This window comes from Dipodomys spectabilis, unplaced genomic scaffold (assembly GCF_019054845.1).
Source record: "Dipodomys spectabilis isolate Male_0828 unplaced genomic scaffold, ASM1905484v1 ptg000301l, whole genome shotgun sequence".
Lineage (NCBI taxonomy): Eukaryota > Metazoa > Chordata > Mammalia > Rodentia > Heteromyidae > Dipodomys > Dipodomys spectabilis.
Window position 1 is genome coordinate 4,345,501 of NW_024870978.1, and position 72,089 is coordinate 4,417,589.

At 36.6% G+C, this 72,089-nt stretch overlaps 1 pseudogene; it reads right to left on the reverse strand.

Annotated features, from left to right (window-relative positions):
* Window positions 1-20,584: 20,584 nt before the first annotated feature.
* LOC122127466 lies at window positions 20,585-20,681 on the reverse strand (annotated as a pseudogene).
* Window positions 20,682-72,089: the final 51,408 nt, after the last annotated feature.

The window sequence follows — 72,089 nt, forward strand, 5'->3', positions numbered from 1 at the left end:
TTCTTGCTTTGATTATCTCTGCTGAGAAACCTGAGGTGATTCTAATTGGTTTCCCTTTATAAGTGATTACCCTTTTCTCTCTGACAGCTTTAAGGATCTTTTCCTTGTTCTGAGTTGATCCTGTGTGGATTATAATGTGGCGGTGGGATGTCCTATTCTGGTCTGGTCTATTTGGGGTTCTAAAGGCTTCTTGTATCTGGACAGGCCTATCTTTTTGCATGTTTGGGAAGTTCTCTGCTAGGATCCTGTTAAACAAATTTCCTAGACCATTAACTTCTGTTTCTAGGTGCTCCTCTACACCCATTATCCTTAGATTAGGCCTTCTGATGGTGTCTTCCAGGTGTTGGATAGATCTATCATATTTCTTGGACTTGTCTTGGATGGTTGTATGTTCTTTCTCTATAATATCTAGGCTGTCTTCAATCCCTGAGATTCGATCTTCTGCATGGTCTAACCTGCTGTCAAGACTCTCTACTTTGTTTTTTATCTCTTTTCCTTCTAGTTGGTCAGCTTTGATGGCTTCAAGTTCTTTGTTGAAGCTCTGTATTAGGTCTTGTATGAATTTCTTTACTTCCTTAATTTGGTGTTCAGTGTTTGTCCTCAAATCACTTAGTTGATTGGTTATGGTTTCTTTGGTCTCCCATTCCTTCTGTTGGGTTCCATTCAGCATTCCCTTTGTGGTCTCCCTGACTTCCTTCAGCTCTTTGTTAATGGATTCCATGAATGCCTTTAGCGATCTCTGTGTGTTCTCTACCTGGTCTCTCAATTCCTGTATTACTCTTTGATTAGCTTCCTCCCGTTCGTGGGATTCCTGCAGATCTCGTTGAGTGTTCTCAGCCTGCTCATGCCATTCCTCCCTGTCTCTTTGAGTATTCTCAAGTTGTTCACGCAAATCCTGTATCAGTTTTTGAGTAGCTTCCTCACGCTTATGATATTCCTGCATAAACTTCTGGGATGCCTCCTCTCTCTCCCTGTCACGCTCATACAGAGTCCTTTGTACATTGTCAAACTTTTCATTTATCATGTTTGCCAGCAGTGTTTGTAGAGCTATTTGGGAACTCTCCTCTGGATTATTCATTATCTGTTCTAACCCCTGATTATCAAGATTGGGAATTGAGATACCCGAATTTGCCATTTTTCTTGTGTTTTTCCGGCTTACTCTGCCCATTTGAGATGAAGATAGCACCAGTTTTGTGCTAGAACACTATCTTAAGGCAACCATCAACCAAAGTTTGCATTTGTACAGTCAATAGTCTACAGATACAATCTAGTTCAACAGATACATCTATTCGACATCAAACAACTATATGTTAAAGGGCTTCGAACCGCAGAGAAGAATTTGGAAAACCAGAAATTATTAGGGTTAGGGAGAGATGTGGGTAAAAAATAGGAATAGATTGGTGTGGGGAGGCACAGGGAGAGTTAACTATGTCCTAATCACAATGCAGGAAATAGGTTGGGTAGGATGCAAGTAGAGAGAGAGAAAAAAAGAAGAAAGGGAAAGGGGAATGAAAAGAGACCAGAAAAAAAATAGAAACGTAAAAATTAATGTTATTTTAGAGATTAAAAGACCATCTATTTATAGAGGAATATGAATATGTTGAGAGAAAGCGAGGGACATAGAGGAGATGTGAAAAACTTTAAAAAATGCTTAAAATATTATATAGGTATAAAGAGGTAGTACTGCTATTAATGAATTTAAGTCTCAGAGGTTTTGAATTGAGTAATAAGTTTGTGGATTAAGTGTATACACAATGGGGGATAGGGTCTACTGGTTAACTACGGGTTTATCTGAGGATGTGCAGGACAAGTTAAGTCACATAAAGAAGAACAAAGAGGAAAAGATGGAAAGGATAGGAAAGTGAGAAGAAAAGATCAGAAGTTCAGTAGAGCTAGACAAAAAAACAAAAAGATAATTAAGAATGAAAGAAAAAGAGAAAGAAGACAAGAAAAGAAAGGAAAACACACAGTCACGTATTCCTAAAATAAAAATTATAAGAGGAGAAAAGAAAAAAAAAAGTTAATGGAAAACAATTATTTTTTCAGAAGAGGCAAAAATTAAAGATTAATAAAAGTTTTAGAAAAGCAAAAAAAATTTTTTTATATATATAAGGTAACAAAAAATGAAAAAAAAAACAAAACAAAAAAAAAAGAAAAAAAGAAAAGAAGAAGAAGAAAAAAAAAAAGCAGACACATCTGAGCGCCTGCCAGCAGCTGCTGGTGCGGTGGGAAGAGTCCTGTATCTCCCTTTTGTCTGTAACCACAGTGTGGTTGGAGTCTCTGGTCAGCTTGAGGTCCTGTGGCTTGATTGGTTTCTTAAGTCAGTTTGTTCGAACAGGCAGAAAAATGCTCTGCTTTACCCAAGATTTTCAGATCCCCCTCCCAGGTTAGTTTACTGGGAGGGTGATCTGCTTTGAGAATCACAAAAGAGGGGGATGCAGTGATGAGGCTAGGTTCTGGGTAGAGTTGAGGCCTTTCAACAAACAGTAGCTTTTCCCTGGGACTATTTTGTGAAAAAACTCACAGCACCCAGCCTGGAGCCATTCTCAGGGTTTCTGTTTTTCAATTGATTGTGGTGGCTGCTAGAGGGAGGGGCAGCCTCTGGCTCTGGTTACCCTGTGAGGAGAGCCACTCCAATGGCTGGCGCCTGAGCTGGGTGACTTTTCCCTGGATGGAACTGAGTCTGTGAGGTCACTTCGCCGTTAAGTTCTTGTGACCTGCTAAATGACTCGTTTTATTCCAAGGCCTGAGCTGGAGCTAGCCGCTCCTCCGAGCTTTGTCGGTATCCAAGATGGAGATCACCGGTGCTGGGGGGGGGGTGGCCTTCCCTCCTCTGCTCCCTGAGAAGGAGTGAGGAAGTGGGGCTTCTACTCACACCGAGTCTTGGATCCTTGGTCGTCTCTGGTCTGCAAAGTGCAGGATGAAGTTGTCCGCTCCTTGTCGGTTCTTGCTGGTGTTGAGTAGAATCCTCTAGCCCGCTGCATCTGGCTCCTTCGTCCCGGACTCTCTGTGAGCGCTCAGGTATGGCCGCGGCTGCGGTCGCCGCTGCGACCCTGCCGCCGCAGCAGCAGCTGCTGGCAGGCGCTCAGATGTGTCTGCTTGGCTTCCCCTCTCTTGACTAACTCTCTGTCCTGTGATGGCACACTTGGTGTGATTCTCTGGCTTGGGACTGTTCACTGGAACTCTGAAACTGTTTTCTATGCAAGAGCTTGTTCAGATTCCAGCTTCTCCTCCGCCATCTTCCCGGAACTCTCTACCTCTCCTCTTATCTCTTAAAACTGGCAGGTTTTAAAACTGGTAGGTTTTAAGAGATAAGATTCGACTTCAAATGTTTTTTTTCTTTCTTGTGATTGTTTCTAACATATTTATAAAATGATTTTTTGTTGCTTTGAATGTCCCTCCCCCATGGTATAACCCCTGATTTCACTGTATTTGATGTTGGTAAAATTTTGGAGGGAAAGGGCAAAAACAAATCCTTTAAATAGGTATACAGGTGGACCCACTGCAACAATGAGATGTCCAAGTAGTTTGTCAAAAAACGAATTTTACAACTTTGGTGGGGGTGAGGATTGGGTGGGGGGAGGTAGGAGGAGTATGAGAAAGGATGGGAAGGGGAAATAAACAGGAGGTAACAATGCTTGATAAAAACAGTACTTGTTATATTACCCATGTAGTTGTAACTCCTCTGTACGGTACTCTGCCAATTAAAAAAAAATAACTCCAATCAAAAAAAAAAAAAACTCCATGCATTTTTAGAGATTATTGTCATAATGATATCTTAGAATTGTGTTCGAAACTAGCCCAGACAGAAAAGTACTTGTTAGATTCTTTCTGCAATTAACCACTAAAAACAGGGATTAGCTATGTGCCTCAAGTTGGAGACTGCTGGCTGTGACCACAAAAAGGCTTTGGGAAAATGCCGAGGCCTTGCAAACAACAACAACAATAACAACAACAAAATATAGCACGTTAATTTCACAAAAGCATCTTTTAACTGCTGTGAACATTTCTAAGAAACATGAATATATGTCCGTGGAAAATGATAAGTAAAAATTATAGAATATTTGGGGCTAAGAAAGTGGTTCAGTGGTAGAGCGCTTGCCTTGCATGCATGAGACCCTGGGTTTGATTCCTCAGCACCATATAAGAAAAAGAAAAAAGCCAGAAGTGGCTCTGTGACTCAAGTGGTAGAGTACTAGTCTTGAGATGAAGAGCTGAGGGACAGTACCCAGGCCCAGAGTACAGGCCTCACTACTGGAACCGCCCCTCCCCCCCGACAAAAAAAAACAAAGTATAGAATATTTGAGTCTACGTTAAAGACATGACTATATAGATTGTTTAAGATATTTAGGTAATGATTAGAAATTAAGAATAATAATAATATATTGGGACATGTCTTTTATTCTATTTTAGATTGCAATAAAATGATATTTGTAATGATTATATAAAATTACTCTTGCTTGGTATTGGAATTATAAGTGATAAACATTATTAACTGATTTACATAGGAATGGATCATTTTCTTAATGGTATCAATTCTTTTGTAATTTCACAACAATAAAGAAAATTAGTCCAAGGCTGGTTTGCTCTAAGACTGTATTTGTTTTCTTGTTCTAGTTTTCATATGTTGGTAGAAATTAAAATTCTGAAAAATCAATGGATGTTGGCATTCAGGAACATCTTCATAGATACCAAATTTGGAGTCGATTAAGTAGAATTGTTTTATTTCATTTGATACTTTCACAAATAAATCAAGATGATTGTGTATTTTGTTTTTCACTGCTATTGGCTCTTAACGTGAGAATACATTTTCTTCCTAGCAAAGTAGAGAAAAGCAATTGGATTGAGGAAGTAACATATGGCTTTCATAAAATGCAGATTAATAGATTTGGGTCTTCTATCATTTGCCAAAAGTTTCTTCCAGAAATAGTTATCAATTACTCATAAGTGATGCATAATTTCTAGATATTCCATTTATCACATAAACTTTTTGATTGAGTTATATCTGCATAAAATCAAAACAACAGATCAAAAAAACTCAAAATAAAGAGAAATCACATCTTTGTTTTAACAGCCGTAGTTTACAAAGATTTTTTAGCCAACACCGAAGATATCTTTTCATATATTCTGAAATTTGTGTGAAGTATTTTTAATAATTTTTTGGCTGTCATGTATTTCACATGCAATATATTATCTCCTTTTATTGTATACATTTTAGTGCTTTGGAAGTGAATTGTACAATCACAGGTTTTCCAAGCCTAATTTTCACAAACTTGCATTTCTTCAAATAGAAATGCTGTAAACTTTAGAACAGACATTAAAATAGATACAAAATTCAGTTACAGGAATTTGTTCAGCATACATCCTCTATAATGTGTCTTTTCAAAATTTGTTTTGAGGCATTATTTCCAGGGTGTCACACATACTATTCATGTGCACTGTCAATTAACTACATTCTCTGTCCAAGTTTTTTTTTTTCTTCTCTTTAATACATACATAGGAGTGTGATCGCTGGATCATAAAATTCTCTTTGACCTTTTGAATACTTCAAAATTTGCTTGCTAAAATGATTGCAGTTTTATAAATCATTCTGCTATGTGGAGAGTATATATTTCTCCACAAATGCATTACTATATTTTGTGTCATCTTTTTATATGATGGTCATACCAGTGAGTTTTTTATATTTTTTCTTAGATCATAAGGAGGAGCTTAATTCATATGCCCCTCTTATTGACTATTAATTTACATATGTTCTTTAAAAAATATCATGTTTGGGAAAAATTTTATATGGAGTTAGAAGTTATAAATGTACGTAAGACTCAGTATCATTATAGCATTAATATTGTAGCATTAACAAATATGTGTCCTCTATCTGTTGGATATGTTTTTACTCCTTTCTTAGAATTAAGAACAGTAATCAGTTGATATTAATCAGTTTATTCTTGCTTTTCTTTTGCAACTAATACTTTCAATGTCAATCTTTTAGAAACCTTTACTGATCCAATATCATGAATGTTTACATTTATGTTTTATAAATTTTTACACCTCACATTTAGTTTGATAATTATTTTTTACTTTAAATTTTTGTATAAGGTTAGAGGTAGTAGTCTAAGATCATTCTTTAAATCTAGGGAGGCAATAGTGCCAATATACCCATTTAAGATTATATTTTTATTTGATAAAGTCATGGCATCCTTGTCAAAATGTATTGACCATAAAACTAAGAATTTATTTTTGATAAATCTGTTACATTCTTCTATGTGTCTCTTCTTTTTTTCTTTTTTTATTGTGAAAATAATGCACAGAGGGGTTACAATTACATGGGCAAGATTGAGTACATTTCTAATCAGGCACTGTAGCCTGCTCCTTTGTTTCCCCTTCACAACCTTTCCCATCCTCCCCCCTATCTCACCGAATCCTCCCACCCAAGAACCAAATTATAAAGTTCTTTGTCGACATGACAACTTGTACTTCTCATTGTTGCAATGGGTCCACCTGTATCCCTATTTAAACGATTTGTTTTTCCCCTTCCCAGGCACAAATTATACCAACCGCTAAATACAGTGAAAGCAGGGGTTATACTGTGGGGGAGGGACATGGAAGGCAACAAACAAATAATCTTATAAATCTGTTAGAAATAATCGAATTAAAGATAAAAAAACATTTGAATACATATCTTAGGGTTCATTTCCCTAACATCACATTATCTGACCATTTCTGCTTGACTCAGACATATACTAGATATTGCAAATAAGGGAAACCATGAGACCTATGTTTCTTTGGGCCTAGCTTATTTCACTTAATATAATTTTTTCCAAGTCTTTCCATTTCCGAACAAATGGGGCAATGTCATTCTTTCTGAGGGAGGCATAGAATTCCATTGTGTATGTATACCACATTTTCTTGATCCATTCATCTACTGAGGGGCATCTGGGTTGGTTCCATATCTTAGCTATAGTAAATAATGCTGTAATAAACATAGTCATGCTGGTAGCTTTAGTGTGGTCTTGTTTGTGAGCATTTGGGTAAATGCCCAAAAGTGGGATTGCTGGGTCATAGGGGAGCTCTATGAGGAGTCTTTTGAGGAACCTCCATACTGCTTTCCAAAATGGTTGAACAAGTTTACACACCCACCAACAATGCAATAAGGTTCCCTTCTATCCACATCCCATCCAGCATCTGTTGTCATTATAGTTCTTGATTTTAGCTATTCTAACTGGAGTGAGGTGATATCTCAATGTTGTTTTGATTTGCATTTCTTTTATGGGTAGGGAGGTTGAGCATTTCTTCATGTGACTAATGGCCATCCTGCTTTCCTCCTCAGAGAAGTTTTTCTTTAAAACTTTAGCCCACTTATTTATTGGGGAGTTGTTTCTTTGAAGATTTGTTGTTGGGGGATTTAATTTTTTTGAATTCCAGGTATATTTTAAATATGTGACCCTTGTCCGTTGTATGGCTAGTGAAGACCTTCTCCCAATCCGTGGGCTTTCTATTGATCGTGCTAGTTATGTCCTTTGCCATGCAGAAGCTCTGGACCTCTATGATGAAAACTTAAAAAATTTGAAAAAGAAAATCCAAACAGAACTTAGAAAGGGGAAAAAACTCCCACTCTTCTGGATTAGAAAGATCAACATCGGGAAAATGGCAATACTTCCCAAGGCTATCTACAAATTCAATGCAATACCTATCAAAATTCCATCCTCATTCTACAAGGAAATAGAAGAGGCAATGCAAAAATTCATATGGAACAATAAAAGACCCTGAATAGCAAAAATGATCCTCAACAGGAAAGAACACTGCTGGAGGAATATCAATACCAAATTTCAAACTCCACTATAAAGACATAGTAATCAAAACAGCTTTGTACTGGCACAAGAACTGACCTCAGGACCAATGGAATAGAAATGAAAATCCAGAAATGAACCTACAGACCTATAGCCATCTAATCTTTGATAACGGAGCTAAAAAAAGAATGGAAGAAAAACCGCTTCTTCAGTAAATGGTGCTTACTAAATTGGTTAACTACTTGGAGAAAAGTAAAGCTAGACCCTTATATATCACCCTGCACCAGAATCAACTCCAAATGGATCAAAGGCCTCAGAGTCAAAGCGGACACTCTGAAAACATTACAGGATCGAGCAGGAGAAGCCCTAGGTCTTGTTGGCACAGGCCAACATTTTCTTAATAGAGACCCAGAAACACAACAAATCAAAGAAATGTTGGACATATGTGTCCATTCTTATAGTAGAGATATGTTTTCTTCACTACTAAACATGGTAATAAAATTCAAATCTAATATGAGGGCTCAAGCTACACCATTTTTCAAGATTGTTCTAACTGACCTACATTCCTTGAATTTATATAGGAGTTTATTGAGCAAGTGGACCAATATTCTGTAGAGATATCTACATGTTTGATAGTCACTCATATTTTTCACCTTGTGAAAACACAAGACCCCAGATATTATATATAGAAAAATGTCTTTATGGAATGCTAGAAGCAACTAAAACTAATTTAGGAATGAGTTAAGATTTAGATAATAATATAGCCTAATAAATCTAAATGATAACGACTTGAGATGTACTACAGAGGAGAGTGAGAGGGAATAGGATGATGGACCACATAGGAGCTGTATGTCATTGGTATTGTGTTTCAAAAAACAGAAAGACTTCAGAGAAGAGAAGGAGGAAAATAATCGATGTGTCCTGAATCAAGTTTTCTTTTAATACACAAAATAGTGTGTACTGAGAGTCAGAGAGAGTGGGAAAAAATAAAATAGAAAATAAAGCATTGTATATACCTCTTACAATGTAAAGATATTGCAATAGGAATATGATAATTAATTTCCTAATAAATAAGAGAAAGAATAGGTAAACTCTGAAGGCAAATTCAATGAAGAGACAAAATAAGCAAAGCAACACCTTTATCAATAACAAACACAAGAGTTTGTAAGTGGAAAGGCAGTGGAAATATTCTAAGTAACACTAAAATAACAATAAAAATTGCTATCGTGGATAGAATATGGTACACATTTCATTATATATTACTTTGAAAAAACATACTAGCAAAGAAAATTTAAAAGTCATAATTTAAAAACTATTTGCATTCTAACTAGAATATATGGTTCAGTGGTAAAACCTGGCCTGGCATATGTGAAACAATGGTGTGATCTCCCAAGCATTACAAAGTACACAGAAAGCACACACACATAGAAACCACATAAACACACACACACATAAACACCACATCCATTCATTTGGAATATTGATATTTTCATATTAAACAGAGAAAATTTTTACAAATAGTAAAAGTAGGTTAATATATGAAATCAAAACATTGCTCATAATATTTAAAAGTAGTAGAAATAGCCGGGCGCTGGTGGCTCACGCCTGTAATCCTAGCTACTCAGGAGGCTGAGATCTGAGGATCTCGGTTCAAAGCCAGCCCAGGCAGGAAAGACCGTGAGACTCTTATCTCCAATAAACCACCAGAAAACCGTAAGTGGCGCTGTAGCTCAAGTGGTAGAGCGCTCGCCTTGAGCTAAAGAGCTGATTGAGAGCGCCCAGGCCCAGAGTTCAAGCCCCACGACCGCCAAAAAAAAAAGAAAAAGTAGTAGAAATAAAATAATCACAATATACTTGGATTCTTATGGATTAAGTAAATTGAAAATTAAGAAATAGAAGACATGAGAATCTTCGCAAACAAGTTTTAAATAATAAACATTGTGAAACATATATGCTTTTATTTTGACAAAACATTGATGTTACTGTTGTTTTAACTCAAGATTTAAAATATGATATCCATGCACTCTATATCCCGCTATGAATGGCTATATCTCTAATCATTTCACTCTGGATATTTTTATAATAAGGTCTCATAGTTTCTCAGGCTTTCCCGAATTACAAACCCTATTTGCAGTTCCTACCAGAGCTAGAAAATGGAAGCCACAAGTCACCATGCCTATCTTAAACATTTTTAATTCAAGTACAAATATTTACAAAAAAGTGACCAGGTAATGAAGTCTTTCTTAATAAAGTATGTGCTTTTTGAAAATACAGTAAGTATTTGTTACCTGGAAAAATATGTTTAGAACTATAAGAAAATAAATTTATTTAAATTCACCGACCATATAAGAATTAAGAAAATAATTTTAAATATTCACATGTTAAATATTTTTAAAGCAAAATATATGTGTCTGAATAATTTACATGTGTAAAAATCATGCAAAATTAAATCAACTAATCCTACAACTCTGAAAAATTACATTAATGAAACAAAAGAAAATAAGTAATTAAGTTCAAAATTTGAAATTTAGAAAATAAAATGAAGTGTACATTTAGTTGACTTAAGTAACTGTAAACCCTCTGTATATAAATTTTATAATAAAAACGCATGAACAAAGAAAGCAAAAGTACACATTGATCAATAGCAACAGCAACAGCAACAGCATCAGAAGTTGTTTGAGTATACAAAAAAAATCGATGAGGGGATAACAATGTTATTTCCATAAGAAATGTACTCATAACCTTACTTAAGTCACTGTAACCCCTGTATACATCACCTTTACAATAAAATTAAATAGAAATTAAAAATAAACCAAATAATATACCTATTAAAATTCTTTGAAGATATTGGTTAAAAACTTTGAAAGAAACTGCCCCAAGTACTCAAGGAATATACGTTGGTGATAATATTTAAATACTTAAATTTCAGCAGAGAAGAAAAAAGTTTAAAAACTGTTACAAAGTAAAGTAATAAATCAGAATATATTACTATAATAAACATTAGATTAATTTTCAGTGGTAGTCAAATATGTACGAAATGAGGCAATTTGACATTCGTTTGAACTTACTAAGAGAAAAAGAATTTTCTAGGTCTTTTAAATATATAATAAGTTTAATGAAGAAACTATTCTGTCACATTATATGATAATGAGATAAAGATATTAGAGCAAACAACAGATTGTACTAAGTTTTTGGATGAAAATGTATATACTTATTTTGGTTGTAGTAAATTGTGGGGATTTCCACTTGGGATATTGTTCTTGCTAGGATGGCATAATATCAGTGATTAATATTAAGATAGTGGTTCCCTTTCCACAAGAACATGAACCTGATCTGTCCTTTGTGCCTTCATATCATCAATGGCATCGGAGTTGCACACCAACTTGTCTAGTTTCCTACCTTGGCTGGCCTGGATCCTGCAGTCCTTCCCATCTGAGTCTCTAGGATAGTGCAGGATGGTGGAAATGATACAATGAACCCAGCTATAGATTGAGAAGGAAGTCCACTAAAATTTGTCCTGGGTTCTGTTCTCAAGCCTCCTCAATAGTTAAGAGTACAGATGGGAACCTCTGATGCCAAGCAGTAACAATATTTTTAAAGCAATTAGACATATACATGACTTAGACTTGTGATTACCTCAAGAAAAGAATAAAAGAGCAGTGAAGCCTAGTGGACAGGCAGAATTTTAACTAGCTACTTAGAGACTGAATCAGCTTAGCTAGCTACTTGAGAGACTGAGATCTGAAGACCACTGTTCAAAGCCAGTCCCATCATGAAAATACATGCGATTATCTCCAAAAAACCAGAAGTGAAGCAATGGCTCAAGTGGTAGAGCAATATCCTGGGGCACAGAAGCTTAGGCATAGTGTCCAGGCACTATCAAGCCACAAGAATGATGAATGCATGCATGAGAACATGAACATGCGCATGTGTGTACAGGCACATGCACATACTCACACACATACACACAAATATGTATTTCAATGCAGAGTTCTTTAATTTTTAACCTTGCTGTACTTTATTTCCCTGTATTAGTTCACAAATTAACAAAACCAACTAAGCACCAGTTTACATACAACTCGTTACGTTTTTCTAAAGTGTACTCTCTTTTTGGAAGCCTGCTTTTATTTGATCCAAAAGTAAATTATTCAGGAGGTCAAATCATCTCCTTCAACTCGGTAGTGTTAGATGATTGCTTAGGTTCTTCCTAGCAATTTGATTTTGTGAAATCCTGCATAAAGCAACATATTTCCTTCATGAGAAGGGAAGCCACTGTCAAACAATTAATGATAGGTTTTTCTCCTCCAGGCAAGCATCTGTAGTTTTATTATCTTCATATAATTCATTATCTGTCTGTGTATCCCAAAGACAACTGTGAAAATAAAAATACTTTTCTCAGCAACTTAGCATTTGTATACATTAATAAATATGAAGGTGTTTAAATATTACTGAAATTGCTTTGGACTAAGTAATGTTCACCTTCACTATCTTGCGAAAGAAGTATTGGTTTCTCAGCACTTTAGGTAAGAACTTGCGTGAAAGAAACAAAAGGAAAAGTGAAGAAAAACTCAACACATACATTCAAATGAAAGAAAACAACCCCCCCCCCCCAAAACACAAATTAATTCAGTACTTAAGAACCTGCAGGAAATGCAAAGATTTTTTTAAAAATCAGCTATGATAAGCTTATGAATATCCTGACTATATGAGAGTGTACTGTTATGAGGATAGTGGTTAAAGTCCAGACTGGGTAGAAAGATCTGTACACAATTCCAGGCATCTGTTATTCTAAATTCCAGGAAGAATAACATCAAGTGGGCTGAGCCCACGATTACACACAAGTAGGAAGCCAGATTCTATCTGAAAATTAATCAGGATCATTTAGGGCTGGGGCATGACAAAGTGGTAAGAACACCCATTTATGAGACACAATTCAAGCTCTAATATTATGGGTATTAAAGAAAAAAGCTATGACTTTAATGGAATAATTGTAAAATTTGAGTATTTGGGTGGACTAAAATCCATGAAAGAGATAGAATGAACCCATGTTGCAATGCTTTCTACTTAAGTGATAATGTATGTGGTACTCCATACATAACAGTGTTACCTTGCAAATGAAAATGGATGTGAATTTGGGTGATGGAAATACTCTATTTACACAGGGGTAAATTAAATAGACTTTTTAGGGTAGATTGTAGTTCTTGAACTAAGAGCCTGAGTGATGTCCCTGAGCTTTTTCTCTCTAAGCTACCACTCTACTCTTTTGAGCACAGTTCCAATTCTGATTTTCTTTTAGTTGTTTGGAGATAAGAGGCTCTTGGACTTTCCTGCCCAGGATGGCTTCAAACTATGATCATTATATCTCAGCCTTCTGAGTAACCAGGATTCCAGGCATGAGCCATTGATGTTTTTATAATTTAGTAAATTGTTACAGAAGTTATAATTTATCATTATAACCTGTATAATAGATGTGTGTATGTATATATCAATGCATACAGTTATAAATAATTTTGGGAGGTTTGGTCGTGGGGACTGAACTCTGAGCCTGGGTGCTGTTCGTCAGCTCTTCAGCTCAAGGCTAGCGCTCTACCACTTGAGCCACAGCGCCACTTCCAGCTTTTTCCTTTTTTTGCTTATGTGGTGCTGAGGAATTGAACCCAGGGCCTCATGCATGCAAGGCAAGCGCTTCAACACTGAGCCACCTTCCTATCCTCAGATAGAAATATTTAATATATTTTTGTATCTATAGTAGGTTTATGAAATCATCATTCGTTATAAAATAAAATGGAAACAAAAGTTAATGAGGAATAAAACAAGGAATTGTCAAATGTTTCTTGTTGAATTGAATATGTATTGCAAGAATCAGTTTGGGAAAACCAATTTTACTTTAACAAAATAAATAATGGCTATTAATTTCAATCCATGTATTGCCCATATCATGGATCCTCACACATGAGTGTCAAAATCAAACTACACTTTTTTGCCTTTGTAATTAAATCACCTGTTATAATTTAGGAGATAGATGAAGCAATCAAATAAAGATTAAAATAATAGTGGGTCTATGAATTAGAGCTGAAAAAGATTTTAAATATGATAATAGGCAATTACATTGCATATTTCTTACTTTTACTCTATTGTCATGTCCCTCATTCCCACATTAGGAAAGTACATAGAAGGTTCTCACTAAATTATGTGTACAATTATGAAAAAAATGTATTGAAAAATATGGGCACCGTGTGGTTTTAGCTTATTGAGACCATTAGGGGTTAGTTTGTTTTTGAAAACTTGCAACACGTTGTGATGGAGATGAAGGGAGGGATGTGCATATTCTGTAAAATTGGCTAGAGGATTGCTCCCAAAAAGATAGTGATGAATTCTTCCAAAAGATTACAGTAAAATCACTTTCACAACCATGTTCACTGCTGCATGATTCACCATAGCCATGTTATGGAAACAGTCCAGATGCCTTTTGGCGGATGGAGGGTTGGAGAATGTGTAGCACATATACACAATTGAATTGCATCCATCCATTATAAAGACTGTTAAATCATTTGTGATGAAATAGATAGATCTAAAAATGTGTTAAGTAAGTTAATTCAGAGCCAGTCACACAAAGGACCCATGTTCTGTCTGTATTTTGAAGCCAAAATTTATGCAAGTTTAGACAACAGTATTAACCAACCCATGCTATTTGCTGAGGATTAGTTAAAAGGTTTATTTTCTTATAAAATGGAACTTTTAATCCTACAAAATGAATATCAGAAAACTATCACTTGGAAGGTGTGAGGGGAAGTCAAAGGGAAGGAATAAAGAGTGCTATGAAGGAAGACAATGAAGGCATAATATTCAATGCAGATAGTATGAAACTAGAAAAAATAAAGTGGGGTGAGGTTTGGAAGTGTGTGGGAAAGTTATTTAACGATCCATTGTACTTATAAACTGATTTGTTGAAGGGAAATTTCTTCATACAATTATTTAATAAAAATATAATTAAAAACAATGGAGATATCTGATCTTAAACTGTGTTCTCTTACACCATGAGTCAATATAATAATTTCCTCCTCAGAAATTTTATCTGCAGGTATTTTTCTCACAATGCAATGAATATTAATTCAGCACATTGCATATCCTAAATAGACACAATATAAAAATCACAGTAAAAATATTAGAATCATCACATTATAAAATAACAAGTAGAAAGTATCAAATACTGCTTGTTTTTCCAAGCACTTTACCTATGATATCTAATTTAATACTCACAATAATACCATAAAATGGAACTACTTCTATTTTTAATTCTCAGATGATGATATTGAAGACTTCTGAGTTGGAATTACTATTACAACATTGCACACATAGTAAGTGTTAGCATGTGGCTCATTCCCACCATATCAAATAAACTCATTCTATTTTATGACTAAAATACCAGCATTCAGTCTACTAATTCTAAGAAAATTGCCCAAAATTGTTGGGCACACTCTAATAATATCTCCCTTTAACTTTGTTAGGAAATATTTAACAGGTAGATGCCGGTGGCTCACGTCTGAAATCCAAGCTAGTCAGGGGGCTGAGATCTGAGGATCACAGTTCAAAGCCAGCCCGGGCAAGAAAGACTGTGAGACTCTTATCTCTAATAAACCACTACTAAACTGGAAGTGGCACTGTGGCTCAAGAGGCAGAGCGTTCACCTTGAGTGGAAGAGCACAGGGACACTGCCCAAGCCCAGAGTTCAAGCCTCATGACTGACCAAAAAAAAAGAAAATAAGTAACTGTAATATGAAAACTCTAAGTTCATAATCAATTTATACTTCCCTGGCGAAAGGAACTGCTAAACTATAACATTCTTGATTTCTAGCTGAAAATAGTAGAAATCATATACTATCCCATGACTGAACTCTGCACTGCCTGGGGACCACATCTCTGTTTAACACAGTCATAGTGAAAGAACGACCTGCCAAATCCTGTTGGAAACAGACTGCAGATCTTATGGAAACAATCATTTCCACATTGCTCACCTAAGTTGTTTACCATTAGAAGTATTTTGATTGCTTTTACACCCAACATTTTGAGAGAAATGTATTACTTTAAAATGTTCTTAAAGCAAGACTGATATAAAAATCACATTTGAACCCAGATAAATATTTTACGTTTCATATACCCCAAAATGCACTCTGACCTATCATTAATTAATTAATGTTAGGAACAAGAGGTTAAAACTCATAGTCACCAAGACTTACGTATGAATTTAAGACTCTCCAACTTGTGAATACAATTGGTTTAAAAAGACATCAATACTACTGCATTTTTTCAAAATGTATTATGATAATGATAATGATGATGATAAACTATTAACACTTGAAAATAACTTATTTTCTTGGGCGTGGGACACAAAACACAAGATTAATCCTAATCATTTTAAAGACCTTTATTTATACTACAAATTCACTCTTCTACGTATACAGATTCTAAAACTAACTAAAGTTAAGAGACACAAAGGAAATAATTTAACTGCATCATCTACATTCAAAGGACTGTGTTAATAGAAAACAAAGTTATACTAATAATTAGCCTATGAAATTCACTTACATTCTATTATTCTATTTCATTTACTTTCATAAAAATTGGGTTTTCATAAAATGATGCATAAAAAGCCTATATACCTACTTACATTTTCAGATCTTAACAATATTTATTTCGAAATGTCTTTAGCTCTACAGTCAATGAACTGAAATAATACTTAAATAGTCAAAAGTTTTTTCATAAATTTAAGACTCGCTCTGGAATGATATTTATATTGGAAAAGATATTTAAAAAGCCTTATTTGTTAAAGTTGCAATAGTTAATCCCACAAAAGAGCCATTCTTGAAGATCCCTTTGCATTTACAAAACAACTTCAAATACATCCACCATTTGGAGATGACACATGATTGTTTGTTTTTGAAAGGAATATCTAACAAGCATATCCACAATACTGATTTTCGGGCAATAAGATGGGATATTCAAATGTAATATGGAGTTGATTATCTCTTAGAATAGATATGATCTTACTAAGAAAGTTATTTTCAACAGAAATCTGGAAAGAATTTATCGATCTTGTGTTTCACAGGAATAACCAGAGAGTAATACTTGTTTGGTCAAGTCAGTCAAACCCACTTCATGAGTATATCTTAAATGTATAAACAATTTAAGAGATCAAATACATATTTTGTACTGACAATCAGCTTACACCAATAACTTACTACCTAATTATGTCTGTATCTTCTCACCTAACATATAATAAGAGCAGTCTCTTTTATCTAACTTAATGTTGTAAATGCTTTGATTATGATGATGTTATTATTTGACAACTAAAATGTACAGAAGGGTGGTTCCATAGAGATGACATGACAGATACTGATAAATAAAATATTACAACACAGTTAGATCTTTTCAGGCTTAACTTGTTCACATTGGCAAGCAACATTGCAACAGCACACACATACATATACACATACACACATGTGTGCACATGTACACACACACATATACAGGCATGCTAAATTCAGGGTTTATTGTACAAAAAAGTTCAAATAAAATATTAGTGATTAGGACAAATGATAATTTACCTCATTACAAAATAATACACAATCCCGTCATCACGGGTGTTACATTTTACTTGCCTTGACACATGTGACCACTTAATTTATTTTAATTAAGTAATTCATTCATTTGTTTGGTGCTAATACTAAGGCTTGAACTTAAGGCCTGGCTCTGTCCCAGAATTTGTTGTTTTTTTTGTTTTAGTTTTCTCAAGGCTAGCATTTTACCGCTTGTACCACAGTACCATTTCTAGCTTTTGCTGGTTACCTTCAAATCAGAATCTAATGGATTTTTTTACTTTTTTCTTCTTTTGGGGGTGTGGGTCCGGTCTTGGGGCCTGAACTCTGGGCCTGTGTGCTGTCCCTCAGCTCTTCAGCTCAAGGCTAGCGCTCTACCACTTGAGCCACTGTGCCACTTCTGCCTTTTTTTCTTTTTGCTTATGTGGTGCTGGGGAATCAAACCCAGGGCTTCATGCATTCAAGGCAAGAGCTCTACCACTGAGCCACCTTCCCAGCCCCTGGACTTTTTGTTTCTTGGTGTGGTTTCAAACCTCAATTGTAAGATTTCATCTGTCTGATTAGCTAGGATTAAAGACATGAGCCATCAGCGTGGCTTCTATTATTCTTTTATGCTTATCTAATGCACATATTTAAATAGTCATTTAAAACGTAGATGATAAAAGCAAGATGTGCAGTGATGATATTGTTCTGTCAGAAATTCAAGTTAGTAATGTAAATTTCTTCTTAAGATCATACACAAAAATATCATGATATAGTGTAAGAGAACTCACTATTGAACATATAAGCTTTAAGAGCTTTCTAATGGATCCAATATTTATTGTTACCCAACATTATAAAAAAATGTATAGTGCTGTAGTAAAATCGAAGTCCTTTGCATGACTACTTAAATTCTTTTGTTTTTTTTTTAAAGACACTTGTTTTCATCTAATAAAGTAGGCCTGTCTATTGTTTTCATGTGATTTTGGTGATTGAAGGTGATTAATGAGAAGTCAAACATATTAGTAGTCCTTTGCTATCTATCCTCGCTTTTTCTTCTTAGAGAATATAATCAAAACAATAGATCGGGCTGGGAAGGTGGCTCAGTGGTAGACCGCTTGCCTTGCATGCCTGAGGCCTTGGGTTCTATTCCTCAGCATCACATAAGCAAAAAGAAAAAAGCCGGAAGTGGCACTATGGCTCAAGTGGTAGAGCGCTAGCCTTGAGCTGAGGGACAGTGCCCAAGCCCAGAGTTCAGGCCCCACCCCCGGACCCAAAAAGAAACAAACAAACAGCAGTTCAGAATCAGCATGATATTATTGCTACATAATTATCCTAATTTATTTTGCTTTTATGTTTTTGGTTTCCTCATTTCACTTTCTGCTCTGACATTTCCCAGATCATTTTTATAGAAGTCATTATTTCATATTTTCTAATTCCTAGAATAAGCTGCACATAAAGACACCCATGGTCCTCATTTTGAGTCTGTACCTTTGAATATTGAGGAACATTTTTCCTCTGCTCTCCATAAATTCCCTACTCTCAAGTTAGAATAATTTTGAGTAGTAATAATGGAAAAAGAGAATAGAAATCATGGTGAAAAAACATATGCAGAAAATTCACTGGATATTTCTGACCAGTTCAATCTATGTAGGGAAATACATGGACACCTTATTCCCATTGGCATTCAAAGTCTCTGGTTAGGCAATTATGATGAAAATGAGGAACAAGATGAACAAGTGAGGAATGATATCAATTGCAAGAATTAAATGGAGAAGGATTGAAACAAATTTTTTCTTTGGGCTGCTGAAAATAATCAGCTTACAACAGTGTGGAGACTACTTTCCTAAAAGGCCACTCATGTGAATACTAGGGATGACGATGAATATACCCAACTTCATTGGGAAGCCTACAGTGGACACTTAGACATTTTCCATGAGTTGGTGGCTCAGCGGCAGATGCAGTAACTGTAGATGGCTGGACACCCCAGCACAGTGCATATATCTGGAATAATACCAGTGTGGCTTCTTTTTTACTTCATCATGATGCAGATACCAATGCCAATACTAAAGGCCTCTTGACCCCCTTGCATCTTGATGCTGAGTATTGAGATAGCAAAGATACTTTGGATCTACTTCTGTTGAACCCTTATGTCAATCCAGGCCTGAAGAACAACTTGGAAGAAACTGCATTTGATATGGCCAAACAGAAAATTATGTATCACTACATCTTTGAAGTTGTGGAAGGCTGGACAAATTGTTCTCCTCAGTCCTAATGGTTTGGTTAAGTTTCTTAAATTTCAAAAATGACAGTCCATCCTTTTATGTCCATACAAAATATTTTCACAATCTAAATAAAAGAAATCTCGTTGTTGTTGTTGTTGTTGTTTTTTGGTTGGTTGTGGGGCTTGAACTCTGGGCCTGGGTGCTATCCCTGCGCTCTTCGGCTGAAAGAGAGTGCTCTACCGCTTGAACCACAGCTCCACTTCCAGTTTTCTAGTGGTTTATTGGAGATAAGAATCTCACGGACTTTCCTGCTCAGGCTGGCTTTGAATCGAGATCCTCAGATCTCAGCCTCTTGTGTAGCTAGGATTATAGGCGTGGGCTACTGGCGCCTGGCAACAACAATCTCTTACTGTAAAAATTCATGGATTCTGTGGAATACTTCCAAGTGAATTGCCTGCATTTGATGTCAAAATATATTCAAGAGTTTTTATATACATCTATAATGATTTCTGCAGAGTTGGTTATTTTTTAATCAGAAATAATTTTAACTTATCTTTTGAAATGAGTAGTAGAGAAACTAAAGTATTTCTGGTCATTGTCTGAAAATAGTATATTTTAAAATATTCTATAATCTATGTTTGTATAATGTCCATAATCTTTTTTTATTCTCTCCTAGTTATACTCTAAATTCTACATTGTTTTATAATATATAGGTTCATTTGTATGTCCTTTCTGATTGCATTCCAGATAGAAACAGTTTAAGATTCTTTTTTTTTTCCTAGGTCCTTATACTATTTTATTTCTTTGGAGAAAGTGACAAAGTTGTCTATTTTCAACAGTTTTGTAAAAGTTATGCTATGTAAAGGCCTTTCTAAGGTGAAGATTTTATACACTGAGGTCAAACTAACTTTTAATTATATGAATTACATGTATTATTACATTTGCAATTTTGTAATCAGCTTTTTAATAACTGTTTTTCATTTCTTGAATCTGAAGAATGAAAAATATGCAATACTTCACAAATTTTCATATCATCCTTGTGCAAGTGCCATGTTAATCTCTGTATTTTAATTTGGGTATACGTGTTGCTGAAGCATGTAGTGTCCTCTAAATTTAAGTAGTTAATGATGCAATCTTTAAACAAGCTTATATCCTTGGGTGCCTATTTGTAACAAGGAAACCTTATTGTTCCTAACAATGCAATTGATCTTATTTCCCTAAAATTCTGTGAATACTGGAAAAAATTATATTGTTCAGTCGATTGCTCATATTTGAAATATTTTGTGTCAATAATTATTTTAAGTCTTTTTCATTTGGGATTTGATTGTAATTTCAAGAATTTATAGCTAGGTCCAAAGGTGATGGCTTTTTCAAGTACTTATTTATCTAACTGAGTTACCTTTGTGGAGCTAATGGATTGAAAGTAAGCCTTGCTTAAGAGCTACTTCTAAACCTCTACAGCTGAAATTTTCCCAAATGAGGTCTTACAGGCACAAATATCTCCCTGACGCTTTACCCTTCTTCCATGTAGGAGCAGACCAACCAGAATATCTTACCCTGACACCCTAGATTGTCTTACTTGAACAAAACAAATCTTAGTTACAAGAGATCATAGAGAGATGAACATTTCAGACAGAACTGTTCAGACTAGAACGTATTTATCAAAATATAATTGTTTATTTTACCTACCATTTCAAAAGTAGCTAAAGACAAGGGGGAGAATAAATTGTTCATATGCATTTATTACCTAATGTCCTGGCCTGTCTACCATCCAACCATGCAGCAATTACACTACTGCCTTTCTATCATCAAATATTTTCATAGTTGCAGTGGAAGTCCCTATGTTTCTCCTCATTATTAGGCCTTAAATTGTTAATGTTTTAATCACCATGTTTCCTCTTGCTTCCAGGCTATAAATTTACAAATGGTAAAGCTTTAGGTCTAACTCTATCAAACACTAAGTTAGAGAAAATAGAATAATATTTTGAAACATAGTTGCCTTTGAAACCCTAACCACAACAGAACAATGCAAAACATGTGCCTTTTTATTATATTATACATAGTTATCTATTTTATATTTATATGTGCTGATTTCATATTTCACACAGTGAAACTTACTAGAATTAGTTGATAATTTGGCAAATTGATATTTATTTATTACAATAAATACAATTGGAATATGAATAATTAGGTTTAGAAAATATTTTAGAATATAAAAGTTATCAGTACCATGTCTTCGGTATAAACTTGTGATACTTTGTAAGTGTTCTTGATCTTCTGAATTCACATGGTAAAAAACAATGTTTTCCTCTAATCTATAAGGAATTTTACTCTGCTTCTCATGCATCATGGAAACAGAAAGTAATTCAAGACCCATCTCAATTTCTCATTTCCTATATTTCAGGGCCCCAATTTCTTGAGATGCAGAAATTAGCAGTAAGCAATTGTGAAATTCAAGGCAACTTAAAAGGAAGGATGAGATCACAAAATCTGAGAGAATGTACTGTAATTCAAATTTTCAATTTACAGATGACCAGCCATTAAGAGTGAACAAGATCTCAAAGTGTCATAAGATTATTTTTAGTACCTCTCCTCTAATGATTAATGAAAGATTTCAGTCCAGCATAAATTGGTTAAAAAATAGTTCCTGGAAGAATAGATCCATAATTGGTCTACCAAGTCATGGAAAACTTGACTTAGAGGTCAAATGTAATTCAGAAAAACATTAATTGAAAAGCTCCTTAGTGCTTCAAAACACAGGTACTTCAGTACAACTTGGTTCTGTGCTATAAAAATGTTGTCACACTCAAACCAATGTTAACATGCATTTAATCTCCTGAAAATGTATTCCTTTTCAAATAAACTTTTTAAAATCACATTCTCCAAAATAACATTTGACAATTAGATGATATTTAGTGACATTACAAGTTTTTCAAGTGTAGAGAGGAAGTTAAATAGAGTTGATTTATTTACCCAGCACTAATGCCAAATAGGTTCCACCATTTATTAAACTGTAGAAATAGTACAACCCACCACTTTTGTTGTTCAGTAGGTACCTTCCAGAAATGTGTTAAATAGATCAGCCTCCCATATTTCAAACCCAAAAGTTAGCTAATAAAGTAAATTTCATCGCTTAATAAGGTACATTTTAAAAAGTCACAAATAATTGCCTTATCATATGTTGTTTTATGTTTTCCCTATCTGTCTAACATAGTAAGAAATACGACTTTATGTCTTGAATTTGGATACTCTTCAGAGATATGACATAAAATCTGTCTTCTATTTCTATCATATTTCTCTATAGTAGTAAATTTTAGTTTACTTCTTTTTCCAAAACTCGTACATAGAATAAAGTATTATCCCATGTTAAGTTAAATAATCACACACTATTTTACAAAGCCATTTATAAAAATTTGTAGTTAGGATTACATTCTAAGCCATTTTTAAACTTTCTTGTTGACTAAAGATGAATCTTCCAAATGGATGAGAATAACAGCATGTCTAGGTTTTTCACGTCTCCAGACTTGCAAATTGTTATTGCAGATGAATGAATTATGGAAATAAAAGCTGACATCAGTTCAAGTATATGCAGCATTGACATTCCATGGAATGTATATAAACCTGTCAAAATATCAACAGACAGTTTAACAGAATGACTATTAGGAATTTGAAACCAGAGAGGAATAATAGTAAAGACATAGAATTAATGAAAAATGGAACAAGGGAGATGTACAAGTACTTACGTTGAAAACAAAAATTGCAACTTTGGTGGGGGGGGGAGGAAGATTGTGTGGGGGTCGAGGGGAGGATGGGAAGGGGAAACAAAGGCGGAGGCTACAATACTTGATAAGAAATGTACTCCTTATCTTGCCCATGTAATTGTAACCCCTCTGTACAGTATTTTCACAATAAAGAAAGAAAAATAGAACAAGGGGCAAGTACAGCTATAATACTCAATGTACACATGCGATAAAGGAAGTGTTAAATCAGAACTAAATCTTGGAGAAGGGGTAGGAATGATAGAAGGAGTGACTCTGATTCAGGAGCATGGGACAATTTGATATATTTAATTGTAACACACTTGCACAACCTTTTGAAATTCAGTGAAAAAACACAAAAAGCAAAAACACATGAAAATCACAACCAAACATCAATCTCTAGAGAGTATGAATATGATCCCTTAAAATTTTAAATAGTTAATGAAGGGCAGTTTTGGGAAAAGCAAACAAAGCTTTTAAAAGAGGGCAGTTTGGGGTAGGGGAGAATTTTCAACATATTTAAGTAGATTGTCTAAGATTATAAATCACCTACTTCTGCTGCAAACCTTATCTTTCTTCTTGGAGTTCTCTTGGTCTGAACTGGATAGTCCTGTCCTCAGCCACACTTGATAGCTTAAAGATACTATGGAAGAAACAAGATCAAGAACATATTACCATAGATTGTTACTGGAAGTAAGTGAAAGTAATTGTTAATGGATGTGGAAACTGATCCCAGGAGAGGAATTGAACATAGAGGAATTTAAAAGTTCAAGTGAACTTTTGCTTTCTTTTTTACTGTACAAGAAAAGAATTTGAGGCTTGAAGGAATCTGGCTGTTTTGAGTGTCTTCTTTACTCACATAAACTTGTCTGCAATCTTCTAGTTGAGAGTATTACAAAAGTAAACAATGTGCCATTTGAAGGCCAGCATAGAAGAAGAAGAAATAATCTTGTTTTAAAAGTATTGTACTGCAAAGAAACAAAGATATGGAGGCTTTAACGTGTCTTATGAGTGGATGTTTCACTCCTGAGCTGATTCTCTTGTTGTAGGATTCAGTTATCAATTCCTTTAGTCTGGTCCTGAGTTCTCCATAGCAATAAGGATTCCAAAAAAGCAGATTGCAGTGAGTATGATCAGCAAAAGCAGCTTCTTCTCAGACCAGTACTCCTTTAAGTAGGGTCCCAAAGAAATACATGGGGTTTCTTTTATTTGCTTGTTTGTTTAGTTTGTGCTGGTTCTGGGGCTTGAACTCAGAGGCTGGACCCTGTAACTGATCAATTGTCTTTTCTGTCCACCTACCTCCAAAGCTAGTACTCTACTAATTGAGCCAAAACTTTACTTCTGGATTTTTTGGTGTTTAATTACAAATAAGAGTTTGACAGACTCTCGTGCCTGAGTTGGCTTTGAACTAAGATATTAAGAAACCCAAGTGACATCAACTGTATGGACTTCTGTCTTAAACCAAGAAGTATAAGATGAAATTTATTATAAAGCTAATATTTGACAATTTTTAAAAGAAGAGAATATGTCCAGCAAAGAAGCCATAACTTTAAAAACTCAGCAAAAGTAGGTGCACTGAATCATTTTGGAATTTTTTTCTCTGCTTACAAAATTACTGTTGATGTCATCATTCCTTTTGGGGAAACTTAAAGTCATATTTGCACTTTTTTGTTAGTTGTGGGGCTTGAACTCTGATTCTGGGTGCTGTCCCTCAGCTCTTCAGGTCAAGTTGAGCACTCTACCACTTTAGATACAGCAGTACTTCCAGATTTCTGGTGGTTAATTGAATATCAGTGTCTCATGGACTTTCCTGAACAGGCTGGCTTTGAACCACAATCCTCTGGTCTTAGCCTATTGAGTAGCTAGGATTACAGGCATGAGCCACCAGCACCCCTCTCATATTTGCATTTAGTGCAGTTAATGACACTAAGTAGACAAAGAATGGAAATCTGAATCAAATGATGTGACATTGCAGGTTTTCAGAATAATAGAGGTAGCAATAAATATGTCCTCTTTTTCCATTTTATTACATTAATGACTTATGAGCTATGAGACCCTTGCGTTAGCATCCTCTTCCATCTGTGTAGGTGTATTTGGTGTCAGGAAATGTTCATAGAGAAAGAGAAAGACAGATTATTAGAAAGCAAAGGAGATCATGTATGAAAGAACAGCATAGAAGGAGATACATTTATCACCCAGAGATTAAGAACTAGCTTAAGAGGTTTAGAATGCTAAAGGCAATGAGGAATATTCCTAGGTGACAACAAGTTCTTCAATAACTGAAAATGATTCCCTGGAACACTTTCTGCTATATCTTAGTTACTATCATTTATTCCTTCCATCTGGAGTTATTCCTTCTGTTCTGTCACAACTGTTAACTAGCCTCTGCCTTTTTGGTGCCAAGACTGGCCAAGAAGGTTTCCAAATCTCACTTAGACTCCCTTTCTCATTCTGATTAGAAGTGACCACTCAAAACCCTGGAATCTTTGAATTTACAGAATTAATCTTCACCTGACATCTAAGCACATTCCTGGCATTAATTGCTGTGACCTAATGAACAAAACATTTTTTCAACACACTATCCTAATATAGGTAACGTACATGAATTAGGGACTATTGTCAGGTATCAGTATGGAAAGAGCAATTATATATTCCAAGTATGGGTTCTTTATTTTTTTTCATTTACTAACTAAATGTTGCTGTTGTTTTTGTTTTTGTTGCTGTTGTTGTTTTGCCAGTCCTGGGACTTAAACTCAGGGCTAGGGAATTAGTCCTCAGCTTTTTTTTTTTCTAAAGGGGAACACTCTCCCACTTGAGGCACAGCATCCCTTCCAGTGTTTCTTTTTCTGTTTATGTGGTACTGAGGAATTGAACTCAGGGTTTGATGCATGCTAGGCAATCACCATACCATGAAGCCACATTCCCAGAGCCCTTAATGACTTTCTTAAGATGGCATTACATTTTCATTAGGTGACTATGTATCATAACTTTGGATAGAAATTTTTGCTAGAAAAGTACATAGAACAAAATACTAAGTCCAGTAAGGCTAGATGGACAATGAATGATCGTCACGGTCTAGCCAGGGCACAGAGGGGCTTACTTCATGGACCTGGTACAACAGAATGAGTGAAACAGCTCCTGACCCACAACCCACCTCCATAATGAGAGGTAAACCTTGGTTCCAGCCACTTGGGGACGCTGGGCCACCTCCTCCAGCACCCATTCAAATCAGTTCCTATGAGGGAGAGAGATTGAAAGAAGGAAGATCAGAATTACACTTAAGCCAGGTGCTGGTGGGTCAGGCCTATAATCCTAACTACACAGGAGGCTGAGACATGAAGATCATGGCTCATAGCCAGCCCGGGCAACATGAAGCACCTGTAATTTTCCAACTGATCACTCACCTGAGCACCATCAGGCTGTACAAGGAGATAGATGATCTGTCTCTCTCTTTCTTTCTCTCTGTCTCTGTCTGTCTCTGTCTCCGTCTCTGCCTCTGTCTGTCTGTCTGTCTGTCTGCTTGTCTGTCTCTCTTTCTCTCACTCTCTCTCTCTCTCTCACACACACACACACACACATAAACTCAGAGCAGTGCCTCTCCTGAGTTTGTTGGAGACCAAATGGACAGGGAGCACCAGCAGAAGCTGGCAGAGCTGGGAAATGTGATCACCCACGAGAACTGTTGACAGCTGGGGAGGAGGGAACAGGACAGTTGTATGTGTGTGTGTTGGGGCGGGAGCGTTCCTCCCAGATATTCACATCAGTTCTAACCACCAGAACCCTCACCTCCCTACTGGGTTTTTCTGGGACCCTCTTCAAGTGAAAGGGTGACCCAGCACAGAAGACAAGGGCTCACACAGCAAGGGGGGGTCTATCTTCATAATCCAACACCCTCCACCCAAGTAAAAAGGAAAAGACCCCAGAAGGCAGGTGTGAACATGCTGCACTCAAACTCTGACTAAAGACACCAGGTTCCCACCAGGGAGAGGAAGGGTGCAGATACGCCTCTGTGTGGCTCCCACTAATCCAGGTCAGGGGCTCTGTTGTGCCCACTCCTCACCCAACCCTGCATCTCCCCGTTTCCTGGGACTCTGGCTGCTAGGGATGGGAGTGGGATCCTCGGGCCAACACTTACCCCCATCCCTTGGGTGCATTTGTGGCAGGGCCTTGGCCAGACTGTGGGGCATGGGACAGGCAGGGTTCACGGTGGTTGGGAGGAGAGGAGATATGGGGTCGTGGAATACGGGCTTATGTGGTGGCCACTCACATATGCTGCTGGGAGAAGCTATTGGAAACTGCTCTGGGTAGGGCAAGCAGCGATGGAAGAGACATGGTAGACACTCAGGCCCAGAGCAGAGGACAGGGGTGCCATGATTAGATCAGGGCCACAAGATGGCTGGCAGCACACCATTGCACCTTTGACTGAGGACTCCAAAGAGGCACTGCAGTTCTGAGCCAGCAGCACCAAGTTTGAAACGCTGTGCTGAGGGGAAGGTGGTGAGGGGGCCGGGGCAGGGGTGGGCACGTGGTGGGGCTGACCAAGGCCTCTCCTCCTAGGCCTCCAGTCTCTTACCACTCAGCCACCTCTAGCTTCCTCAACTGCTGGTAGTGGTTTCAACCAACAGAGGGAATCCCAGTACTATAGGGCAGCAGGGAATGTGGGCGTGGCCACCATTCTTTTATCCCATTGGTCAGAAAGAACCAAGAAATAATGTAGGTGAGGCTGGAATCCTGTGATGCAGGCAGAATTGGCAGAATCAAGATGACAGCAGCCCCTTTCCCAGGGAAAGCTGTCCAATCCAATTGGGGAAAAGAGGGTGACCTGCTTTAGCTGGAATCCTGCACAGATTGTTCTGTATGTCTGTTTGTTGCCAGTCCCAGACCATGAACTCTGGATCTGGGCACAGTGCATGAGCTGCTTTTGCTCAAGGCTAGCCCTCTACAACTGGAGCCACACGCTCCACTTCTGGCTTTGTTGGCACAAGTTGGACAGGGGTCTCAAGGACTTTCCTGCTTAGGGTGATTTTGACCATGATCCTCCTATAACAGCCTTGTATGTATCAAGGAGGACTGGTGAGAGCCACTGGTGCCTGGTTAATCATTGGTCTTGCTGATGTTTTTGGACAGACTGGTGAGTTCCCTATCCTGAGGTTTAAGTGGTGAGAGCTGGAGCCCACATTTGGAATCCTGGTCCTGCCACTTCCAAATGGCAGGAGACCAATTAACGAATAGTTCAAGGAGAACACACCAGCCTGTGAGCAACTAAGGAATTAGGCCATTCCCAAGATCTGACATTGATCCCCAGGGTGGGCCATGATAGTCATAAATTCATTATTTAAACATAGGATCTATATTTACATACATGTGTGGACAGCATCTTGCATTTGGTGTACTTCTTCTCCTTATTTACTGTCTTATCCATGGAGTACTGTGTATTTTACTGAGAATGGTGACAGATATAACAGTGCTAACGTGGATGGCAACCTATTTCCTTGGCTATAAGGTTTCCCATGCATTCTTCATCTTAGCTGAGACTCAGATCTTTCATAGGACAGGAAAACAGGTGAATCGATGGGCTTCTCACATCAGGATTCATCTTTTGGCAGTGTTGGAATTTGAACTCTGAGCCTAGCAGGCCCAGTTGGGGAAAGGTTCAAGGTGAGGACACCAGCCTGTAAGCAACAAAGGAGATAGGCCGTTCCCAGGACCTGACATTGAGTGCCAGGGAGGGCCAGATAGTCACAAATTCAGAATTTTGACATAGAATCTATATTTACATACATGTGTGGACAGCATCTTGCATTCGGTGCTCTTCTCCTTACTTTGTGTCTAATTCATGGAGTTATTGTTTATTTTACTGAGTATGGTGACAGGTATAACTGTGCTGACATGTATGACAACCTGTTCCCATGGTTATAGAGTTGTCTATGCATTCTCCATCCTAGTTAAGACACGGGACATTCACAGCAGAGGGAAACATGTGCAATGCCTGACTTCTGACAACAGAATGAATCTTTTGTCAATGCTGGGATTTGAACTGAGGTCTGGGTAGCTCTGTTGCACTTTGGGGAAAGGGGAAGCTCACCATCCTTCAAGACTAGAATGTCAGGCCTGGTCCAGAGCCTAATTTGAAGCCCCAACACTGGACAAAATAGCAAGCCCACCTTTTGTAATCATAGGATCTCTCTTTACCTATAGATGTGATATGCATCTTGTATTCAGTGTAATTATTCTTCTTATTTTGTGTCTTATTCAGGGATGTATTGTGTATTTTATTGAGTATGGTGATAGATATAACTGTGCTGACATGGATGACAACCTATTCCCGTGGCTATAGAGTTGCCTATATAGAATTCTCCATCCCCACTGAGACCCAGGACTTTCACAGGACAGGAAAACAGGTGGATCGATTGGCTTCTACATCAAGGTGAATCTTTTGGGGCTGAGATTTGAACTTAAGGCCTACCTGGCCCAACTCGTGAATCAGTCATGGTCAGTACACCAGCCTGTGAGGCACTAAGGAGCTAGGCTGTTCTCAGGACCTGAGATGGAGCCCTGGTGGGGGCCAATATAGTCATAAATTCATCATTTAAACAGAGGATCTATATTTCCATACATGGATGGGCAGCATCTTGCATTCGATATAGTCATTCTCTTTATTTTGTGTCTTATTCATTGATGTATTGTGTATTTTCTTGAGAATAGGATGATAGATGTGGGGCACATGAGCAGCAAAGATGACACTGAGAGGAAGGTGAGTGGGCAGAGCCTGAGTTGTTTATGTTAAAATCTGATTGCCTACCATTATTAAGCAAAGTGATGTCAGTGCCTGAACAGCTCGTGAATGGCAGGGAAAGTTCAGAAGCACTAGGGCCAATTAAACCCTGGGCCCCAGGTGAAAAGCATATGATATGGTGACCTTTACAGTGATTGATTGGTTTCTTTTCCTCCCCCTCCGTGCTCTGAAGTCTTTTGCTTTAAAACGGCTTGCTATGTAATAATAAACAAGTTCTTGCTTGCCTTGACTCCCCACTGCATCTGATTGTCTCCGGGACTAAGGGAGGTTGGGGAATGGATGAGCAGCACACTTCTCTTTCCTTGGACCCCATCTGTCTTTCGCAGGGTGGACGAAGGACCAATAGAGAGATATAACTGTGTTGACCTGGATGACAACCTATTCCCATGGCTATAGAGTTGCCTATAGAGAATTCTCCCTCCTCGCTGAGACCCAAGACTTGCACAGCACAGGAAAACAGGTGCAATGACTGGCTGCTCACATCAGGGTGAATTTTTGGCAGTGCTGGGATTCGAACTTTGGACCTAGGTGGCCCAACTGCCCAATGGGTCTACATGAGCACACCAGCCTGTGAGCCACTAAGGAACTGGGCCATTCCGAGGAACACATTAGGAGGCAGAATGTACACACTCAACAATGAAGTGATCTGCAAAACCAGTTCATTCATTCCAGGCACAGGAAGCAATGAAACCTGAAACATTTGTTAGAGTTACACCTGGGTCAGGCTTTTCTCAGCCCCTTCAAACAATGACTAATTAATCTTCCTCCTTCACGTGAAGGGAGCCTCAGGCTATCTTTACGTTACTAATACAGAGCCAGTTTAGTGGGGGAGAAGGGAGGAACAGAGTAGAAAACCCTGCTCTCTGGTCTTAGGGAGTGGGTTTTTGACTCTCCATCTGTCAGGATTGAAGACCCTTCTTCTACCTCTGCCAGTCTATTCTCCTTGCTTCATTCTCCACATCATTAATGCAAATCCCCAGTCCAAGGAGAGGCAGGGCTGTTTCTCCTCTGTCTCCAGGCACCTGAGTTAGAACCTGGCTCTGCTCTCTTGACTTTGGGGCTCTTGGCTGCCTGAGAAATGGGACAGAGCCAGTCTTCCTGCTCTGTGGTTATGTGAAGGCGATGCTGGTTTCCTGGCACACTGCAGAAGGCCTCATGATTGGAAAGTGTTCCCTTCTTTCCTCAAGATATCTAAGACCAGATTCATCTATCAACTTTCTATCTATCTTTCTACCTATCTATCTTTCTACCTATCTATCTTTCTACCTATCTTTCTTTCTCTCTTTCCTTCTTTCTTTCTTTCTTTCTTTCTTTCTTTCTTTCTTTCTTTCTTTCTTTCTTTCTTTCTTTCTTTCTTTCTTTCTTTCTTTCTTTCTTTCTTTCTTTCTTTCTTTCTTTCTTTCTTTCTATCTACCTACCTAACTAGTTATCTCTTTGGCAGTTCTTGGGTTGAACTCAAGGCCTGAGCACTGTCTACAGCACTCTGCTACTTTGAGCCACAGTAACAATTCTGGCCTTGTCTATGTATGTGCATCTGAGGAATCAAACCCCGGCCTTCTTGCATGCTAGGCAAGCACTCTCTCACTAATCCATACTCCCAGCCTCCTCATTGTTTCTTAATGGTAGTTTATACATAAGCATGCAATCATTTCATGTTCCCAAGTTTAATTTTCTGAATACCGGTTACTTCTACAAATCCTGATCTTCCATTCTTCTACCTGACTTGTGACTGTTGCTGCCTTCGCCTCATAATAAAATATAAATAAAGGCTGCTGAGAGCTTAAGTGTGCATCATATAAGGACACAGGCCTGGAAACCTGGAAGAGAAAAGAAATGGCCTGAAATGAAGAGAATGATGCAGTGTGAGCAACTACCATATCTGAAAACTAAACCAGTAAATAAAAGCAGAAGAATTGCATAGGTCTGTTTGCACTCGGGGAGGTAATATGTATACACACATAAGTAGGCACTGATACATTAACTTGGCCTGCTCTTTTTGATTTTTTGTAGCCACCCCAAGGCTTAAACTCAGGCTCTGATGTGTTCCTGAGATGTTTTGCTCATGGCTGAGGCTCTACCACCATCACAGCTCCACTTCGAGCCATCTGGTCATTAATTGGACATAAGCAACTCTCAGGCTTTCCTGCCTGGTCTGGCTTGTATCTCCTGCTCGGTTTTCTCTCTCAAAGCTGGAGCTCTACCCCCTGGGCCACTGCTCCACTTCTGGTTCTCTGGTGTTTTATTGGAGACAAGTGTCTCACAGACTTTCCTGTTCAGATGGCTTTGAATGGCTATCTTCTGAGGAGGTTTCAAGTAGCTTTTCTCAGGGATTTGCTGAGGAGCTGCTCCACAGAAACTCTTAGTCTAAATCTCAAGATGTACTAGAGAAAAATGGAAACATGAAGATGCTACTAGTGGGTTCTAGATAATTCAGGTTGGAGACACAAAACACTCATAATTATTAGATCATTTTATAGGTAAAATGAGAAATTCAGACAGTATGAGGATCACTCCAACTTTCGTTCCTGTCATCCTGAGACAGTAAATTTACCTCAGCTCAATGCTAAGTGGCAGAACTGGCATGTCCTGTGGATATTTGCTCCCAAATACTGTGACACTCATTTCTCACTTTTGGCCTCAGACCAGAGGGTGAGATGAAGAGAGAAAATCATTCTCAGTGAAAACAGCTCTAATAAACATTGGATAGTTTACTTATAAATTCAAACCATTGGAATAACCTTGTTAAGAAGTCAGATTGTATAGATTATAAAATTAAAGAAGTAAATTTCTATTAAAAAAATTTGTCTGTTGTGGGGCTTGAACACTGGGCCTGGTCATTTTCGCTCAGTTCTTCAGCTCAAGGTGAGTGTTCTACCAATTAAGCCACAATGTCACATCCCCATTTGTTAGGAAATGGAAAGACTTGGAAAAAATTATATTAAGTGAAGTAAGCCAGGACCAAAGAAATATAAGTCCCATGGCTTCCCTTATTTGCAATAACTAGTATATGTCTGAGACAAACAGAAACTCTCAGACAAGTTGATATTAGGCGAAATGAACCCAAAGATAAGGATTCAAATATTTTGTTTTTTCTTGCAATTTTTTTCCAACATATTTCTTTGTTGGTTTGTATGTACCTCTCCCAGGGTATAAGACCTGCTTTCACTGTATTTGATATTGATATAATTTTTTGAGGGGAAGGGAAAAAACAAACTGTTTAAATAGGTTTACAGGTGGACCCATTACAACAATGAGATATACAAGAAATTATGTCGAAAAATGAACTTTACAACTTTGGTGGGGTGCGGGGTTGGGGTGGGGATGGTGGTGGTAGGGGGCTGGGAGTAGAGGCTGGAGAGGGGAAGAGATAGTATTGGAAACTATCTTGCCCTTGTAATTGTAACCTCTCTGTACAATATTTTCACAATAATAAAAAATTATAAAATTAAAAAAGTGAAGAAGAAAAGAAAGAAGGTGACAGTGGCTGCTGACTGTAATCCCAGGTCCTCTGGAGGCTGAGAAGTAGAGAATCACAGTTTGAATCCAGTCCATGACACTATTATTTCTAAGAGATCACATAAAAACGCAAAAATGAGGCTGTGACTCAAGCTTAATGCATTACCCTTGAGCAAAAGGAGCTTGAGGACAACGCCTAGGTTCATAGTTCAACCTCAGGACCTGCTCCCTCAAAAAAAGCCTGTACTTCTATGTCTTTGTCTATGTATGTATGTATTTCTATAGGTGAAACTCCTGAGTAGCACTGATGAATGGCACCAAGCTAGGAAATTTGTATTCAATACAATGAGCTCAAAACACAGAGACTTCTTTCAAGACACTGCATGTTCTGGGGCTCCCCTCACCGTTCCCAGTTTAACCTCAGGATTTTTCTGAATCTCAGACCTGCTGGGATATACATATATATATATATATATATATATAAATGTATATGTATATGTATATATGTATATATATGTACATACATCCATATATATAATTACATATTTTATACATGAGACAGATAACTATATATAATTAAATTATGTATGAATCATGTGTTACTACCAATTAGGTATTTAATTATGTCTCCATGCAATTTTTATTCTGTTAATGCTTAATAAAATATTGATTAAACTTAATGCACCTCTATACTTATTGCACCTAATTTTATCCTAGAAGGATTCACTACTATTTCAATACTCTTATCATTTATTATAGTGACAATTCTTCCATCTATGACACTTTTTACATTTATTACAACCTATTACATAGCATATAGATTTGCATCTGAATTATACATCCTACCTGACACCGAGCACATTCACAGAAAAGAAAAATATGTGTCATGCTCCACTTCTCACTCCAAGGTTAAATTTTTGGCAGTGGTGTGATGTAAACTCAGGGCCTACAAGGGTCAGTTCATGAATGGGTGACTCTCAGCATAGCAGCCTCTAGCCAATTCAGCTGACAGGTGGTGTCCAGGCCCTGAGATCGAGCCCCGTATGTTGACTCCAAATTACGCTTAGTGCAGTTATTCATTTTATTTTTCATCTCATTCATTTATTTACTATTTATTTTATTGACTGCTATTACACATAGAATATTTGCTGCATTTGTTACATAGGATATAGATTATTTGCCTATGTATGAAACTTCACACCTGACACCCAGGACTTTCACAGAAAAGGAGAACATGTGTCACCATGGGCTTCTTACTCCACGATTCAATTTTTGTGAATGCTGGCATCTGAACTCAAAGCCTAGAAGGCCCAATTCATGAATGGGTGAGTATCAGCACGCCTGCCTGTGGCATATGGAGCTGATAAGCTGTTTCCAGCACCTGAGATAGAGTCCCAGGGGTTGACAAAATAGAACATATTGACATGCAGATGGCAGTACACAAATAAATATAGATGTTAATAGAGTGCTAGAGATGTGTATACATTATTCAGTTATATAGGCTAGATTCCTACCAATTCTTGGGTATTTATTATGCTTCCATGTAATTAATATTACTGTTTTCATCCTTAATGAATTGTTAATTAAATCAATCACTGTTTCAAAATGATTGTGTCCATGTAATTAATAGTATTCTTTTAATGTGTCACAAATATTCATTAAAATCCATCGGCCTTCTAAAATCTCTTTCTAATTTTATAGTGGTATCATTCAGGAACAACTAATTCAAACTTCACATTCATAACCTTCCATCAGTATTCCTATGAATAGGAAGGATACTCTTAGGATCTCCCTCCATTGGTAGGGTTCAGGACCCGGATTTGAACACAAGGCCTATGTTGCCGTGTTGGCCTACGGCTTCCTTAGAAGCCTGCCAGCCTTCAGCAATGCAAGGTTATGAACATTTTTCATCTGTGTCATTCAGACCCAGGATGGTCACCTTGAAAAGAAAACAAATGTAAAACTGGCAGCCATCTGCAAGTTTCTGTATTTTTATTCTGTGTCGTTTTAATTTTTTTTTTTCCTTTCAGCCATTGAGGCCCAGGAACCCAGGTTCGGCTGTGGATCCAGTGGCTACAACCCAATCTAGGGTGATCAATGCTGAGGCAGAGTTACCACGCCCTGAGTTCAACCTTGTACTTGACAAAATGAAAATACATATATACATTAAAAATATTTTAAAAATTATGAGAGCTCCTTGGCTTAGAATTCACACCATTTTTTCTGCCAGGACTATTATTTGAACTCAGGGTCTGGGTAAATCTGCAGCACTGTGGGAGAAGGGGAAGCTCACCGTGCTAGAAGACAAGAAAGTCAGGCCTGTGCCCAGGGGCTGAATTCAAGCCCTAGCACTCGAAAAAATAATATTCGTATATATTTTAAATACCTGATTTATACTTACATATACATGTTTACTGCATATTGCAGTTAGTGTAGTTATTCATTTTCTTTTTTTATGTATTTATTATATATTTTAGAGAGTATGATTACATGTATAAATTTTTTTTACATCCTATTACATAGGGAATAGATTTGCCTATGTATTATCCATCATTCCTGAGACACAGAACTTTCACTGATAAGGAAAGCAAGTGGGACAATTGGCTTCTTTCACCAGGATTAAGTTTTTGAGAGTTCTGTGAATTGAACTCTGGGTCTAGATGGCCCACTTCATGAATGGGTCAATGTTAACACACCAGTCTGATGCGAGTGAAGTTGTCGGGCAAATTTGAGGACCTGAAATCAAGCCCTAGGAGTGGCCAATATATAAGCAGATGTGTATACTGCAGAGTGTGTATATGTATATGCATCTATAAATAAATTTATGTAGAGAGACATACATTTATGTAGATTCTAGTGTATTACTTTATATAAAGAATGATGTCTATATCTTATTTTTATATATTCTATTATTACCAATTATTTGGTATCAAATTATACCTCCATTAATTTATCACGGTAGGAGACTTAATAAAATATTAATTAAATTAATCAATGGCCTATATTTATTGTGTACAATCTTATACTAGAAAGACTAGCTAATTAGTAATTTAATTAGTTCATGTCAAACATTCTACTAGTGTTCCTATAGATAGGAACGAGTTCTTTAGGATCTTCAGCTGTGTGTAGTTGGCATTCCCATGATCGAACCCAGGGCCGAGCTGTCTGGGTTGGGCTCAGGCTTCACTGAGAGCCCACCAGCCTTCGGCCATGCAAGGTCAGGTACAATTTCAACCGAGTCATTGAGATCCAGGATGGTCACAGTGCAAAGGAAACAAAGGTAAAACTGTTGAGTAAAACTTCCTGGTATTTCTTCCTCCATCTTGGTTTTTTTTTTTTTTTTGCAGGGCTGGGAGTTGAACTCGGGTCCTAGGATCCCTGGATCATCTGTGTGTGTAAAAGCTGCACCCCAGCCTAGGGTAATCAAGGCTGAGGCAGAGTTGTGACGACCTGAGTTCAAGCTCTGTGCCTGCCCCCCAATAAGATAAGGTCCTGGCTAGGAATTTAGGCCATTTTATCTGCCATACCTGCATTTGAACTCAGGAACTGGGTAACTCTATTGTGCTCTGGGTGAAGTGGAAGCTAACCCCCTGGAAGAAAAAAAATCCAGGAGCATTTCCAGGGTGTGAATTCCAAGCCCAGAGCTGGCAAAAATAATATTTATATACATTTGTATAATACATATCATATATGTATTTGCATAAATGTTACATATTGTACCTAGGACACAATATTTCCACAGAAAGGAAAACAGGTCAACATTGGATTCTTACTCCACCTATTGCCTTTGCCACTGCTGGAATTTGAACTCAGGGCCTGGAATGCCCAAATCATCATGGGGTCAGTGTAAGCACCACAGCCTCAAAAAAATTCACCTCCAGGCACTTCCCGGGACATGAGTTCTAGCCCCAGGAGTGGCCAATATATAAATGTATAGGTATGTAAATTATTGCAAATACCTATATATATATATATATATATATATATATATATATATATACAGAAAGATGTAGATGTATCTTGCACTGTATATTTAAATATATAAATATAATTATTGAATGTGATGTCTATATATTATTAAATTACATATATTTCTAATAGTTATTAGGTATTAAATTATGCTTCCATTTAATTATGTATCATGGATTAAGGCACAATAAAGCAGGAAATAGGTTGGATAGGATGAAAGTAGAGAGAGAGAGAAATAAGAAGAAAGAGAAAGGGGAAAAGAAGACCCCAAAATTTAGAAAAGTAAAAATTAAAAATTAACATAGCAATGCTGAAAAATTATACAGATTTGAATATGAAATATTCAGAGAAGAACGTGGATATATTGAGAAAAGGGGAGGAATATAAAGGAGATGTGAAAAATTTAAAAATAAAAATACTTAAAATATTATATAGGTAGAAAGAGGTAGTACTGCTATTAAGGAATTTAAGTCTAAGAAGTTTTGAATTGAGTAATAAATTTCTGGATTAAGTGTGTACACAATGTGGGATAAGGTCTATTAATCCACTATGGGTGTATCAGAGGATGTGAAGAACAGCAATTAAGTCACATAAAGAAGAACGAAAGAGGAGAAAAGGTGAAAAGAATGAGAAAGAAAGAGAAAAGATCAGAAGTTCAGTAGAGCTAAACAAAAAAACAAAAATAAAATAAAATAAACTTTTAAAAGAAAAAGAAAGAAAGAAAATGCACACACATATACCCCTAAAATAAAAATAAAAGTTATAAGAGGAAGAAAAAAAGTTACTAGAAAATAATTTTTTCCAAAAAAGGTAAAAATTAAAAATTTAAAAAAGTTATAGAAAATTTTTTTTTATAAAATGTACAAAAAATAACAAAAGAAAAAAATTCTTTGTTTTTTTTTTTTGGGAGAGGTGGGAAGATGCTGCATCTCCCTTGTGTCTGTTACCAGCCTCTTGTTGGAGTCTCTGGTCTGCTTGTGGTGTTTGATTTTCCTGTGGCTTGGTTGGTTTAAGTCAGTTTGTTTGAGCAGGCAGAAAAACGCTCTGCTTTACCCAAGATTTTGTGATCCTCCTCCCAGGTTAGTTCAATGGGAGGGAGATCTGCTTTGAGTATCACAAAAGAGGGAGATGGCTATTTCCTCAAGTCTTGGAGATGCTGTGATAAGACTAGGTAGAGTTGAGGCCTTTCAGCAAACAGCAGTTAGTTTGTGAGAAACTCACAGAGCCTAGCCTGGAGCCACACTCAGGGTTTCTGTTTACTGAATTTCAATTGATTGTTGACACTGATAAAGGGAGGAGCAGCCTCTGACTCTGATTACCCAGTGAAGAAAGACACTCGTGGGGCTTGCCCCTGAGCTGGGTGACTTTTCCCTGGTGCAGCTGAGTCTGGCAGGTCAGTTAGGTTCTTGTGACCTGCTAAATGACTCTAGTTTTTTTCCAAGGCCTGAGTTGGAGCTAGCTCATCCGAGCTTTGTCAGTATCAAAGATGGAGATCTCTGGTAGTGGGGGGGAAGGGGTGGCCTCCCCTCTTCTGCTCACTGAGAAGGAGTGAGGACGTTAGGCTTCTACTCATGCCGAGTCTTGGTTCCTGGGTCTTCTCTGGTCTGCGGCGAACTGCAGGATGAAGATGTCTTTTCCTTGTCGGTTCTTGCTGGTGTTGAGTAGAATCTGCTCTACCACCGCATCGGGCTTCTTCATCCCAGACTCTCTGTGTTGCAGGTATGATGGCTAGGGCCAACGCCTCACAGCGGTGGCTGCTGGCAATTGCTCAGATCTGTCTCCTTGCCTGGATTTTCCCTCTCTGGCCTAATTCCCTGTCCTGTGATGGCACACTTGTTGTGATTCTTTGGCTTAGGACTGTTCACTGGAACACTAAAACTGCTTTCTATGCGAGAGCTTGTTTAGCCTCCAGCTTCTCCTCTGCCATCTTCCCGGAACTCTAAAGATATTTGTAAAGTGTATAATGAAGGAAAAATTTTCATCCTTTACAAAATCTATGCAAGATCTATGCTAAACTATTTATATTTTACTGTACCTTTCCTGCAACCAATTTCATATAGATTAACACTTGTCATACCAAGTTTCTATATATTCTACTGGTTATTTAAATTTTCATGTATGTATGTATATGTATATTTATATGTATGTGTTTATGTACTATCTATATATGTTCCAATGTGAATAATGAGACTTGAAAGTTTGCTTAGTTTTGCTGTTCAGCAGTTAATCTGATCTGCTCAATCCGTGACAATATCAGTGCTTATTCTGACCATTCCTTTATTTGCCACACCATCAGCCTTGTAAAATCAGCTTCATTTCCTGGAGAAGATTACTAATCAGTCCAACCAATATGCACCCAGAGGGTTTTAATAAAGCAAGCTTTAGGGAAGGAAGATAACCTGAAGTGACAGCTACAGTATTTCTACAGAGACCTTACATCTTTCACATTTCTGCCTTCTTCCTCACACTAAAGAAACCATTGACTAACACTATGAGTATACTGCATTTATAACTTTATTAACAGTGTGTTTTTTCCAACCTGAAACCTTCTTTTCCATGATTATTGACATAAACTTTTGGAAGAATTTTTTGACTGAGATGGGATTCCATCCAAAACAAAGCCACTAATATCAAGAATGCCAATGTTTTCAACTCAGAGTACTAAAAAAAGCGGGTGAAAATTAAGGTTAGCCATACATTTTAAGCACAAGTATATGCAATATCAAGATATTTTGAAATTGTATGCTTTTATTGGTTAAAGTGGCTCAAACCTAAAATATTATCTACTTGGAAAACAGAGATTAGAGAATTCCAGTTCCAGGCGATCCCAGACACAAATGTTTCAGATGTTCCAGATGTTTCAGAAATTCTAACCATTTGCTGGGTGCAATGTTTTATGCTTGTGTTAAGAAGACCGCAGTCCAAGCAGGCCCAGGCATAGTGATACTAAGTCAAAGTAAGCAATCCAATTATAATCTGCAGGTATGATAGTAGTAGAGATGCTGTTTCACAAGTATAGGGTTTCAGGTTAAATCCTCTGGTACCTCTAGGAATTTAAGGGTGTGCCAGTGTAAGAATTTGGCATGTCTAACGTCAAGACTTCATACTCTTTTTACAAGCTTTAATAAAACCTTTACCTCTTTTACTATTTTGTACAGTATAACCATAACTTCCATGCCCAAAACAAATAATTTTCTATTAGAGTTTTTCTTCTATCAATTAAGTAATATGTAATGTGTTGGGTTCTGTCCCACTGAAATCATACTAAAGATCAAAAACCCATTGTCTTAGCAAGTGACTGCAGATGGAAACAGAATCTCAAAGGTAGCATTTAAGTTGAAGTCTCCTCCAAGAGTAGCAGAATGCTTTGAATATGCCAAGGAAAGAGGAATCAGAAGCCAACTCTGATCTTGCAGTTCTAGTTCCACCAACTCAGAGGCAATGTATTTACAGTATTAATCCTAAACCCAATCTGTGGTAGTTTATTATTACAACTACTAGCAAACATGTGCAATCTATAAGATATGAAAAATCATTGACTCTTGGGGTCCATGACTCAAATTTATAATCCTAGTGATTAAGAAGGATGAGACTCGAGGGATAATGGTTTTCAGGCTGGGAGGAAAGTTCATGAGGTTATCTCTCCAATTAACTACAAAAATTTCTGGGCTGGATACATGGTTCAAATGGTAGATTGACTACTGTTAGCAAACAAACTGAGAGCATGAGGTATGTTCAACTCCAAACTGGGAAAAAGAAAAAGTCCTTAGAATAATACTATGAGAAACAGAATCATGAATAGGAAAGCAGAAACAAAAGAAATAAACTTTTTGATACAGACAAAGTTTCCCAATGTGAAATATGGCACAAATTCTAATAATTACGGTTTTCCTTCCTATACAGAAGCAATAAATAGTACTTTTACTTGACGAAACTAAAATGTAAAACTGTATACAATAATCACATTAGTTTTATGTTTCCATAATTTAACTGGTTTTCCTACAAATTTCTAGAATATTGTAGCTTTGGAAATTCAATGAAAGTTGCATTTCATATAAATTACAGATCCTTGCAAGGGTTGTCTAAAATTGATCTATACTGAAATGTTTGCCATTGATATCTTTCTCAAGATTCCAAATGCTTATACTTTCAGCTGACATTTCAAAAACTCATAGCCAAAACATAAATTTTAGTTTGTTCATGCAATCATAGGAACATATAAATATGTCTCAAAATGTTAATGTACTGTCATTAATGTGTTATAACTAATAGAATTAAGTATATACCCTGAGGGAATTAAGGTACTGCCGTCTAAATATAAACTTGCAGACACACGCACACACCCATATATATTTAACACTCTGACTTAGGTTAGTTTCTTAACATTGGGTATCAGACAATGATCTAATAATCAAACTTTCCTGTCCAGACATAAAATACATTCATAATTTTGCACATACAAAAACACCAGATCATTCAAACTAATGAGAATATTTAACAGAAACAACCAGCTCCTGAGCCATCTACTTCCTGATTTCATTCATTCATGATGATGCATTTTTCATATCATAATTAAAAATCTTTTTGAGTCTTTCTGATTAGCAGACAAAAATATATCATCATATAATAGAAAATGTAGGTAAAATTACTTGTCCCTAGGTAATGTTTAATATATCTTAACAAAGACTTCTGTTTCCGTCTTGCAGAGTCTGTTTCTGGCATTTTGCCCTAATGTCTAATATTAAATAACAAAGGACATGCCCTATTCCTTAATTCATTTTCCCTAAAGGGTATGCTATGGAGTTGAATCTGATTTGTTTGCTTAATCTAAATTAAGTTTTCTCAAAAATTGAATTACTGTTTATGTCACTCCTAAGCCATTTGAAATATCAAATAGAACTAGAAATTGCCCTCGGCAATGATTTGTGAAAGGCATTAATGGTTCTGCAGGGATGAAGGATTTCAATTATCTAGAGTGCCTTAAAAATGGCACTGTTATTCAAAGGGCTGATCGTTTAGTAAGCTGTTAAAGTGTGGTCTTCTAACTTCATCTAAGAAGATAAAAGTTTGTTTTTCATCACATTCTTGCCTCCAAATCAGTAGTATTAGTACCTTTGTACAGTTGATGTCCAGCTGTGCCTGTAGTGAAACCTACAAACAACTGCACAGCTGTGTTAGCTGCTCTAGATTTTGAAAATTTCTTCTACTAGCCCTTGTGATTTGAGCCAAGATTCATGGGATAGTCACATAATCCACACTTGCAAAGCACCACAATATACAAAAACCACGTACAAAATGGGGTTCAATTTTTTCTTTGTTGTTTCCTTTTTTTTATTGATTCTCTTTTAAGGAGCTAGGAGATATTTATTTCTCATTAATGTTGATGTGACTTAAATAAATTTTCCAGATTTTTCAAATAAAATAGATATAAAACGAACATATTACTCACAAAATACAGCTAAACATTTGCATGATTTTTTTTATTCTAATCCGGTTCTCAGTTCAAATAATATTGAGATGAGACAAGCATATGTGTAAATTCACATGTATCAAGCACACAGAACTCTGGAATCTTTGGGCTTTGATTTCTAAATCAACTACACCTAGAAAAGAAAATTATCACTTACTTCATGTCTTAAGTAATCTACTTAAAACAAGTTTTATTAATTTTATCAATAGATCTCATGATCTATGGAATTGATGCATTGAATAAGTTTTTTATTCCTTATTTCCACTGAATTAATATTGCATTTAGTTTCTTCTTTGCACATGAAATAATGACATTCTTGAGGATAAAACATGCGTTTTTCATTTTCGTTGCCAAAATGGAACTATTAGCCATTTTGAAACTTTAACTTTAAATCTGAACCTTCAAATTTCACTAGAACTTGAATTGGGTTATTTTCAACCTTAATATTAAAATAAAAAGCATTATTAAATAGAAAGGAAAATTATGTTATCACACCTTAATCCTTGAATTGACTTTATGATAAAAAGCAATTATATTTAAATAACAAGATAGACATAATTAAACAGGCCGTGAGTCGTGAAAACAGAAAATTCCTTTTTGGATTTGTGTTTGTTGTTGTTTATAGTTTGTGATGATTTGATCTTCTTTAACTTATGCCTGGTCTATTCATTGTACGTCTTCAGAAAAGTGGGGAGGTGGGCACAGAGCATTAGGGAAAAGAGTGAAAAATTGCAGCAATGGAATTCATTGAACATTGATGAAAGTTATCTATTTAACACATGGGTGGGGGACAGCAGGGTGAGACTGGGAACAAGGGAGGGGAATGAAGACATTTCACAAAAGGAAATGTACTCATTACCTGACTCATGTAATTGTAATCCATCTATAAATCACCTTAATAAGAACAACAGAGTAAATTTATTTTAAAAAGGTAAACAAAATGTTTTTTCTTAGAATCTTAGAAGTTTGTTTTGTTCACTCATTTGGGCTGGGTGAGTCTATCTCTGAAAAAAGCTATGTTGACATAAATCTGTCAAATTTTTGAGCTACTAGTAGATAAAATTCAATCATGACTGTGTTTTTATTTTAGACTCTGATTCATTTATTTCTTTAATCTAATTTGTATTATTTCTGTATACAGGTTTTGGTTTGGCTTGTTCCTGCTTTTCAAGGACCTAGTGGTGCATCATTAGTGCTGGTTCAATATTGTTCTAATTTGTTGATGATATACTCAAAGAAATTTTTCTCTGAGTATTGCCTGTGCTATTGTGTCCCAGGGGTAGTAGTATTTTGTGTGTTCAATTCCACTGAATTCCATAAATGTTGGAAATTCCTTCCATATCATTTCAGTGAGTCACTGATGATTTAGCAATGTGTTATTCAGTCTGTGAGTTTCAGAATTTTCTGTGATTTCTTTTGATGTCGAGATTAAACTTGGTCCCATCGTGGACTGACAAGATACAAAGAGTAATTTTATTTTTTATTTTTGAATTATGACATATTTTTCTTGTGATCTAGATATGATCTATTTTGGAGAACGTTCCATGGGCTGCTGAGAGGAATATATATTGTGACACTGCTAGGTGAAATATTCTGTAGATATCTGTTAGGTATAGCTTGTCAATGTATTTATTTAGCTCTGACTTTTTTTGCTAAATTTTTATCTGGATGGCCTGTCCAGAGGTAAGAATAATGTATTCAAGCAACCAGCAATGTATTTGGACGTATGCATATTTTTAGGGTAAGTAGAATTTGTCTGATGATTTTGGGAGCTCTAGAATATTTAGAATTGTTATATCCCTGTGATGGAAAGTTTATCAATATTTAATGTCCTTCTTTGTTTCTTTTTACATTCATACCACTTTTAATTTAAAGCATATTTTATCTAATATTATTGAGGTACTCTGGCTACAATAAAGATGATGTACTGAAGGGTTGCAATTACTTAAGTCACATAGTGAGCACATTTCTTTTTGAACAGTGTCCCCTCTTTCTTCTTGGTCTCCCAGTTTTTCCCTTTCAACCTCCCTCCCCAAAAAGTTGTATAGTTCTTCTATAATGTAGTGTCCATTGAGTAGCACTGATGCATTTGTTCACCCTTTGTCCCTCCATTTCTGTGTTCCCCCTTGCACTTTCCACTTACATATAAGACCAAAGGTGCAAAAATTTAAAAAAATAACACTATCACAACACAGAAGGAAAAAGCAAAATATTAAAAAAAAAACCTCATCATTTCTTGGAGATCATTTTAATGAACATTATTTTATATCATAATATTCATATAGCTATTGAGCCTTCGTGATCCTATTCAAAGGGCATCCTCCCTTGATCTCACCGTATAAATGTTTAGAATCCCATAAAATTTATCATGTTTAAGTGTAATGTTTTCTCTTTTACCATCCAACTGTGTTTACTTGCAGAATTAGAGGCACATTCTACTACAAGAAATGAGGTAAATTAGGAAATCTATATTTCTCTGAGTCTGTCTTTCTTCTCTTCGTATAAGTTTGTTCCAAGTCTTTCCATGTCTTATTAATGGTGTATTTTCATTCTTTCTGGATCAATAGAATTGCATCATACTGAAGATTTTCTTCATGGCAAAGGAAATAGTTAGCAGGATATATAAAAGGAGAACAGAATGGAAGAAGATTTTTACTAGGTAAGCATCAGACAAGGGTTCACATAACTAACCCATATTTAGAGATCAAAAAGTTAAGCCCAACAAAAATAAACCCTCAAATAAACAAGAATCCAATTAATATATGGGGTAAAGACTTAAAGAGAACTTCTTAGAAGAAGTAAGAATGACAAATAAGGGGCTAGGAAGGTGGCTCAGTGTAGAGTGTTTGCCTTGCATCCATGAAGCCGTGGGTTCAATTCTTTAGCACCGTATAAGCAGAAAAAGTTGGAAGTGGTGCTGTGGCTCAAGTGGTAAAGTGCTAGCCTTGAGCTAAAGAGCTGAGGGACAGTGCCCAGGCCCCGAGTTTAGGCCCCACAACCAATTTAAAAAAATGACAAATAGACACATCTCTCTCCATAAAAGTAATGCAAATGCAAACAACACAGATTCATCTCACCCTTGTTACAATGTAATTATGAAAAAAAATGAACAATCAAAGATACTGATAGGGTTGTGGCCCAAAGAAAACTCTATTACACTGTTGGTGGGAATGTAATCTTGTTCAACTACTTTAGAAAACACTATGGAAACTTTGTGTTATAAAGGTTTAATTTTACTTAAGTCAGTGACCTGATGTGATTTTTTTAGCGCTTCCTCGATAAACACAAAAAAGTAGAGATGTATACAGCTGTTAACTATGCCATGGAAGCATTTCCCATCTCCTGAGGAAAAGTGACTTTCTCATCAGAATATCTGGCTGGTCCTGTAATTTAAATTAAAATAAAATTTTGGAGAAACAATCAAACAAACAAAAAAAGAAAAGACAAAAAAGACTAAGTCAAAGCCCAACAAAATAAATACCAGTAAATATGTACTACAAGACAGGACAACTGGGGAGGGCAATATAGGAGGGGTAGGAAATTGAAGGTGAAAAGGATAGAATACGGGCAAGAATCCATTGTATAATTCCCAGAATTGAAATATACAAAGCAAAGGATAGTGTGAAATGGGGGTGAAGATGTTGAAGTGGTAACACTATTTCAGGTGCATTGTACACATAAACTGCTTGGTTAAATGGCAAGTAATTCCATAACATAATCTGGAGGTACATAAGGACTGGGTTGATTGGAAGGGGTGGATGAGAATGTTGAAAGAGGTGACATTGATCAAGATGCACTGTATCCATAAACTGTTTCAGTGAATGGCAATTCCATTGTACAACTACTTAAAGATAATAAAAATATTGAAAATATTAATTATGATAGTTGAATAGAGTTAAACCTCAAATCAACTCCCATTTTAAAATATTTTATGTTGGAGACTTGGAGATTAAAATTCAAATAATAAAACATTATGAATCTCTTTTTATCAGAATTTGTGATATTAACTCAAAACTACTTTGTCTTTTGTCAGCCTTTGAGCTGTTATAAGAGAATACTTCAAAGTAAGTGTTTTAAAACCATCAGGAATATATTACCCATATGCTCGAAATTTAGACATTGATTATAAAAATGGTTGTTCAAAGCAATTCCTTGTCTTATGGGGGTCCAATTTCTGGTTCATCATTTGCTGGACATTCACATGTCAGAGTAGTTATATAAGACTTCTTTTATCAGGATCATTATTGTAGTGTTATCTCTGAAATGTTGATTCTAATGTCACCAGACAGGGGAATAGAATTTCAACATGTATATATGGAAGGAGTTACATCGTCCAATACACTTTGCAACTTTTGCTTTAACTCAGTGTAGTGTATCATTTGGATATAATTTCGTAGAAAATAATAACTTAAGGACAAGCTTATATCATATGGCTTATGTGAATGATTCTTCTTACAATGGGAATAATTACAGTGATGGTAAAGTGAAATATGATTGCTTAGTGGCTCTTGAATCAATCATAGGTAATCATGTAAACGTGGTACAACGTTCTAAGGCCCTTCTGATATATTTGAACAATCCCCTATGAGTCAATTGCTTTCAGAAATATTCGTTTGAGCCAACAAATACAGATCTCCTTTGATTTTAATTAAGGTCTGCTAGTAGGACTCAGACACCAAAATCAGAGGATGCTAATTTCTCTGATAAAATATGTAATAACATTTTTATAATTAATATAACATGTAGACTGTAATATTAATAGCACTATAAATACTTGTATTCACATTCTATAATATATTGACATACTTGGATTTCATCAGTTTTTAGAATATTTATACCTAAGTGTATATTGTATGCAAATAGTTATTTGATGATATATAGAAAATGAGAAAAAGATTTGCATACATATTACTACAGATGCAAACAGATTCAAGTGGTTATTTATGATCCTTCATTTCTTGGTTTCATTCATGCATGGAGAAAATGCAAAGAAGTGAAAATTGTAAAGTTGAATTTACTAAAGGATCAATTAGATGAAGTTTGTGTTGGGCTAAATAGATTTTTTTTAAATTTTATTTTATTTTATTTGAGAACATACTGTACAGAGGGGTTACAATTACATGGGCAGGATAATGCATACATTTCTTACCAAGCATTGCAGCCTCCTCCTTGGTTTACCCTTCACCTCCCTTCCCAGCCTCCCCCCTCCCCCCACCCAACCATACCCCTCCTCCCCCCCCCAACACCGACATTGTAAAGCTGGTTTTGACATGACATTTTGTACTTCTCATTGTTGCAACAGGTCCACCTGAATCCTTAAATGACTTGTTTGTCCCCATCTCCTCCACATGTTATACTGACATCAAATATAGTGAAAGCGGGGGTTACACTGTGGGGGAGGGACATACAAAGCAACAAAGAAATAATCTTATAAATGGTTAGAAACACATGCATGAAAGAAACAAAAACATTAAAATACATATTTGAGGTTCGTTTTCCTAACATCACATTATCTGACTTTTTCCGCTTGACTCATACCTATACTAGATATTGCAAATAAGGGAATCCATGGGACCTATGTTTCTTTGGGCCTGGCTTACTTCACTTAATATAATTTTTTCCAAGCCTTTCCATTTCCTAACAAATGGAGAAATGTCATTCTTTCTGATGGAGGCATAGAATTCCATTGTGTATATATACCACATTTTCTTGATCCATTCATCTACTGAGGGACATCTGGGTTGGTTCCATATCTTAGCTATGGTAAATAATGCTGCAATAAACATAGTTGTGCTGGTAGCTTTAGTGTGGTCTTTTTTGTGAACATTAGGGTAAATGCCCAAAAGTGGGATTGCTGGGTCATAGGAGAGTTCTATGTGAAGTCTTTTGAGGAACCTCCATACTGCTTTCCAAAGTGGTTGAACAAGTTTACATTCCCACCAACAATGAAGTAAGGTTCCTTTCTGTCCACATCCCCTCCAGCATCTGTTGTTGTTAGAGTTCTTGATTTTTGCTGTTCTAACTGGAGTGAGGTGATATCTCAATGTTGTTTTGATTTGCATTTCTTTTATGGCTAGGGATGTTGAACATTTCTTCATGTGTCTATTGGCCATCCTTCTTTCTTCTTCAGAGAAGCTTCTCTTTAAGTCTTTTGCCCACTTACTTATTGGGCAGTTGTTTCTTTGAGGATTTGTTGTTGGGTGGTTTAATTTTTTGAGTTCCAAGTATGTTTTAGATATGAGACCCTTGTCCGTTGTATGGCTAGTAAAGATCTTCTCCCAATCCGTGGGCTTTCTATTGATCTTGCTAGCTATGTCATTTGCCCTGCAGAAGCTCTGCAACCTTATACAATCCCATTTGTCCAACCTTTCTTTGATTTGTTGTGTTTCCGGGTCTCTATTCAGAAAATTTCGGCCTGAGCCAAGGAGACCTAGGGTTTCTCCTATTCCATCCTGTAATGTTTTCAGAGTGTCTGCTTTGAGTTCAAGGTCTTTGATCCATTTGGAGTTGATTCTTGTGCAGGGTGATATATAAGGATCTAGCTTTAGTTTTCTACATGTAGTTAACCAGTTTTGCCAGCACCATTTACTGAAGAGCCTGTCTGTCTTCCATTCTATTGTTTTAGCTCCCTTATTGAAGATTAGATGGCTATAGATGTGTAGGTTCATTTCTGGGTTTTCAATTCTATTCCATTGGTCCTGAGGTCTGTTCTTATGCCAATACCAAGCTGTTTTGATTACTATGGCTTTATAGTAGAGTTTGAAATTTGGTATTGATATTCCTCCAGCAGTGTTTTTCCGTTGAGGAGCGTTTTTGCTATTCGGGGTCTTTTATTGTTCCATATGAATTTTTGGATTGCCTCTTCTGGGCTAAATAGATTTTATAAATTAAATTGTTTTGTTCCTTCCTTTCTTCCTTCCTTCTTTCCTTCCCTCCATCCCTACTTCTCTCTCTTTCTCTCCTTCCTTCCTTCCTTTCTTCCTTCCTTTCTTTCCTTCTTCCTTTCTTTCTTTTGAACTTTCTATCTTTCTTGTTTCTGCCAACTTCCTCTCTTTCTTTTACTCAGAATATTTCTTTTGGCTATAGAAAAAAATACCAACAGTTGTACTCAAAAGTGTTATGCGTAATTATAAATGTTATCTAGATTAATATTAATTTTAATAACCTATGTTATATCTTAAGACAATTGTACTAAAAACTTCAGAACGGGGGCTGGGAAGGTGGCTCAGTGGTAGAGCTCTTGCCTTGCATTCATGAGGCCCTGGATTCGATTCCTCAGCACAACATAAGCAAAAAGAAAAAAGCCAGACCTGGTGCTGTGGCTCAAGTGGTAGAGCACTAGCCTTGAGCTGAAGAGCTGAGGGACAGCGCTCAGGCCCAGAGTTAAGGCCCCACGACTGGACCCCCCCAAAAAAATATGAAAGAAAAAGAAATGTACTCATTACATTGGTCATGTAATTGTAAACCCCCTGTAAGTTATTTTCACAATTAATAAAAAAAATTTAGGCCAAAATATCACCTCTATGGTTTCCTATGAAAAGACAGCAGAATACAATCTGTTCCTCAAAGAAATTGACTCGTAATGGACAATATATTGCCAATTTCATAAATGATGTAAGAATACTGAAGGACAAATTTCAACTCATAATGCATGATATAAAATTTACTTTGTCCCCTGTAAACAACCTTTCAATCCTATCTATGTCTTATTCCTAAAATGATTCATATTTTATTCTAATCATATTTTTAACTTAACTTTATGTTGTTGTATGGGAATTGCTGTTTGAAAAAGCAGTTTATGAATAGTGTTTAGTGAGCTATTTTTCTCTCCTGAGGTTTGAACTCTAGTTCTGAGCGCTGTCCCTGAACTCCTTTCAATGAACGATAGAGCTCTACCACTTGAGGCACAGCAGCACTTTTAGATTTTTCTAAGTTTTAATTGGAGATAAGAATCTCACAGACTTTCCCGACAGGGATGGTTTCAAACCTCAATCCTCAGCCTCCTGAGTATCTAGTAAAACAGGCATGAGCCGCTAGTGCCCGGCTTAATACAATGCATCCTTTTTATTTTTGACTAGTCCTGGGCCTTGGCAATGTCTTTGAGCTTCTTTACCTCATGCTACCACTCTATTACTTGTGTCATAGTGCCAATTCAAGCTTTATTGTTTATGTAGTAATGAGGAATCAAACACAGGGCTTCACACATGCAAGGCAAACAGTCTACAATTAATCCACATTTCATGGCTAATACAATGCACCTTGAGGTTCATTATCGCTCATCCATCTCAATTCTATCTTATCCCTCAATTTACTTAATTTTGTAGAATATTCACTGACTCACAATGTCATATATAGTCACTCAGAGGATATGTCACAGATTATATTTTATTTATACTCTTATTCATCAACATGCTAAACTTATACATTACAGAATTCTGTGATTTTAAATTCTAAATTATCATTCAGATTCACTCACTACTATTCAAAAATTTTTACTAAGGTTAATGCAAATGCAATCTGTAATTCTTTGATAAAGTACAATGATTTTTAGAATGTCAAAGAGATGTACTATGAACATCACCTTCAGTTCTAGAATATTTTATCATCACTGCCCTCTCAAAATACTCCTATATTTATTAGCTCACACTTCCTGTCATCATTTCAACCTACTCTCCACTTGACCAACCATTACTTCATAGTCTACCACTACAGATGTGTCAATTTTAAAAAGCTCATATAATTAGAAAATGTAGTCTCTTTTATCCATTTCTCCCATGCAATATTAGTGTTTCCCAAGTAAGTAAGTCCATGTAAATTTTTTTCATGGATAGAGCATATTGTTTTGTATTCATGTATATACTTGTGTAACGTACTCAAGGGCAATTTCAGTATTTTATTATATGGTATTCTAAAAACTTTTGCTATGTATATTCTTGTACATGTGTCTCATTGGACATATGTTGAAATATATATTGTATATAAAATTATGATTGCAAATGCTGGATCATAGATGCAACTCTATGTGTAATATTTTAATGATTGCCAGTATGTTTAACAATCTGACTATATTGCTTTAAGTGCCAAGCCACAATGTACAAGGATTCCAATTTCTACATAGTTGTTGTGCAGGTATATCTTATTGTTGTTTCTATTTCTACTAATCTCTATATGTATGCAATGTCTAAGTATGATATAACCTTTCCATATGTTCTTTGGTTGTTGGTATATTATTACAGAGATATATATTTGTATTTTTTGATAACTTATTCAGGAAAGTTAAAGTTTTTGTTTGGCATTAATATTTATGTTTATGATAATTTCTAAATCACCTGACCAGCATTCTTTGACTCACTGACAATTGAATATAAACTGGAATATATTTCTCTGACCAATATTAAGCTGTTAGTGTAAAATTGTTACATTTGTAGAGGAAAGATTACACAGTTCAATGGGTCTGTAAGGCACCAGATTAAATCCACAAAATTATTATCAAGTAATATTAATAAGGAGTAAAACCAAAAGTTTGTCGAATTACATTCTCTTCAATAAGTAGTGATAAATTAGACAGTATTGGGGAGAGTTAAAAAATGAACATTGACTTAAACATAACAATTTATTCAAATATTAGCTACAAGCAAGATTAAAACATGGCATATAAACGAAATAGAGTGATATAAATGTAAAGCTAAGAAAGATTTCTTGACAATTTTGGAGATGAAGCATTTTTAACTCAGGCAATAAACTTATAGGAAAGAAAAACTTGATGCGATAAGGGAGCTAAAAAACTAGAATGGAAGAAAGACAGCCTCTTCAGTAAATGGTGCTGGCAAAATTGGTTAACTACTTGCAGAAAGCTAAAGCTAGATCCCTATATATCACCCTGCACTAGAATCAACTCCAAATGGATCAAGGACCTCAAAGTCAAAGCAGACACCCTGAAAACAATACAGGATGGGATAAGAGAAACCCTAGGACTCCTTGGCCCAGGCAGATATTTTCTTAATAGAGACCCAGAAACACAACAAATCAAAGAAGGTTGGACAAATGGGATTGCATGAACTTGCAGAGCTTCTGCATGGCAAAGGACATAGTTAGCAAGATCAATAGAAAGCCCACGGATTGGGAGAAGATCTTCACTTGCCTTATAACAAACAAGGGTCTCATATCTAAAATATACCTGGAACTCAAAAAATTAAACCCCCCAACAATAAATCTTCAAAGAAACAACTGCCCAATAAATAAGTGGGCTAAAGACTTAAAGAGAAACTTCTCTGAAGAGGAAAGAAGGATGACCAATAGACACATGAAGAAATGCTCAACCTCCCTACCCATAAAAGAAATGCAAATCAAAACATTGAGATACCACCTTACCCCAGTTAGAATGGCCATACTAAAGAACTCTAATAACAACAGATGCGGGAGGGGATATGGACAGAAGGTAACCTTACTGCATTGTCAGTGGGAGTGTAAACTTGTTCAACCACTTTGGAAAGCGGTATAGAGGTTCCTCAAAAGACTCCACATAGAGCTCCCCTATGATCCAGCAATCCCACTTTTGGGCATTTACCCAAATGATCACAAACAGGACCATAAGAAAGCTACCAGCACGACTATGTTTATTGCAACATTATTTACCATAGCTTAGATAGGGAACCAACCCAGATGCCCCACAGTAGATGAATGGATCAAGAAAACATGGTATATATACACAATGGAATTCTATGCCTACATCAAAAAGAATGACATTGCCCCATTTGTTAGGAAATGGAAAGACATGGAAAATAATATAGTAAGTGAAGTAAGCCAGGCCCAAAGAAACTTAAGTCCTATGTTTTCCCTTATTTGCAATAACTAGTACATGTTTGGGTCAAGCAGAAAAGGTCATATAAGTTGATGTTAGAGAAATGAACCCTAAGATATGTATTTAATTGTTTTTTTCCCTTTCAGGTGATTGTTTCAAACACATTTATAAGATTATCACTTTGTTGCTTTGCATGTCCCAACCCCATGGTATAACCCCTGCTTTCACTGTATTTGAGTTTGGTAAATTTGTGGAGGGGAAGGGAAAAAACAAATTGTTTAAAAATAGGGATACAGGTGGATCCAATGCAACAATGAGATGTACAAGACGTTATGTGGAAAACGAACTTTACAACTTTGTTGGGGGGGAGCATTGGGTGGGGGGACGGAGTATGGGGGAGAGTATGGGAAGGGATGGGAAGGGGGCTACAATGCTTGATAAGAAATGTACTCATTACCTTGTCCCTGTAATTGTAACCCATTTCTATAGTATTTGAACAATAAAAAGAAAAAGAAAAAAAGAAAAACTTGATATAGTAGAACTCAATAAAATTGTAAAATAATTTGGTGTGTGGAAGCTCATATAAACGTAGTGAATAGAATTTGGGAGCACAGGGCTCATGTATCTCATCCCAGCTACTTGGGAGGCTGTGATATGAGTATTGTTTTTTGAATCCATCACACAAAATACAGTCCCTGAAAATCTTATCTGTGACTAATCAGCAAAAATGCAGAAGTGAGGCATCATTTAAAGGGTAAATTTTTAAGAAAATGCAACAAATCTCAGGGACCCTGAGTTCAATTTTCAGGAGCATACATACATGTACAAAAGTAATAATAGTAATAATAATAGTGATGATGATGATGATGATGACGACGACGACGACAATGATGATGAAGTGTAACCATAGTCAAGGATAAAATATTTGCAAATCTTGTACCTGAAGAATGCCGCAAATCGAGACTCTACGTAGAATTCTGAAAACTTAATGTTAAAAAAATCAATTAGATGGAGGCATAGAGCAAGTTTACACTCCCACCAACAATGCAGTAAGATTCCCTTCTGTCTGCATCCCCTCCAGCATCTGTTGTTTTTAGAGTTCTTGATTTTACCCATTCTACCTGGAGTGAGGTGGTATCTCAATGTTGTTATGATTTGCATTTCTTTTATGGCTAGGGAGTTTGAGCATTTCTTCATGTGTCTATTGACCATCCTTTCCTCTTCAGAAAAGTTTCTCTTTAAGTCTTTAGTCCACTTATTTATTGGCCAGTTGTTTCTTTGAGGATTTGTTGTTGGGGGATTTAATTTTTTTGAATTCCAGGTATATTTTAGATATGATACCTTGTCCATTGTATGGCTAATGAAGATCGTGTCCCAATCCGTAGGCTTTCTATTGACCTTGCTAGCTATGTCCTTTGCCATGCAGAAGCTCTGCAAGTTCATGCAATCTCATTTGTCCAACCTTCTTTGAATTGTTGCATTTCTGAGTCTCTATTAAGAAAATATCTGCCTGGGCCAAGGAGTCCTAGGGTTTCTCTTATTCCATCCTGTATTGTTTTCAGGGTGTCTGCTTTGACTTTGAGGTCTTTGATCCATTTGGAGTTGATTCTAGTGCAGGATTATATATAGGGATCTAGCTTTAGTTTTCTGCAAGTAGTTAACCAATTTTGCCAGCACCATTTACTGAAGAGGCTGTCTTTCTTCCATTCTATTTTTTTAGCTCCCTCATCGAATATTACATGGCTATATGTCTGTAGGTTCATTTCTGGGTTTTCAATTCTATTCCACTGGTCCTGAGGTCTGTTCTTGTGCCAGTACCAAGCTCTTTTGATTAATATGGTTTTATAGTAGAGTTTGAAATTTGGTTAATGATATTCCTCCAGCACTTTTCTTTCTATTGAGGATTGTTTTTGCTATTCGGGGTCTTTTATTGTTCCATATGAATTTTTGGATTGCCTCTTCTATTTCCTTGAAGAATGAAGTTGGAATTTTGATAGGTATCGCATTAAATTTGGTTAATTCCTAGTTATTTTCTTTTTTTGTGGGGCTATTATGAATGGAGTTGCTTTCTTAATTTCTGCCACACTTTTTTCATTGTTGGCGTACAGAACAGCCATTGATTTTTGAGGGTTAATTTTATACCCTACTACTTTGCCAAAGTTTTGAATCAGCTTCAGTAATTTGGGAGTGGAGTCTATGGGATTCTTTAAATACAAGATCATGTCATCTGCAAAGAGGGAGAGTTTTACTTCTTTCCCTATTTGGATCCCCTTTATGTTTACATCTGGTCTTATTGCTGTAGCTAGGCATTGTAATGCTAGATTGAAGAGAAGTGGATAGAGTGGACATCCTTGTCTTGCTCCTGAGTTAAGAGGAAATGGCTTTAGTTTTTCACCATTAAGTGTAATGCTGGCTGTAGATTTGTCATATACAGCCTTTATTGTATTGAGGAATGTTCCATGGATTCCTGATTTTTCCAAGACCTTCATCTTAAAGGGGTGTTGGATCTTGTCAAATGCTTTTTCTCCATCTATTGAGATAAGCATGTGGTTCTTATCCTTGCTCCTGTTGATTTGATGAATTATTTTAATTGTTTTGCGTATATTGAACCAGCTTTGCATCCCTGAATGAATCCTGTTTGATTGTGGTGTATGATCTTTTGGATGGATTGTTGATGTACTCATTATCTTGCCCATGTAATTTTAACCCCTCTATATAGTATTTTCACATTTTAAAAAAACTACAAAAAGTAAAATAAATAAAAAAATCAATCAGAGACCAGTAAAATGCATCTTGTGCAAAATAAGCACAAGAAAAACATCATCAGTCATCAAATAAATGCACATTAAAACTAAAATGACATCATAATAAATAATTAGGCTTAGAATATATATTAGAATATAAAAAGTATCGATGCAATGTCTTCGGTATAAACTTGTGATACCTTCTAAGTGTACTTGTTTTTCTGAATTCACATGGTAAAAGAAATTGTTGTTTTCCTTTAATCTGTAAGGAATTTTACTCTGCTTCTCTGTTTATTGTTTTAACTCGCTAGTCCCAAAATGTTTTTCTCCATATTTCTGAAGCATTCCTACAGATCATACCCAAATTTTGCTGATATGATATCTAAAAGCTATTATAATTCTGCAGAACCCATGGGTGCTAAGATCCAGGTCCCAAGTATCTACAGCATCAGATAACAAGAGCAAGACTTCTCACCTAGGCCCATGCAACATGCCAACAGAAAGTAATTGAAGACCCATCTCAATTTTTCATTTCCTATAATATTTCTGGGCCCCGATTCTTTATGACAGAGGAATTATCACTAAGCAATTGTGAAATGCAAGGCAACTTAAAATGAAATCACAAAATCTAAGAGAAAGTACAGTAATTCAAACTTTCAATTTACAGATGACCAACCCATATGAGTGAATAAGATCACAATTGTCATAAAATAATTTTTAATACCCCTCTTCTAATGATTAATGAAAGATTTCAGTCCAGCATAAGTAGGCCAAAAAAGTTCCTGGAATGATAGATCCATAATTGGTCTACCAAGGCTAGGAAAACTTGACTTAGAGGTCAAATATAATTCAGAAAAACATTAATTGAGAAGATCCTTATTGCTTCAAAATACTGGTTCTTCAGTAAAACTTGGTCCTGTAGTATTAAAATGTTGTCATTCTCAAACCAATGATAACCTACATTTAATCTCGTGAAAATATATTCCTTTTCAAATAAACTTTTTAAAATCACATTCACCAAAATAACATTTGACAAGTAAATGATGCTTAGTGACTTTACAAGCTTTTCAAGAGTAGGGTGCAAGTTACAATAGAATTGATTTATTTACCCAGCACTAATGGGAAACAGGTTCAACCATTCATTAAAGTGTAGAAATAGTACCACCACCATTTGTGATTTTCAGTATGTGCCTTCCAGAAATGTGTTAAATACATAAGCCTCCCAAATTTCAAACACAAACATTGACTAATGAAGTAAATTTCGTCACATAATGAGGTATATTTTAAAAAGTCATGAATAGTTGCCATATCATATGTTGTTTCATCTTTTCCCTATCTGTCTAACATAGTAAGAAATATGACTTTAAGTTTAGAATATGGTTTCTCATCAGAGATATGACAAACATGAAATCTGTCTTCTATTTCTATCGTATTCCTATATAGTAGTAAATTTTAATATTATCCCATGTAAAATAAAATAATCACAACCCATTGTACAAAGCCATTTATAAAAGCTGGTAGTTAGGAATACATTCTAAGCCATTTTTTAACTTTCTTGTTGACTAAAGATTAATCTTCGAAATGGATAAGAATAAAATCATGTCTAGGTGCTTAACTTCTCCACTCTTGCAAATTGTTATGGCAGATGAATAAATTATGGAAATATAAGCAGACATCGGTTAAAGTATATGCAGAATTGAAACTCCATGGAATGCATATAAACCTTTCAAATTATTACCAGACAGTTTAACAGAATGACTATCAGGAAACTGAAACCAGAAAATGAATAATAGTACAATAATGGAATAATGAATAATGGAACAAGAGGCAAGTACAACTAGAATACTCAATGTACACATATGATAAGGTAAGTGGTAAATCTGAAATAAATCTTGGAGAAGGGGTTGGTTGAGAATAATAGAAGGAGTGACTCATCTAGGAGCAATTAGATGGACATATTTAATTGTAACACACTTGCACAACCTTTGGAAATTCAGTGAAAAAACACAACGAAAAACAAAAACACATAAAAATCACAAGGAAACAGAAATCTCTAGAGTGTATAAATATGACCTCTAAATTTTAAATAGTGAAGGGCAGTCTTGGGAAAAGCAAACAAAGCTGTTTCAAAGTGGGCAGTTTGGGTTAGAGGAGAATTTTGAACAGATTTAAATAGATTGCCTAAGGTTATAAATCACTTATATCTGATACAAATATTTTCTTCTGTGAGTTGTCTTTGTCTGAACTGGATACTCCATTCCTGAAACATACTTTATAGCTTGTGAGGATAGAATGGAAGAAACAAGATCAAGAACCCATTACTCCACTGGAGAGAAAACAGTCCTCTATGTTTTCTCTCATCTCTCTTCACTACTCTTTTTTCATACTTTTAAGTCAAGTGATTTGGAATTATATCTATCCTTCTTTGTTCTGGCAAAGTAAATGGTCAAACTAATTCCCTAAATATTAATGGCCATTTTAAGTCTATCATGCTGTTTACTTGTCCAAGTGAGTCCATTAAACTTCCCCCTTGCATTTGGTTGCCACAAAAACCCAACATCTATGTTAATGAGGACAAAATCTAATGTAAAATTTTGTCTCCAAAAAACCAGTCCAAGATGCTGTGATCACAAATATTTAGCTATACTTTTTTTATTTTACCTTGAAAGTCTTCTTGTGTCTAAAGTGCCCAGAAAAATAAGTACTCTACCACTATTTGCTTCAATCACTTCTAAACTCAAAGATATATTTTGCTAACACGATGCTTAGATGCCATATCAGGAACAGTGAAGTCATTCTTTGCAAAATTATTTCAATGGATTATTTTTCTCTTGTTCTTGCATTTGCTCAACAAGATGTATGGAGAAGAATAGAGTTAAATCACCCATACCTTGGATGACAGGGTCTGTTAAAACGGACAATACTTCTATGTCCTAGTTCTATGTCCTCCTCTTAGCTCTTGCCTGATTTCCAACTAATCACACCTTCTTGGCTTCAAGTCTTGTGAAGCTGAAAGACTGTAAGGCCTCCCCCACTTCTACATCTTCATGGTTTCTCTTTTAAAACCCTTTTATTTGGATGTGGAATTTATTTTCATGTCTTCATTCAATCTGTCCTTCATTGTAGTGAGCCAAATAGGCTCTGTAAAATCACTTTAGGTAGCAAAAATATTAAGGCAATCCATGTCAAAAAGTTTTGGCTTTCCTCCACTTCTGAAGCCAATACGCTCAGCTAGGTCTTCTAATAACACCGTTTTCTTACCTTTTCCATTTGCTAAATTTTTTTCTGATCCCAAAACATTTTGGCTTATGTAATAAGGGAAGTCTTCACTATCTGATGTTAATAAGGATATTATATATTTGAGCTACTTAGAAATGTGAAATTATTGGTTTGAAGTATTCAATCAGATTTTTTTCTGTGTTTCAGTGCTTCACGTGCAAAGACATTGAGCAAAATTTTACAATTAGAATACTTGGAACTCAAAAAATTAAACCACTCAACAACAAATCCTCAAAGAAACAACTGCCCAATAAGTAAGTGGGCGAAAGACTTAAAGAGAAGCTTCTCTGAAGAAGAAAGAAGGATGGCCAATAGACACATGAAGAAATGTTCAACATCCCTAGCCATAAAAGAAATGCAAATCAAAACAACATTGAGATATCACCTCACTCCAGTTAGAACAGCAAAAATCAAGAACTCTAACAACAACAGATGCTGGAGGGGATGTGGACAGAAAGGAACCTTACTTCATTGTTGGTGGGAATGTAAACTTGTTCAACCACTTTGGAAAGCAGTATGGAGGTTCCTCAAAAGACTCCACATAGAGCTCCCCAACGACCCAGCAATCCCACTTTTGGGCATTTACCCAAATGATCACAAACAAGGCCACACTAAAGCTACCAGCACAACTATGTTTATTGCAGCATTATTTACCATAGCTAAGACATGGAACCAACCCAGATGCCCCTCAGTAGATGAATGGATCAAGAAGATGTGGTATATATACACAATGGAATTCTATGCCTCCATCAGAAAGAATGACATTTCCCCATTTGTTAGGAAATGGAAAGGCTTGGAAAAAATTATATTAAGTGAAGTAAGCCAGGCCCAAAGAAACATAGGTCCCATGGTTTCCCTTATTTGCAATATCTAGTATAGGTATGAGTCAAGCAGAAAAAGTCAGAGAATGTGATGTTAGGAAAACAAAACCTCAAATATGTATTTTAATGTTTTTGTTTCTTTCATGCATGTGTTTCTAATGCATTCATAAGATTATTTCTTTGTTGCTTTGTATGTCCCTCCCCCACAGTGTAACCCCTGCTTTCACTATATTTGATGTCAGTATAACATGTGGAGGAGATGGGGACAAACAAGTCGTTTAAGGATTCAGGTGGACCTGTTGCAACAATGAGAAGTACAAAATGTCATGTCAAAACCAGCTTTACAATGTCGGTGGGGGGGGGGGGGAGGGGGGGGTATGATTGGATGTGAGGGAGGGGGGAGGCTGGGAAGGGAGGTGAAGGGTAAACAAAGGAGGAGGATGCAATGCTTGGTAAGAAATGTATGCATTATCCTGCCCATGTAATTGTAACCCCTCTGTACAGTATGTTCTCAAATAAAATAAAATAAAATTTAAAAAAAAAAAAAAAAAAAAGAAAAGTGTAAACGCAATGTCTTCTTTCATTGTGGAGGGCACTTTCTACTTAAATATTTTGACCCAAATTTTCTTTTTCAGGAAATTACTGTTTGGTAATTAAAGGTCAATTCACAAATTTTGATGTCTTTTTTAAAGAACTTTGAATTTAAATTCCACTACAACCTTGTTTCACATATGGGAGTATATTTCCTTGGTAAGGACAATTCTCAAGGGAAGCTACAGGATTTATATCAAGGTTTCTGAGGTTTGTTTGTTTAGTGTGAAAATGAGCCATCTTCACCCACATTGCTCTCTATCCACTAAGTCTCCATGGATTTCTTTGCATGAAAGCCTATGTTCCCAGACAATTTTAAATTTTCTTCATAGGCTAAGTTGTTAAAAATATTTGAACAATTAAAATTTACCTTTCATAATTTTAAAACTTTTTGAAATTCCTTTATCAGAATCATGAATTCACCAACCCTAATTCCACTTTTATCATCAAAAACATTTCACATGTTATTTTCATGATATAGTGTCCATGAAACTATTATTTTCCAGTGCCTCTGTTATGCATATATATGAACATATAAGCTGATGTTGAGCAAAATGAACTCCAAGATATGAAAACAGAAATTTTTATTTGCGGTTGTTGTTTTTAATGTGCTGTGTGATTTCTATTTTCTGTGTGTTTTTCCCTTATGGTTTATCTCCTGCTGTATTTGATTTTGGTACCCTTTGTATTGTGTATATATTTACCTTAATTAGGGAAGGTAAGAGAACAACAAAATGGCGAGACAAAGGACAAAGGGCAAACCAATGCAACAGTAATACTCAGAAGACAATATGTTGGAAATGTACATTACAACATGTCACAGGTGAAGCAGTGAAGCAAAACTGTGAGAAAAATGAAAGCAGAGGTAACAAGTTTGAAAAGTTATGTGTTCACTACCTTACAATTACTGTAACCCCACTGTACATCACATTGACAATTAAATTAAATTTAAAAAGTAAGCTGCATGAAATAAAATTTCACTGTATTGGTATAATAAATATTATTCTTAGTGTAGTAACTTTTTAAAAATAAATTCTATTTGACATCTAATTAGAATTAATTACCCCTTTTTAACAGAGGACCATCAACTTGAATGTTATCTAACTAGACAATATTTTCACAACATAATTACCAATATTTTGAAAAATATATTTAATACATACTCATACTAAAACTGAAAACAGTTTAATTCTATGGAAACCCATAACTTTTAAAAGTAAATAAGTTGTTAAGAGGACAGAATATATATTTGTTCTTCAAAATTCCTATGACTGATAACTACTTATTTTCAAATTTTTAACATTCCATACCTGAGAGATTCAAAACATTCAAAAATGTTTGCATGTTATGTAATTCTACTATAGATGCAGTTCCTGGTAGAAAATAAAACTATGAAGCATCTCTAATAATTAATTCTTGAAGAGTAAGCAACTGTTTATCAGAGTAAGCTATTATATCTAAGACCATCAATCAAGATTTATGCCATTAAGTCATCCTAGCCCAATACTTTTAAGGGAAATTCATTCCCTTAAAATTCCCTTAATTCACATCAAGAATAGCTTATCTCTATTGTGAAAAAATACTACACCTATGCTAATGTGATGCCCTTCCTGTTCTGGAAAGAACACCACAATAATCTAGGTTGCATCATTTTTCACCCACGTATTCTTGAGATCAGAATACTTGCAAATATTATTTATATTTATTCTTTTTTAACTATCATAGATATTCTGGATGCTATGATCGGAAGTTCATAAGTTCAAAGCCTACCCAGGCAGGAAGATTCCCCAAATTCTTATCTCCAATAAACTTCACAGCAAAAGCCAGACAAAAGTGACACTGAGGTTGAAGTGCTAGGGCACAAGCCTTGAGCATAAACAAGCTTAGAGACAGTGTCCAGGCCCAGAGTTCAAGCCCTAGTACAAACGAATAAAAAAAAAAAAACGACCCCCAAACCTAGCTTTTTTCTCATTGTATAAGGAGGCACGTAATTAAGGAAACTGATTCCTTTGTTACATACAGGTAGAAGAAATTAGATGTCACACAATTATTCTCTTTGTTGGCAACTCTGTCTACATTATTCACATTATCATTTTATACATGAATTGTTGGTATTATCTATTAACTAAGTTCTAATTATAACTCACTTGAAAGAATATTCTAGGCTTATAAAATACAAGAATCATTTGTGAATTTTTTTTTAAAATTTCATGATATTTTTATTGTGAAAATATGTACAGAGGGGTTACAATTACATGAGCAAGGTAATGATTACATTTCTTATCAAGCATTGTTGCCCCCTCCTTTGTTTCCCCTTACCATCCCTTCCCAACTCCCCACCCCCAAACCAACCCATGTGTCAAAGTTGGAAAGTTCGTTTTCCGACATAACGTGTTGTACATCTGATTGTTGCAATGGGTCCACCTGTAACCCTATTTAAAGAATTTATTTTTCCCTTCTCCTCCACAAATTATACCAACATCAAATACAGTGAAAACAGGGGTTATACCATGGGGGAGGGACATACAAAGCAACAAAGAAATCATCTTAGAAATATGCTAGAAACAATAGCAAGAGAAAAAACACCATTTGAGTTCTTATCTTTGGGTTCATTTCACCTAATTTCAACTTATCTGACCGTTTTTGCTTGTCTCACAAATATACTAGTTATTGCAAATAAGGGAAACCATGGGACCTATATTTCTTTGGGCCTGGCTTACTTCACTTAATATAATTTTTTCCAAGTCTTTCCATTTCCTAACACATGGGGCAATGTCATTCTTTCTGATGGAGGCATAGAATTCCATTGTGTATATATACCACATTTTCTTGATCCATTCATCTACTAAGGGGCATCTGGGTTGGTTCCATATCTTAGCTATGGTAAATAATGCTGCAAAAAACATAGTTGTGCTGGTAGCTTTAGTATGGTTATGTTTGTGATCATTTTGGTAAATGCCCAAAAGTGGGATTGCTGGGAAATAGGGGAGCTCTATGTGGATTCTTTTGAGGAACTTCCATACTACTTTCCAAAGTGGTTGAACAAGTTTACACCCCCACCAACAATACAGTAAGGTTTCCTTCTGTCCACATCCCCTCCAGCTTCTGTTGTTATTAGAGTTCTTTTTTTTCAATTTAATTTTATTTTATTTGAGAACATACTGTACAGAGGCGTTACAATTACATGGGCAGGATAATGCATATATTTCTTACCAAGTATTGCAGCCTCCTCCTTTGTTTACCCTTCACCTCCCTTCCCAGCCTCCCCTCTCCCCCCCACCCAATAATACCCCCCTCCCCCCCCCCACACCGACATTGTAAAGCTGGTTTTGACATGACATTTTGTACTTCTCATTGTTGCAACAGGTCCACCTGAATCCTTAAATGACTTGTTTGTCCCCATCTCCTCCACATGTTATACTGACATCAAATATAGTGAAAGCGGGGGTTACACTGTGGGGGAGGGACATACAAAGCAACAAAGAAATAATCTTATAAATGCATTAGAAACACATGCATGAAAGAAACGAAAACATTAAAATACATATTTAAGGGTTCGTTATCCTAACATCACATTATCTGACCTTTTCCGCTTGACTCATACCTATACTAGATATTGCAATTAAGGGAAATCATGATCATTTGTGAATTTGTCAATTAAACCCTCTACTTAAAAAGAATTTTGTTGTATCCTATAGTATATGAAATTACTTACAAAACCAAATATTTTAAATCTAGATTATAATTTAGCTTTTGTAATCCATCATTTCTTTGGAATCCAACAGAATGATGATTACTTACTTTTTCAAATTTTGGATGGGAATCATGAGCCATTTTGCATCTAGGAATGTTCTGTAATGAAGAGAGCATTTAAAACACAACTGAGGATTATATATGAGTTGCATTTCAATAAGAAAGTTGACTTCTCAAATCATAGTGACAAAATAAGCCCAGACTTCCAACTGTGTATTTCTTTCTTGTTTGGTTTGTTTTAATAAGACTAAATTATACTACCTGGTCCAGGGAAGGTATCACTATGTAATTCCACTCTCTAATCTCTTGTCTTAGTCTGAATGCTAGAATTTTAGGCTTGTATCACATTGCCCAGCCATAGTTTCTTGGTTTATTTACTCTAGATACAGACTAGCAATTCTGAACTTCTCCCGTGATATTATCCACTAGACTGCTCAGAGTGTTCATGAACTATTTTCAAAGATGTTCTAACATTTGACATAGGATATGAACATTTTCAGATGCACCTGCAGGGGTCTCTGATTCATTCCTCCATGGATCCAATCCCTTTAATTTTGATTACATGACTCTCTTACTATCTCTGATCCTTACCTAGGTAATAGTCTCAAACTTTTTCGAAGAAAGTTCACTTGAGGGCTTTCTAATATTAAAACTTATCCCTTGATTCTAGTCTTTCTCAGGACATATTTTCTATTGTTTTCTAACTTTTCTACATATTCTGAGAGTTGTTTCATTTGTGTATTTGTGTGTGCACATAATGGTGCCTCTGTATGTATGTGTATGTTTGTATGTACGTATGCAAAAGCCTTAGCTCTTATTCATCAATCTTGCTCATGACTGGTATTTAATCACCTGAGGCATTTTTCCAGTCCAGCTTTTGGCTGGTTAATTATAGATAGTGTCTCAAAGACTGCTCTGCCCAGGCTGGATGCAAACTGAACTTCCCAGACTCCTTTACATTCTTAGGTTTTATTTCTCCAGTAGTATCAACTTTTGAACTACAAACATGTTTGTGAGTGTAAAGTCTAAGGTGTAGCCCAGTTTTTAATGCACGAATTCATATAAAGATAGATGAACATACATGTTACATATGCTGAGTGTACAGTGTTAGAAATGTAATCTTAAGATGGGTGGCGGTAAGATTTCAGGATTGGGGTTCAAAGCCAGCCCAGGTAGGAAAGTCCCAGAGACTCTTTTCTCCAATTAACTATAACAAAACTGGAAGTGGTACTGTGGCTCAAGAGGTAAAGCATAAGCCTTGAGCTGCATAGCAGAGGGACAGTGCCCAGGCCCAGATTTCAAGTGCCAAGACTACCACCAACAAAAAAAAATATATAAGTGAAGGAAAGAAAAAGAAATGTAATTTTAGCCACCAGTTCATTGCTAGTATAATCCCTGCTCTCTCAAGATGGACATTTTTTCCAGTTAAGTCCATGCTCTTACATCTGACTTGCATTAGAGCCAGAATTATTCTTCCATTCTACTTTCTATAAAGTTGTTTGATTTGGAAGCATGATTTAGAAAGGGAGTGGCCTCATACTTCGTGGTCCATGCAGGAGTAATGCTTTCTCTATATCACTCCCACAAATCTACATAATGGACTTGGCTTTATTGTATCAATGTTGTCTTATTTGTAGCATCTTTTATTGTTGGGAGCCAACAGTAAAGTTCAAAGGTCATCTTGACCCTTGTGCTCGCTTGAAGGCACGTACAAGGAACTGGCTTATTTGAAAGACATCAGGTGCCCGGGATTGCTTTGCTATGTCTGCAGAGTTTGTTTTACTTTCAACCAGTTGAACTTGTCTTGTTTTTACTGCACTCTGTTTTTACTGAAATTTTCCTTGTTTTTCTGGACTATAGTAACCTTATACTACTTCTTGAACTCTAACAGTATATATTAGGGAAAGTTAGAAGTAAAAGGTGCTGCAGTCTTGAGCTGCAGACCTCCTGACCCCAACCTTTGCCTTATGTCTTTTTTTTTCTTATCCTTGCCCCATAAATCAGTATTCCCTTTTGTTGCTGGAAGGCTCTGGCATTCATTCTATAGTGAATTGAATCCTTATACTTAAACACAGGACTTCTCTTTCTCCTATTATTGCTATTGTTTCCCTTACTGTTAACTCATGTACACGGGAAATAATGCGCAGCACATAAACTCACAAAAAGAATGATCTGAGAACCTTCTTCCCATTTAAAATCCACCTTAATTTACAGAGAACTTACAAAGTTTGAAGTCAATGTACTCATGGATAATGTATTTATAAGCAATAAAATTTCATATTTTCCCTTTACTAAGTTGTCTCGGAAACACGTGTTACCTCAGGTACAAAGGTGTCCTTGTGTTATTTCAGTAAACCCAGAAAACACTCATTATGCCTCAGGCAACACCATCGATTGTTACTGAAAGTAACAGTTACTGGATGTGGAAACTGATCCCAGGAGAAGAATTGAATATAGAGGAATGACAAAGTTCAAGTTAACTTGTGCTTTCCTTTTTACCCTATAAGAAAAGAATCCAAGGCTTGAAAGAAATTCTGTCCCCGATTTTTCAAGTGTGTTCTATATTCATATAAAACTTTTCTGTAAACTTCTATTTGAGAGTATTACAAAAAGAAATAATGTGCCATTTAAAGGCCAGCATAGAACACAAATATAATGTTGTTTTAAAGGTGTTCTACAGCAAAGAAACAAAGACATGAAGGTTTTATTATGGATGGATATTTCACCCCTGAGATGATTCTCTTGTTGCAGGAGACAGTTATCAAGTCCTTTAGTCTGGTTCTAAGTTCTCCAGAGCAATAATGATTCCAAAAAATCAGAATCCAGTGAGTATGATCAGCAAAAGGAGGCTCTTCTCAGACTAGCACTCCTTTAAGGAGGGTCCCAAAGAAATATTTGGGATTTTTAATTTGATTGTTTTTTTAGTTTGTGCTGGACCATGAGGCTAGACCCTGTCCCTGAACAGTTGACTTTCCTGCCCACCTGCCCCCAAAGCTAGTACTCTACTGCTTGAGCCAAAACTCCACTTCTGTTTTTTTTTTTTTGGTGTTTAATTAGAGATAAGTGTTTGACAGACTCTCCTGCCTGGGTCGGTTTTGAACTAAGATAGTAAGAAAGCTAAGTGACATCAACTGTATAGTCTTCTCTTTTGAAACAAGAAATACTAGATGAAGTTGACTGTAAAGCTAATATTTGGCAATTTTTAAAAGAAGAGACAATGTCCATAAAGGAAAGCTGTAACTTAAATAACTCAGCAAAAGCAGGTGTACTGAAATATTTTGGACTTATTTTTTCTGCTAGGGAAGATTATTGATCTTGTTGTTCCTTTCACGGAAAATTAAATTCATATTTGCACTTGGTCATGGGGCTTGAACTCTGATCCTGGGCACTGTTCCTCAGCTCTTGAGCTCAAGTTGAGCACTCTACCACTTTAGCTATTACCACTTCTGGGTTTCTGATGGTTAATGAAAATATGAGTCTCATGGGCTTTCCTGGCGAGGCTGACTTTGAACCACAATCCTCTGGTCTCAACTTCCTGAGTAGCTAGGACTACAGGAGTGAGCCACCAGCACCCGGTTCATATTTGCATTTATGTGCACTGAATGACACTATGTAGCCAAAGAATGGAAATTTGAACCAAATGATAACATTGCAGCTTTTCAGAAAATTTGAGGTAGCAATAAATATGTCCTCCTTTTCCATGTTGTTACATTAATGACTCATGAACTATGGGACCCTTATATTAATATCTTCTGCCATCTGTATAGGTGTTTTCATTATCAGGAAATGTTCATAGAGAAATATAAAAAGATTGAGATTTTTAGAAAGCAAAGGAGATCAAGTATGAAAGAACAGCATAGAAGGAGATACATTTATCACACAGAGATTAAGAACTAGCCTAAGAGATTTAGAATGCTAAGGGCAATGAGGATTGATAACTAGTTATTCAATAACTAAAAATGGTTCTCTAGAGCAGTTTCTAGTATACCTTAGTTACTATCATTTTTTCCTTCGGTCTGGAGTAATTCCTTCTCTACTGTCACAACTGTTAATTACCCTCTGCCTTTTTGGTGTCATGACTGACCAAAAAGATTTCTAAATCTCACTTAGACTACCCTTCTCTTTGTGATTAGCAGTGACCACACAAAATCCTGGAATCTTTGAATTTCCCGAATTAATCTTCACCTGACATCTAAGCATATTCATGGCAATAATTGCTGTAACCTAATAAACAATACTCTTTTTTCAACACAGTATCCTAATATAAGTAAAGTAAATGAATTAGGGATTATTGTCAGGTGTCAGTATGGAAGGGGCAATTATATATTCCAAGTAAGGTTTTTATATTTTGCATTTACTAGCCAAATGCTTTTTTTTTTTTTGCCAGTCCAAGGGCTTAAACTCAGGGGTAGGGAATTATTCCTGAGCTTTTTTTTGTTGTTGTTTTTGCTCAAGGTTAGCACTCTACCAGTTGAGGCACAGAACCACTTCCAGGTTTTTTTCTGAGGAGCTTAACCCAGGGTTTCATGCATGCTAGGCAATCACTGTATCATGAAGCCACATTCACAGAGCCCTAAATGACTTTCTTAAGATGGCATTACATTTTCATCCCGTACTTATGTATCATAATTTTGGCCAGGTGCTAGAAAATGATGTAGAAAACAATAAAATACAATAAGTTGAGTAAGGCTGGATGGACAATGAATAACCATCACGGTCTAGCCAGGGCACAGAGGGGCTTACCTCGTGGAGCTATTTCAACAGGCTGAGTGAGACAGATCCTGACCCACAGCCAACCTCCAGAATGAGAGGGACACTTTGGGTACCAACAACATGGGGACTTTGGGTCACCTCCTCCAGCACCCATTCACCCATTCACTCTCTCACCTGTGAGAGAGAGAGAAAGAAAGTCAGAATTACAGTTAAGTCGGGTGCAAGTGGCTCAGAACTCTAATCCTAAATACACAGGAGGCTGAGATATGAGGATCATGGTTCATAGCCAGCTGGGCAGGAACATCTGTGAGACTTTTATCTCCAAAGAAATACCAGAAAACTGGAAGTGGCACTGTGTGCTCAAGTGGTAGAGCACTAGCCTTGAGTTGAGGAGCTGGGGAACCATGTCCAGGCCTAGAGTTCAAGCCCCACAACTGACAAAAAGTGTACTTCCCACCAAAAGAAGTAAACTGAATAGCACCCATTGTCCTAGGGAGCATGGTAGAGAAGTCAGGTTGAGCTTCCTGTGAATTTGACATCATAAATAGGTCATCTAGCTTCTCAGTGCCTCGGTTTCCCCAGCTGGAAAATTCCACAGAATGAAGGATCCCCTTCCTTATGGGGACAAGGTAATGATGGAAGAGAGACATGTTTTGTTTCATAATCCCACAAATTGCACGATTAATAACAGGCCCCACCTGAGCCCTTTCTGGGTATCTTCCTATCATATGCTCACAGAATTGCTGAGAACCTTATCTGAAGGCCGCTCCCTCTTTGCCTAGCCATGCTCCAGAGGTCCCTCTGTATAAATCCCTTGGTTCCTCACAAATGTCCTGTGAGGGGACTGATGTCCGATGGTTGAGGCCCTACCCAGAGCTTCACCTGTGGTGGACTAAGAGTTTAGGATAATCCATCTAAACTGATGACTGAGCATGGCGCTACATGTCTACCCTCCCAACAGAGGACCAGGCCTGGTGGATCATACCTGTCACAGATAGGAAGACCACGATCCACCCCAGCCTGAGCATAGAGTCTCTATCTCAGAAATGCCCAAGACAGAAAGGTTGCTCTTCAGAGCAAGGGAAGGAAAACAAGCAGGGGATCATGGTGGCCCCAGAGGGGTGTCTGACACTGGCTGGGGTGGTGTTAGGGCAGCCACTCACCTGAGTTTCTGGGAGAAGCTGTTGGCTGCTGCTCCAGGTGGGGCAAGCAGCCAAGGTGGCAGCATTATGGACTCATGGGTCTAGAACAGAGGACCAATGGCAGGGACCAGGTTGGGCCTTAGGCTGGCTGGCAGCGGGCCATTGCCTGAGGTTTAAAACCCTGCACCTCGGGAAGGTGGGGAGGGGGTGGGAGATAAGGGTGGGCTAGTGCATCAATATCCTACTATACTCCAAAGTCACATCAAGTCTCTTGCTCACCACTCAGCCACCTCTACTTTCCTCAACTACTGGTAGTGGTGTAAACTAATAGAGGGAATCCTGGTGCTACTGGGCATCATGGAATATGGGGCATGGCCACAATTCTTTTATCCCATTGGTCAGAAAGAAACATGAAAGAATGGGGATGTGGCCAGAATCCTGTTATGCAAGTAGCATGGGCTGAGTAATGATGACAGCAGGTCTCCCAGCTCTTTTCCCATGGAACTCTGTCCAATTCAGTTGGGGACAAGAGGGTGACCTGCTTTAGTTGGATGGCTGCAAAGATAGCGGTGTATGTCCATTTGTTGCCAGTCCTGGACTTTGAACTCAGGATCTGGCCACAGTCTGTGAGCTGTTTTTGCTCAAGACTGGCCCTCCACACTGGAGCCACAGGGCTTCTGGCTTTGTTGGCACTATAGTTGGACAGGGGTCTCAAGGACTTTCCTGCCTAGGGTGACTTAGACCATGATCCTCCTATCAGAGCTTGTAAGTATAATGGAGGACTGCTGAGAGCCACTGATGCCTGCCTAACTATTGGTCTTGCTGATGTCCTTGGACAGACCGATGAGATCCCTATCCTTGGGTTGAAGTGGTGGAAGCTGGAGCCTACAGTTGGAATCCTGGTCCTGCCACCTCCAAATAGCAGGAGATCCTAAGAAACTTCTTCCTATCCATATGATTACCAACGGAATGTGATGTATGTTATGATTGAATGAGCAGTACCTGAATGATTATAGGATAAAATTATGCACAAATATATTATAGGACACTGATCGATTTTAGTTAATACTTTATGAAGCATTTAAAGAATCACATTAATAAAATGGAGGCATAATATTCATTATGGACCTCACATAGTATAGAGGTGCCATTTTTTCTGCCAGGCCTGGGATTTGAACTCATGGTCTGGGTAACTCTGGTGCACTACATATA